This window comes from Setaria italica, chromosome IX (assembly GCF_000263155.2).
Source record: "Setaria italica strain Yugu1 chromosome IX, Setaria_italica_v2.0, whole genome shotgun sequence".
In the NCBI taxonomy this organism is placed as follows: Eukaryota; Viridiplantae; Streptophyta; class Magnoliopsida; order Poales; family Poaceae; genus Setaria; species Setaria italica.
In genome coordinates this window covers 30,117,187-30,189,275 of record NC_028458.1, presented here as the reverse complement: position 1 = coordinate 30,189,275, position 72,089 = coordinate 30,117,187, and positions in this window count along the sequence as shown.

The window sequence follows — 72,089 nt, the reverse complement described above, 5'->3', positions numbered from 1 at the left end:
CTTAAGCTCACCGACGAGCCCTGCCTCACCCAGTCGCTGCTTATGACAAGATTGATCAGCGCGCCTCCTTTCCAATCGTGCGCAAAAGCGCCCTGCGGTCTCTCCACCCCGTCTCGTCTCGCCCAAAATCTCGTCAGTCGTGCCAGTCCGCCTCGCCTCCTGCGCGCATCTCCTCACCAGGATCCCCGGCCGCGCGCCCCAACGCCTTCCGGCTTTTCCGTCGCCCCTCAGTCGCGCTGCCCACGCGCGCGCCTTGCGACGATACCACCTCCGCCAACCACTGCGCCGGCAGTGACAACTCCTTTCCCCTGACTCGCCAGTAGCGTGCCATGACAAAGCCGCTGGTTCTGTGCTTGCTAGCGTCGCCGCTTGCCCTGTCACCTCGCCTGCTGTGACCCTTCCCTTCTTCCTGCCACACGCTAGCCGAGCCGCCGTACCCAATCCGGCACTTGACGCGACCAGACCCCACGCTCGCCCTCACCAATCCTTCCCTCTGGCAAAACCATGCCTGCATAAGCTCGGTCTCCAGTGTCCAATGACCGAAGACCCTGTGCCCGAAGCTCCGCTTCGCCGGCCAATGGAGGCGTCGACCAATCGCCGCCGCGGCAGAGCACTCCATTCTCTGCGACCTTGCCCTCACACCGCTCGAACTCTTACCCTTCCGCGCAGCTATAAAAGGGAGTACCAGAGGTCTACCAAAGTTCCCTTCGCCATCGTTGCCTTTGCCGCACCTTCCTCTATTTCATGCTCAAGTGCTACCGCATAAGCTCTTTGAGGAACTTCCCTCCCTCGGCTCAGCATCTGCCTTTCCAAAACCGCCAGCTGCTTGCTTCCTCCGCGCTAAGCTCGAGCTTACTTGGACCTTAATCTGCAGTTGGGCCTTGGCCTGAATTCTACAACCTTTGTTGAGGCAGCAGAAGTGGTGCAGTTCGGATTTTGGAAAAGCTAGAGACTGGAAGGTGGACCCAGAACAGATCCCACGGATCTCTTGGGTCAAGCGCGCCAGAGCAAGCGTGCGCCCTGTCTTAGAACCTTGCCGCCGCGTGGCTTAACCTCACCGATGAGCCCTGCCTCGCCCAGTCGCCGGCTGCGACAGGATGGATCAGCGCACCTCCTTTCCGATCGCGCGCAGAAGCGCCCTGCGGTCTCTCCGCCCCATCTCATCTCGCCCAAAATCTCGCCGGCCGCGCCAGTTTGCCTCGCCTCCTACGCGCATCTCCTCACCAGGATCCCCAGCCGCGCGCCCCAACGCCTTCCGGCTTTTCCGTCGCCCCTCAGTCGCGCTGCCCACGCACGCACCCCGTGACGATACCGCCTCCGCCAACCACTGCGCCGGCAGTGACAACTCCTTTCCCTTGACTCGCCAGTAGCGTGCCACGGCAAAGCCGCTGGTTTTACGCTTGCTAGCATCGCCGCTTGCCCTGTCACCTCACCTGCAGTGCCCCTTCCCTCCTTCTTGCCACACGCTAGCCAAGCCGCCGTACCCAATCCGACGCTTGACGCGACCAGACCCTGCGCTCGCCCTCACCAATCCTTCCCTCTGGCAAAACTGTGCCTGCATAAGCTCGGTCTCCAGTGTCCAATGACAGAAGACCCTGTCCCCGAAGCTCCGCTTCGTCGGCCAATGGAGGCATCGACCAATTGCCGCCGCGGAAGAGCACTCCATCCTCTTCGACCTTGTCCTCGCGCCGCTCGAACTCTTACCCTTACGCACAGCTATAAAAGGGAGTACCAGAGCTCTACCAAAGTTCCCTTCGCCATCGTTGCCTTTGCCGCACCTTCCTTTGTTTCATGCTCAAGTGCTGCCGGATAAGCTCTTTGAGGAACTTCACTCCCTCCGCTCAGCATCTGCCTCTCCAAAACCACCAGCCGCTTGCTTCCTCCGCGCTGAGCTCGAGCTTACTTGTTGTCCACGAGAAGCACCGCCGCCGCCGGAGCACCGCCGGACCTCGCCACCGCCCAAGCCTTATAGCCTTTCATTGTTCCGTCTGAGCTTGTTTCTTCCCAACCCCAAGTTTTCATCTGCAGGCCCCAAAGGTAAGCTGCCGACCCCTTTCCGTCTCGCCCGACCCCTCTCTGTTTCGCCGACCCTGGTCCGCCTCGCCCGAGGGTTCGGCTGTATCTTTTTCTTTTGACCAAGGGTATCTATGTAAAATTTTAGGGACTTCTCTGTGTTAAGTCTGAGGACCCCGGTACAGTTATTCCTCAGGTCTGAGGGTCTGATCATAAGTTTTCCTGATCCGACTCCTTGTTCTTATCTGAATTGACCAAGCTTGGGAGATTCATCTTAAATCGAGGAAAACTCAGAAAAATGTGAAATCACTTGGGTTGGAATCCTCTTCCTGAGTAGAATCCAATAAAATGGGATTTCACACCTTTCCTGTAGTTTTGCTACAGTTTCTATGCTAAATCTTGCAAGTGTTGTTGAAATAACCGTCTAAGGGTTTTAACCCCTGCATTGCATTTTCGTGTAGAACTAAACCTCGCCAACGGCACGTACGAGCTGCACCCGCTGCGAGAAGACAGAGCTGTAGTCGAGCTGCTGCCTGCAGGAGCTGAAGCCGAGAGCGGCGAAGATCAGTTTGCCTCCAACTCGCTTGAAGGCAAGCCCCGGAGCATAACCCAACTTTTCTAAACTTGCGCATGTCTTTAATTGTATGTATGTGCATTTACGTTATAGGAGTTGTTTGAAACCTTAGATGCATGACTTAGTTCCCTTGATCTGAACACTAGCATGATAAGTCCGAGTAGTTGCACTGCTTAACAGGATTCAGTAAAAGTCGAGTGATTTCCTATCACTCGCGAGTTATAGGAGTTGCTTGCTCCCCTTTGGGTTACAACTATAAGGATGGTGGACGGGGCAGGGCTTTGTGAACTATTTTGGTGGTCGGTGGATCACCCCGTCTGTCTATATGAAATTGCTTAAGGTCGGAAAGTGTTAGTGTTCGTGATCAAGTGTTTGAAAGTACTAATCTCATACCTAGTATGGGATGGGGAAGCCTAGTACCTGATTGAACTAGGGCATGGCTTATACCCCTGCTGTCCCTGGAACGAGGTTCCCATGGTGCATCATGTGGGTGCAAGTGCGGTCACAGTACGGCAAGAGGTCGGGACTGTGGAGCATTGCATGCCAAGGGAAGTTTGGACCTGACACGTGCCTGGGAATTGATGGGCACAGCCGACACAGGAAGCGACCCTCTGTGGTGCGCGAATGTCGTGAGATTAGGTTCGCCATGCATGGTTAACCGATTCATCTGCCTCTCACAGTTTGAGACTGCTTGATCGCTATGCTACACTGAGTAAAGATGGAACATGATGATGATGTGAACCTTGATGCTTGTTCTTTAAATTGTTTGGAAACTATGATTGCTTAGCATAAGTTGCCAATATAGACTGGTTCATGAACTTATAATCTGAGCTAAAATATTGAAAGTAAGGACCTACGGTAGTCGGTTTTGGCAAAACAAACCCCTCAGCCAAACAACCTTGCATGTTTAGAAGTTGGTGGAGTAGTTTTTCCACCGATCGGTTAAGTCTTGTTGAGCTTAGCAGCTCAGCCTTGCTTGTGGCATATCTTTCAGGTGATGTTGAAGCTCCTGAGTTCGCCGCTGTTGGCACTTGGCCTCCCCAGCTTCCTCCTGGGTGGACGATCGAGTGGGATCCCTCCTCGGACGGCGACGATAGGGACCAGTGATGTCCTGATCAGCCTCATCAGGGACATCCGACCCCTGCGCTAGCTTCCGCTGTGTTATCTTTTCCGCTGCTCATGAACTTTGTAAAACTTTGATTTCCGAACCAGTGTTGAAAGAACTTAATGTACTTGTTTAAGTGCATGATCTGTTGTACTCTCTGGAACCACTCACCTTCATGTGAGCTATGCCAACTCGATCCTGTAGAGTGGTTTATCGGATGAAACTCGAGTTAACTTGATTAAAGCATATGATCGTGTGTTAGGCGACTCAATTGTGCTTTAGCTAAGTTAATCCGAGCGGTTCCACCATACCTCCTCCACAGGCAGCTCTCTATCAGCCGTGACACTTGCAGCCGCGTCTTCGGCAATCGTGACTACTTCATCAGAAGTAGCCTCATCATCACCGAAGGTCAAGTCGGCGGCCTTTTCAACACACAGACTAATATCGTCAGTGTTCTGCAAGTAATATGACTAAGTCAACAAAGAAACTCAAAAGTACTCAAAAACAATGCGCAAGTACGCACCTTGGTACCCGGCGACCCCTCGGGGGTCAAGCCCGAAGAAGTCGCAGCTTGTTGGGTAGCGAGTTTCTTCCACACTACTCGACATCTCTTAGCTAGAGGAGCTGAAGGCGGATCTTCAGTGGTAACCTCAACTACCTCCTTACCCTCGGAAGATGAGGGCAAGAAACCAAGCAGCATCCGGGACTACAAAATACAAGACAACATTGTTACTCCAACAATACTAGTCAAAAAATCAACCTATGTCTTCGACTACACCAAATGAAGCAAAGAGAAGCAAAAATACCTTTGCGGGGCCATACCAACCATCGAATTGCCGAAGGACTTTCGGGAGTACTGGTACTCCTTGATAGTTCCTGAATAATTTACCCAACAATGCCTCCACTGCGTCATCGGAATGATCTTTAGGAGATATGCGCGATGGGTCATCAAAGCCCGTATACTCAAAACCCCAATGAGCACGCTGTTGCAGGGGCTGAACTCTACGCTTGAGGAAACTGGCGGCTACATTGATCCCAGTCAAATCCAAGATTTTCAACTCAGTAATCTGCCTTAACAAGTCAGTAATCTCATGGGTGTCCTCAGGCTCAGTCACCAAGTGGTCCGCATGTTTTCGGGCATAACCGGTGACTACTGGCAAGACAGGATCATGGTTGCCAATATAAAACCACCTTTTTTTCCAATCACCATGGGAATCAAGCAGATCATACTCGAGATAAGCACTCGCGTTCCTTAACTAAAACCCAGCACTACCAAAGACTTCTGTCCTAGTCGCACTGGGTTGTGGTTTACACCAAAATAATTTCCTATACAAGTCGAGGCTTGGCAGAACACCTAAGTACACTTCACACACATGTACAAAGATCACCATATGCAGCACACCATTCAGATTCAGATGTACTAGATGAAGATTATAGTACTCAAGAATACCTCTGAAGAAATCAGAGGTAGGCACCGCCAGCCCTCTTTCGACGAAATGAGCCAGTATCACCATCTCCTTGGGGTGCTCTTCAAATTGCCACGCATTCCCATACGCAGGCCTCCACTCAAGTTCAACCCTCGGTTGAAGAAGCTTTGCATCAACCAATGCTTGAACCACCGGCTCTTTCATCACAAATTGCTGCCATGTAACTCTAGGTGATGGGGGCGCAGTCTGGTTCATCGAGCCACACTTGGGCGCCGGCAACTCGGGCTCCTTACCTTTCTTGGATCTAGATCTCAACTTGCTAGTGGTCGCGGTCTCCCCCTGGATCTTCTCAGGTTTCTTGCCCATCTTCTTGACACACATCAACTAATCTTGAGGGAAGGGGGGGGGGCAAAAGGCCACAGCAATTTCTCTCCTAAAGATTGGGCGGGGGCAACAATGGCAGCGGCGGTGCAAGGAAGAGCAGCGGCACTAGGGTTGCAAAAAGGGCAAAAATTATAGATCTACCGAAACAGGCATGCAAATAATTAGCGCTGGGCCCCTTATTATATCAGCAAAATCTCTGGATTCCACCCGTTAATCAAGCAACAGTCAGATACGAATCAGATTCACCACCATAATGTCCAACGGTTACTCTGACCAACACAACAACCCCTTCATTGACTACAAGTAGTTGTCCAAGTGCTCGGGGGCTGCATATACCGTACCCATTGGATAAAGTTTTCTTTTTTCTAAAAAAGTCAAAGCAAAATTACAAGATTGACCCTTAGCCTGATTCTTTGATTCAACCTAAGGCTCGGGGGCTACTCCATATGGAGTGCGATTGTCATCGCACTACCATGTAAAAAGTTTCAAGGCAAAAGTTACTCGAAGCAAACATCGGGGATTGCTAAGAGTACCTTCCAGTCATGTGACAGCACCAGTACTCGAAGGTTGGCCGCATCGAGAGTAGTCAAGGAGCATCAGGAGGAACTCGGACGACATCTTCAAGTACTCGGAGCTGTTTCTCTCGATTACAAAGTACTCGGGGGCTTGTCGACTAGGCACCCCTAGGCCCACCGAAAGACTTGTACAGACCCACTGGAGGGAACGTACCCGAAACCTACTCGGACATGAAAACTACTGTGCAGGGCGCGTAGACTTCATGTATCCCCCAAAAACTAGTCGGGTCAGAAGGAAACTACTACACCGAATATGAGTAGAACTCTGTAAACGTACTCAACTAGGACTCATACAATCCGTCCTGTAACCCTGCTCCCCCGACTATATAAGGGCGGGTAGGGACCTCCTCCAAATGACTAAGAGCAACACAACTTGATCAATACAATCTACACACAGGATGTAGGGTATTACGCGATCTAGCGGCCTGAACCTATCTAAATCGTGTTCCTTACGTCACCATCGACTCCTTGATTCTCGATGACACCCACCGCACAAAAGATCACCTAGGGTACCCCCTAGGCGGGTTGCCAGTCTAAAACACTGATAGGCACCTTCAATTCCTCCGCCAAAAGAGCAGCCGGCACCAGAAGTAGCACCAGGTGCTGTATCCTTTATCACAACCCTTATGCATGATGTTATAGCATCGCTTAACATCAGTGTAGTGCTAGCCCCCGAGCTGCCGGTGGCCGAGCCCGTGGCGGCGACTACGTCCATAGTGGTGGCGACTCTGGTAGCCCCCGAGCCACAGGCGGAGACCAAGACAGAGGTGGCGGCAACTAGTGAAGTCGAAGCTACACTTGTAGCCCCTGAGCTAGAAGCTGAAGTTGAGGCTGTCGGGGTTCTACAAGTGCTGGCTGTCGTCCTGCTGTCCGAGGCGGGGTCGTCGACTAGTTACCGGGCGACCTCCCTCGCGTCTTCGAAAGCCGATCCATCAACTAGCTAGGAGCTGGTTCCTCTCGGTGTGCCTGATGCTGATGAGCATCATGAAACTCGGATTCTTCCCATGGTGAACCTGGAGAAGATCCAGCTACTAGCGGACCCTCTATCCACCATTGAGATGGAGGCCACGGTCATGGAGATGTATCGTTGTGTAGGCGAGTTTACAAAGGTAAATTTCACTTCTGCCTTAGTCTTCGACTTGAAATTGGTACTTGCTACTTACACGATTTCTTTGACTTGAAATTGGTACTCGCTACTTACACGATTACGTGCTCTATTTTCTAGAAACTGATCCAGTGCTCCCACGAGAAGTCAAAAATGATCCAAGGTTATGGAGACACCATTATGTGGGCTCATGCGCTGGAACAGGAGCTAGCCAAGGAGCGAGAGTACTACTTCCAACAACTTATGAAGTACAATGGGTGAGCCGTGGAGTACCAAAATCTCATCCAGAGAACCATGGAGGAGAAGGACCGCCTTTGAAGGTGCAATAAGACATTGAACCAACGAGTGGAAGGTAATGTGTCACCTCCCTCTGGTCTTCGAGTACCAATTTTGTGCTTGATGTTTCTAACTTGCTCTTTGTCTTGTCCATGTAGCGCTCACAAAAGAGAAAGAAGATCTCTAGGGTCGTGCCACAGACTGGCAGAACTTGTACTATGGAGTGACGAATCAACACGATAAGTTTACCGCTCAGTATGAGACCTTGGAGCACAAGCTGGAGAAGGAAAAGAAGTTGCACATGGACGGAGAGGTTCAACTAGTTGATATTATGATGAAACTCCATGAGCATGAGGCTGAGTTCACGGCAACCAAGCTTTTGCAAGAGCTAATAGCAGCCGCTCAGCTTGTCGCCGACATGGTGGAGCCCCCAGAAGAAGACATAGAGCCCCGTCCTTTGGTAGAGATACTCAAGGATGTACCTAGGAAGATCACCGGCTATATCCAGAAGATGGCAGAGTCCGTCTCCAAGCAACTATTGGCGATGGTAAAGTCATTCTACCCACAGGCCAACTTGGCTCCTGTTGCGGAGGGAATTGCGAAAGACTGCATGATGAGCAATTCCAACAGTATCTGTAAGAGATGGCTCCCATCACTAAGGAAGTAGCCGGTCAGATAGACCATGCGACCCCTATTTGCGGAGTGCAAGTATTCGGGTATCTGGGTAGTCAAACTCTTTAGACAAGTAGACTCTGTAGGACTTTGTTAGTGAGAGCCTACCTTTGCAACCTCTTTGGGTTGTTCGTGCGTTGTGCTCCGAAGACCTAGAACTGCAAACTTGTTATTACAAGCCGCGACTAGACAAAATTGTCTAGATAAGATGTTGGGTAGTATGGATAACTCCCAAGTTACTTGGTGACTTCTTTTTGCGAAGGCTATAGATGGATAGACTTGTCCCAGGAGCTGATTAGCTCAAGAATTTTGTATATAGGCTTGCTCTTTGCAAGTTGCTGCTATCCAACGAGTTAAAGAACTCAAGAATATCTATGTGCAGACTTGTGAATACAAGCTACAAGTTGGCGATAGTACCCGGGGGAGTTGAGTAGCTTGGCGAACTTGCTTTTGCAAGTCACAATCATGCAGAGACTAGTCGTTTTATGACAAAAAATAACTTTGCTTTATTGAATTGTAATTATACGAGTGAAGGCCAATGGCCAACTTACATGATTATGTAAACTATGGGTAGAATTGACATAGGTGTTCGATGTTCCACGAGTTGTCGACTTCTTCACCAGTGAGAGTTTGGAACCTATACAATCCAGGTCCAGTGACCTTGGAAGCAATGAAAGGACCCTCCCAAGGTGAATTTAGCTTGTGCAGTTTCTTGGTGTCTTGGATATGCTTAAGAACCATGTCACCTGTGTTGAACGAACATTCTTTGATGTTGCAATCGTGATAGCAGCGAATTCCTTCAAGATACCTTGCTGACTAGACGAGTGCTGCACAACGAGCTTCTTTGAGGTTGTCTAAGTCTAGATGCCTTGTTTCTTCTGCCGCACCCTCCTCGTATTGCTCGACTACTAGAGATTTCCACAGGATGTTGGCGGGAGGATGGCTTCTGATCCGTAGACTAGGAAGTAGGGTGAGTACCCTATAGGCTTGCACGGCTATGTGCGAAGCCCCCAGAGGACATTGGGTAGCTCCTTGAGCCAGTTGCCACCCTTGGTGTTTCCAATGTTGTGTAGTATTTTCTTCAGAGCTTCTAGTAACCTCTAATTGGCGCACTCAACCAAGCCGTTGGACCATGGGTGAGCGACAGAGACACTGAACGTCAATCCCGCTATTCTCACAATATTCCTAGAACTCGTGGTTGTTGAAATTAGAGCGCAGATCTGTGATGATGTGATTGGGAAGCCGTAGCAATGGATGATCTCGTCGAGGAAGTTGAGTACTCTATCTACCTTCGGGCAGGTCACCGGCTTCACCTTGATGCACTTGGTAAACTTGTCGATCACTATGAGTACTCGGTTGAAGCCCCCGAGCACCGTAGGCCTCTCAATCATGTCTAGTCCACAACATGCGAAGGGGCACGAGGGTGGTATCGTGATTAACTTGTAGGGAGGGATTTGTTGTCGCTTGGTGAAGAATTGACACCCTAGGCATCGGTGGACTAGTTCTTTGGCGTCAGCGAGAGCTGTAGGCCTATAGAATCCTACTCTAAAAGCTTTGCCCACGATCGTTCTTGATGGTGCGTGGTTGCCGCAGATGCCCTTGTGGATCTCCTCCAGTATGGCCTTGTCATCTTGTTGTGAGACGCACTTCATGAGTACTCCTGATGATGCGCCTCGTCTGTAGAGCTTATCCCCAACTAGAACGTAGTTCCTGCCACATCACAAGACTTGCTCTGCTTCTGTCTTGTCTGGAGGTAACTTGTGTTCCTTGATGTAGTCGATGAAGGGGGTTCTCCAATCTACATCAATCATCATAACCTCTCGGTCTGGCGCATCGTTGCCTCGATAGGTGGTTTTTGATGGTGCTGGCTCCACTATGGATGGCTTGTGCAGCTCATGGATGAAGACCCTAGCTTGGACTTAGGCACGAGTAGATCCGAGCTTGAATAAGATGTCTGTGGCTATGTTGTTATCACGAGCCACATGATGAAACTCTAGACCAAAGAACTTATTCTCTATCTTGCGTAGTTCAAGGCAATACGCATCCATGTTGTCTTCGTGGCACTCCCGATCATCAATGACTTGATTGATGACTACTAGTGAGTCGCCATAGACCAATAACCGCTTGATTCCTAGCAAAACTGCCAGGCGGAGCCCGTGCAGAAGCACTTCGTATTCAAATTCATTGTTGGATACCTCCTAGAAGAATTGCAAAACATATTTGAGTTGTTCACCTTTCGGAGATATTAACAGTACTCCTGTGCCGGCGCCCTCAAGCTTGAGTGATCTATCAAAGTACATGACCCAATGCTCTGGGCGTTCTGCCAGTGTTTGTACTTGATTTTCCCGCCACTCTGCCATGAAATCGACTAGTGCATGCGACTTGATGTCAGTCCTTGGCTTGAATTCTAGGGATAGGGCTCCTAGTTCTACTGCGCACTTTGAGATTCTTCCTGTCACATCTTGATTGTGCAGGATTTCTCCCAAGGGGAAATCTGTGATGACGGAGATGTTGTGTTCCTGGAAGTAGTGTCGTAGCTTCCGCAAAGTGAGTAGTATTGCAATATAGCAGTTTTTGAAATGGCAGGTACCTGGTTTTGGAGTTCGACAACACCTCGTGAACGAAGTAGACGGGCCTTTGTACTTTGTATACATGGCCTGGTTCTAGACTTTCGACAACGATCGCCGTGCTGACGACATTAGTAGTCGCGGAGATATAGAGCAGCAAGTCTTCATTGGGAGTAGGCGCCGTGAGGACCAATGGCTTTGATATCAAGTCCTTCAACTGTTGAAGGTCCACTAGAATTTGTCTTGCCGCTTGAGTAGTTGAAGAAGGGTAGTCTTCTCGGGGTTAGCCTCAATTCCTCAATCACTGATGATAAACCTAAGTAGTTTTCCGGAGGTTACATCAAATACGCATTTTGTTGGGTTCAGTTTCCACCAAAAGTTTCGCAAGCTTGCAAAGGTTTCTTCCAGATTCACGATCCAGCCGTCGGGATTTCGGATCTTCACGACCACGTCATCCATGTATGTCTCTACATTGTGGTGTAGTTATTTCTTGAAGCACTCCTAAATTGCTTGTTGATAAGCGACGCCTATGTTCTTCAACCCAAAGCACATTGTAGTGTAGCAGAAAGCTCCATTTAGGGTGATGAACGCGATCTTGATTTGGTCTTCTTCCTTGAGAGCTATCTGATGATACCCCAAGTAGCAATCAAGAAAATAGAGTAGAGTGCATCTAGTCATCGAGTTGGTGACTTGATCAATCATATGGAGCCCGAAGGGGTCCTTTGGACAATGCTTGTTGAGGTCCATGTAGTCGACACACATCCACAACTCATTGTTGTTCTTCTTTCGTACCAAGACAGGGTTGGCTAGCCACTTTGGATGATAGACTTATTTTATGAAGCTAGCTGCGAGTAGTTTGGCCAACTTTTTTTTGATCGCATCTCTTTTGTCTTGGGTGAAGCGACGTAGTCGTTGTCGTTTTTGCGTAGCTTTGGGATCCACATTTAGTGAGTGCTTGATGAACTCCCTGGTCACCTCCAAGATATCAGATGATTTCAATGCAAAGATATCTCGGTTGGCCCAGAGGAAGCTGATGAGCACGTCTTTCTATTTGGGATCCAGCCCTGAGCCAATCAGGGCTATCTTGGAGCTATCACCAGTCTCAAGGTCAATGGTTGTGATATCAACTTCACCTACCAGCTTGACCTTGGTTGCCCCCAACTTGTCTGGGATCTTGAGTTTAGTCGGGGATAATTTCTTGGAAGCGGCGAAGACTTGCATTTGATGGCACTTGAGTAGTTGCTGCCAGCTCCACGATGTCTATGTCACAGTCGTATGATCTCTTCAAGTCTCCGTGCAGGGGGAGTACTCCCTTGGGTCCCGACATTTTGAGTACTAAGTACATGTAATGTGGGATGGCCATGAACTTGGCCAAGACAGGTCTTCCGAGGATAGCGTGATACGAAGTTTCGAAATCAGCTACCTCAAACCGAATGTACTCTGTCCGGTAGTGTTCTTTGGTCTCAAAGGTAACTGGCAAAACCACCTAACCAAGGGGTACAGCCGTGTTGCCTGGGACAATCCCATAGAATGGAGAGTTCGTCGGGGTCAGCATATTCATAACGTCGAGGCCCATCTTCCTCAAAGTCTTGGCAAAGAGTACGTTAAGATCACTGCCGCCATCGATGAGTACTTTTGTGAGTCAAGAGCCTGCGACTACTGGGTCTAGGATGAGAGGATAGCATCCTGGGTGGGAGAAACTAGTCCAATGATCTAGAGAAGGTGATTGGCACCTCGGACCACTTGAGGAATGTAGGCGTCGCTGGTTGAATGTACATAATTTCCGAAGGGTTAATTTCTCGGACCGCTTTGTGGCAGTACCCAGTGTGCTACTGAAGATGACGTTGACAATGTTGGACGAGTTCTAGAATTTGTCATTGTCTTTGTCTTTTTTGGATGCCTCGAATCACTTGGATGCCTGCCGCTACTCCCATGATAGGATGAGGTGCGTCAAACTGAGTGTATCGGGCTCTTTTGATCGAGTTGTTCGTACGCATGCTCTACCAATAGAGCCAGCTACCTCATGTACTTAGTTTGTGGCATTGCCTGAGTAATTAGGTTGATGGATGCAATGGTGGCAAGAGGAATGTGATGGTGACACGATTGAACTACTTCAAACGCGTGGTCCAAGTTCATGGTGGGTAAGTCAGATGCAAGGTGGTGGCGACGATCTGTTCGTGCCGTGTTTCTTGCTCGCTGTCGAGTCCTTTGACTTTAGTTTTTTCTCCTTCTACATTGGTGGTGAGCTCATACGCCGGCACGTCGTCAGGATGGCGCTCACGTCATGGTTGTCTTTCTGCTGGTTCTTCGCCATCACCATCTTGAGCAGTGATGATGGTGAGAAGTTCCCGCTCCGAAGAAAAACTACCCGTGCTTGACGTGATGATCTCTATGGCCGAGAGTTGCTACAGTGTTTGCTTTCTGGCTTTCCTGAAGTCCATGTTGAATGTCCGGATGGCCCAATGTGCCCTATGTTCCAGCTTGACAGGTTAGTGGAATGTTTTCCCGTACACTAGCTGATAGGGTGACATGCCTAACAATGTTTTGTAGGCAGTTCGATATGCCCATAGTGTCGTCCATACATCTATGGGCCCACTAGAAGGTTTGGACAATCCTAGATGCAGGGCTGTGCACCGAGACATGTCAGACATGGAGACTATGGTGCAGGATGGTTTGGTCTACGTGGAGGACAAGAACTAGTCGAGGATTAGGAAACTACTCATAGCAATTAGAGTAGGACTCTCTAGTCGAATCCAACTAGTATTCTTGTTAACAAATGACCTATAACCCTACCCTTGGTAATATAAGGTGAGGCAAGGACGCCCTCCAAAATAGTTCAATGATAACACAACAAACACACAGGACGTAGGGTATTACGTGACAATAAGCGGCCCGAACCTGTCTAAATCGTGTCTTCGAGTTCACCTTCGAGTTCCTGATCTCAGCAAGCCCCAAGCATAAAACACTACCTCGGGTACCCCCTCGGTAGGTTGCTGGGTCTAAACACCAACAGCTGGCATGCCAGGTAGGGGATCTCGCTGAGAATCCACTGGCGAACTCGATGGCTCAAGTCATCATCAAGCCCACCGTCGCATTTGAAGCGGGTGCGACATTCATCATCGGCTCCTGGGTTTATGTCGTAGACGGTGTGGAAACTTCTACCACCACATTGCGTCGGCCCCGGTGTAGCAACCCTAGTTTTGAGTTAGTCTTTAAAAGCCCAATTAGAGTGTTTAAAGGTTTAAATTTAGCACCTAATTTGAGTTTTGCTCTAATTAAGTGCAAACTTCACTCTAACACATCAAACATTGCACTAGAGGCTAAATTTTGACCCAAACCAAGTCAAACCAACGACCATTTATGAAAGATGCCCAAACTAAGTTGGAATGGTAGAAAACATCTCAAACTCCTCAAAAGACCACATTTGAATTGAAGTTCAAACACTAAAGTTACCAAAATACCCTCAAAAGGCTTAAATTAGGGATAGTTAATAAATTCAAATTTGGTATAACAACTCAAAGTTTTGCCAATAAAAAAGTTGTAGAACTTTTAAAAACACACAACTTTGCTTATTTAAGCTTTTGCTAGTTTGCATGGAACCCCTTCAAAAACCGAGTCAAAGATCTTGCATGGCCAATGGCTGGAGATCTCTGTGTGGCGGAACACCTCGGATTAACTCAACTAAAGCATAGTTAAATCGCTTAACACGCGAATCTCATGCCTTAATCCAGTTAACTCGACAATCCGTCGGATTTCATCCGATTTAATCACTTAACAGGACTGAGGTAGCGTAGCTCACACGAAGGTGAGTGGTTCCAGAGAATACAACAGATCCACAATTAGTTTAACAAATCATTACACATTTGTTTAAAATCAGAGTTTTACAAGGTTCGAAGAAACAACGGAAGACAAAAACATAGTGGAAGCTAGCACCGGGGTCGGATATCCCTGGTGAGGCCAAACAGGACATCAATGATCCCACTCCCCACCGTCCGAGGAAGGATCCCACTCGACCGTCCACCCAGGAGGAAGCTATTACATCACTATCCAAAATTTAGGTTGCCGAGGAGTACAACAAAAGATTAGCTCCCTACAGTATTCCACCTAAAAGTTATCTAGGTTGCCTACTGAGGGAACACTATGCATTGGAGATGGGGCGTCAACATCTTCAATGTCCATACTGGACGCTCCCACTACCTCCGCAGGATCCTCTTGCTCGTCCAGCTGCATTTCCAAGGCATGGATAGCATCGAGCTCGGAGTGGTGCTCGTCCAAATGTGCATTAGCAACCACGAGCTCCATCTCAGCCTCCATCTTTTCTTTGGCAAGCTGAATCATGTCATGCTCCATGTCCGTCACTTCTTCCTCAAGCTCAGAAATCCTGGCCTGCATGTCATGGATCCGTATGCTTCTCTGGATGAGCTGATATGACCGCTCCACCAAGTCTCTCTTGGCGGCGTTGAAATGCCCCTGGGTATCCACGGCTATCCGAGCCAAGACAGCCATAGCCCAGCCTTGAAGCTCAATCAGCCGGTACAAGGCTGACATGCACCTGGTCGTGGTAGAGAGGGAGGTTGCCAACACCTCCATGTTGTTGACGCGGTCAAGCCAAGCTGGGTCCAGCCGATCCCTGGCAAGAAACAAGCCGATCGGGTCCAAAAGGACCTCAAGCGGGTGTAGCCGGCAAAACTGGGTGAGGGCCTGCAGGGCAGCCGACTCCCAAGTGTCCTCAAGGGCGTGACCGTAGGTCGAGACCTCGAGCGGGGGCCACTCAGGCTGTACAGGGGGTGGAGGTACAACCACTTGTACATTGCACCGCTATTCTCCGTGCTCCTGGTACTCCCATCCCACGTACAGAGGCGGGGACTGGTACCCAAACCACCTCAAGGTATCCCACAAAATAGCAAGAAAACCCTCGAAGTGTAGGCACGTGGAGTGGGAAGTGCCATCAGCGCCGTGAAACACGTGTCCGGGAGTAGCCATCTGGAACCAAGAACTGAAACAAGTGTGAGATAGAAACCCCAAGGAGAACAGATCGGGTAGGAAACACTTGGAGTTTTGACCAGAGCGCAAGCTGAGAAGGCAACTAGAAATCCTTAAAGCGAAGAAGAGCTTTTACCAAGGCAAGGTTGTTTTAGGGAGGTGGTTTTACAGATTTTTTTTCATGCCGTATGCACGACCTACCTCATCCTCTCAACCGAAACAACTGCCAAAAACTTTGGTCTTACGCGGTCAGTGCCAGTGGCTAGGCAACCAGTACGTCGCTCCCTATAGTAGCTAGTCGACTCTAGCAGCGTTTCCCTAAGCGAACGCGGTTACTGTACCTGCAGAAAAATACAACCACATGAACCTTTCATGCCAGCACCCATGAAAGCGTCCTCAAGCATTACCGTTCACTATAGAAACGGTACCCATGTGTTTAACACTGCATGGACAGCACAACAATCGTGGAAATAGGGCCCCTTTGAATGGAACCATATAACCCTTCGCATACTCGAGATGCGGAATCAGCGCACGTATAATAGATGTGGGCGAACAACCGTGATGATAGGTGTTGGAGGTATGCCCTAGAGGCAATCATAGAGATGATGATATTCCATTTGTATCCATGATTTGTATATTGTGTTCATTGAATATCCATTAAAGGCTACTTGAATTGATTTGCAATTATGTGAATTGTATGTGAAACTCTTTACTTGTATGGTTATTCTAAAGTTGTCCCTAGTCGGAGTTCATGTGAGGACACACATGAATATTAGACTAGCACATGTATTAGTTGATGACTATGTTTCACAAGTCATGGACATGGAGATGTTGAACTAATAATGTGGACACATGTGGAGACATGTGTTAGGACTGACCCAACACGAGAAGTAGTTCTCTCTTTAAACAACTGAGATTGTCGCATGTATTCTAGATGTGGATTGACCTACTTAGGGGCTATCAAACGCTACACCGTAACAGGGTAGTTATAAAGGTAGCTTTCGGGTTTGTCAAGAAGCATGCTATGAGACATGGTCAATCAAGATGGGATTTGCCCCTCTCTGATTGAGAGTGATATCTCTGGGCCCCTCGAGTGATCGGATCCGAAAATGCATGGCCATGCTACGTACGGTTAAGAGTTAACCTACAAAGGGATTCCGAATCACAGGATCGAGAAAGAGCGGTCGGCTTGAAGCTAGACCAAATATCGTGAGGCAAAGGGAATAGCATGTATATTATGTTGTGATGGTTCGTCTGATATGATCTTCGTGTGCGTATAGGAGTTGGCACGTCTTGCTAGAGGCCGCTACCGACTATTGGGCCGAGTAGGAGTACTCGGGCCATGTCTATACGTATCCGAACCCATAGGGTCGCACACTTAAGGGGCTGGAAGCCCAATTCGGATCTGATCCGAGTTGGATTAGGTTTAGGAGTACTAATGGGCCTCGGATCCAGAGGCCCGTCAGGAACCCCTATAAATAGAGGGGTGGGGGCGCCCTAGGGTTTACACCTTTTGGCAAAACACTTCTGCCGCGCCTCCCACGCCCTCGCCTGTTGCAACTCGCGGATCTAGCAATCCGGCTTGCGACGCTTCCTCCCTGCACGTGTGGATACCTTGGAGGTGTTGCGCCTGCAGCACTTGGACGAGCCATCGACGAGCCGCCGACGAGCCACGACGAGCCGACGACGAGCCGCGGCACCGGAGGCGATCTTGCTGTGCACGTGGACGAGCTGCTGAGGAGCTGCTGGACGTGATCGACTACGTACAACTACGTGATCGTCTTCACTGCACCGACGCATCTCTACATCTTCCGCACCAGTAGTGCGTCGAGTGGTAATCCCGTGATCCTTATACGGCAGTTCTTCCTGGTTATACGCGGTAGAAATTTTGATTTACGCTAGCGTAGCCTACCTCGTATCCCAACAGTGGTATCAGAGCCGTAGCTGCTTAGTTTTGGATTCGGGATGTGTGCATATGGAGATATGCGAGTTCTCTGTTTGATCTATGTCCTGATTTCGTGCCCTTGCTCCAATGGTAGTGTAACGACATACTCCTACCGGTCGGTTTCCGCCATCGGAGTTAAGTGATACACGTAAATCCAGTTGCAGTGAGGGAAGATCAATATGATTGGTCGAATCGAGATCCAGGGTCATACGCCAGGCGCATTAGATGTGCAATGGTAGATGGGATCTACTGCCGGGGTCGGGATTTTGCCGTATGCGCATGCTTCGGTAAATCAGCCGTAACTTTTCGGTACGATCTCGGAACGGGGCGATTTCTATACGAAAATTGATCTACAGAAAAAGTTACACATGAAATTCAACCGCTTTGCCGTTTTTGGCGAAATTAGATTTCCCAAATTCGGCTTGGAAGATGGAGTTTCGGGCCTCCGAAGTTTGGAACGTTAGGACGCCTAACTCTGTTTTGCAGGATGTATGTATATATCTTGTGATCAGTATGGCCCCCTTATGTATGTGATGCATGTGTGTAACTCATTCGTGACCTGCGTGTCACGCGTACGGCAACACGGCAGGAGCCATATGTGTTGTCACTTTATTGTATTTAATGGTCTGCGTACCAATCTGTGATGATCCAAGCAACTATGTAATCTTCATTACTAGATTCTTAACTAGCTATTAGGCGTAATAGCATGCTCTAGTTCTTGGAGGACTCATCACCAGGAGGATGGCGCACACGGAACATGGAGATGGAGATCACCATGGTGAACAGGTTCTTTGGAGATGGAGATCACCATATGAAAACGGGCCATACTGTGTCACAACTGTGTGAATGCTATTCTGTTTATGTTTTACTTTCTGCATGCTGTGATGTTAGAAGTAGAACGATCCCTCACAAAGTTTAAGTTAGTATGCCCTCCCAACTAAAACTTGCACCGTCCCATGTCTTGTACAATTAGTGGTGGGTCTATGAAATTAGGGTGCCACTAGTTTTCCTTGACTAGACGGGTTTGTGTCGGACACTTACACGCATAAGGGTTGGTTAGCTTAACGAGGTCATCTTAACGGTTAAGGACCTTGGGGCATAAAGGTTGGGCGCCGAGACATGGAGATGTCACCCAACAACAGGAGTCATATGTGATATGATTAGCAAGAGTTGCTTACCGATCTACCTCGTTTGCTAGCGGTGATGCTAAAGCTCACTAGTAGACTTGTTAGTTGTGGATCCTGAATCACTAAGTTTCAATAGAGGGATATTGATTTTAGTGGGAGTAGATTCTGTTAAAATAGTTTAATGTAATTTGCTCTATCATGGATACGTTTGTCTTAGTGTATTTTGCATTACTTTTGTTGTAGATTGAATGGCACCTAGCAACACCACCACATCGTTTGCTTTGCGTTCGGTCCTTGAGAAGGACAAGTTGAATGGAACAAACTACTCGGATTGGATCCGTAACCTGAGAATTGTTCTCAGGGCTAAGAAAAAGGAAGATGTTCTAGACAACCCACTACCAGAAGAACCTGCTGATGATGCACCCGCTGCTGCTAAGACTGCTTACAAGAAAGCATGTGATGCTAACCTCGAAGTAAGTTGCCTTATGCTTGCTTGCATGGAACCCGAGCTGCAGATGCAGTTCGAAACAAACCATGAGGCGCACGATATGATCATGGCGCTTAGAGACATGTTCCAAACACAGGCCAGGACTGAAAGGTTCAATGTGTCTAAGGCCTTTGTTGAGAGCAAGCTAGCAGAAGGCGCAGCAGTAGGACCACACGTAATCAAGATGGTTGGTTACACTCAACGGTTGGAGAAGCTAGGCTTCCCACTGGGCCAAGAGTTGGCCACTGATTTCATTCTTTCATCTCTTCCTCCTAGCTATGGGAACTTCATCTCGAACTACCATATGCATGGGACGGAGAAGGGTCTGAATGAGCTGTGTGGTATGCTCAAGATAGCAGAGGCTGACATTAAGAAAAGCGCTAGTACCAGCCATGTGATGGCGATACAGAACAAGCCCAGCTTTAAGAAGAAGGGCAATTCTTGGAAGAAGAAGGGCAAGGCTGGAACGTCCAAGCCAAACCCACCGCCCAAGGTTAAAGCTGGACCTGGACCTGCTCCAGATAAAGAGTGCTTTTTCTGTCATGAACTTGGTCACTGGAAGAGAAACTGCAAGCAGTACCTAGCTTCCTTGAAGAACGGCGGAAGTAAGAGTACTTCTACCTCAGGTACGCTTGTTGTTTATGTTATAGACAACATATTTCTCGCTGATACAGTTATTAATTCTTGGGTATTTGATACCGGATCGGTTGCTCATATTTGCAATTCGATGCAGGGAATGATAAGAAGTAGAAGCGTGGAAAGAGGAGAAGTTGATTTCCGCGTGGGCAATAATGCAAGAGTTGCTGCTTTGACCGTCGGGACGATGCAACTCCACCTCCCGTCAGGATTTATTATGGAGTTGAATAATTGTTATTTTGTTCCTAGTTTAAGTCGAAACATTTTATCTCCTTCATGTTTGATGAAGGATGGTTATTCATTTGCGAGTGAAAACAATGGTTGTGTGATCTCTAAGAATAATATGTTTATGGCTTTTGCACCCATTGTGAATGGATTATTTGTTTTAAATCTTGATGGTTCACCTGTCTGTAATGTAAGTGCTAAAAGGCCTCGGCCTAATGATTTGAGTGCTACCTACTTGTGGCATTGTCGTTTGGGTCATATAAGTGATAAGCGCATGAAGAAGCTCCATTCTGATGGACTTCTAACTTCGTTTGATTTTGAATCATACGAGACATGTGAGGCTTGCTTGCTAGGCAAGATGACCAAGACGCCTTTCACAGGATTTCCTGAGAGAGCAGTAGACTTGTTGGAACTCGTACATAGTGATGTATGCGGACCAATGAGCACGACGGCTAGAGGAGGATTCCAATACTTCATAACTTTCACTGATGATTTTAGTAGATATGGCTATGTCTACTTGATGAGGCACAAGTCTGAGACCTTTGAAAAGTTCAAGGAATTTCAGAATGAAGTTGAAAATCAGCATGGCAAGAAAATTAAGACCTTACGATCTGATCGTGGAGGCGAGTATTTGAGCCACGAGTTTAGCAATCATCTAAAGAGTTGCGGAATTGTTCCACAACTTACGCCGCCTGGAACACCTCAGAGAAACGGTGTGTCCGAGCGACGTAATCGAACTTTGTTAGACATGGTTCGATCAATGATGAGCCAGTCGGACCTACCGTTGTCATTTTGGGGATACGCTCTAGAAACAGCAGCTTTCACACTTAATAGGGTACCATCTAAATCCGTAGTTAAGACACCATATGAGATGTGGACTGGAAAGGTTCCTAGTTTGTCTTTTCTAAAGATTTGGGGATGTGAAGTGTTTGTCAAGCGACTTCAGTCAGACAAGATCACACCCAAGTCGGATAAGTGCATTTTCATGGGATATCCAAAGGAAACTTTGGGATATTATTTCTACAACCGATCAGAAGGCAAAGTGTTTGTCGCTCGGAACGGGGTTTTCCTAGAGAAAGAGTTTCTCAAAGGAGAAAAGAGTGGAAAGACAGTGCATCTTGAAGAAGTTCAAGATGAGCCAATCGGGCAAGAATCAATGAGTGATGCTAACGTAGCAGAACAAGTTGAGATACCCATGGCAAGAGAAGCACCGCCACAACCACGAAGGTCAGCAAGGCTCCGCGAAATGCGAGAAATATTATTGTTGGACAATGATGAGCCTGCGACATATGCAGAAGCAATGATGGACCCAGACTCCGAAAAATGGCAGAGTGCCATGCAATCCGAAATAGAGTCCATGGGAGACAATCAAGTTTGGAACTTGGTTGACCCGCCTGATGGTGTTAAAGCCATAGAGTGCAAGTGGATCTATAAGAAGAAAAAGGACATGGATGGAAATGTTCACATCTATAAAGCACGACTTGTCGCAAAAGGTTTTCGACAAGTTCAAGGAGTTGACTACGATGAGACCTTCTCGCCCGTAGTGATGCTTAAGTCCATTCGGATTATTCTAGCTATAGCTGCATATTTCGATTATGAGATATGGCAGATGGATGTCAAGATAGCTTTCCTGAATGGAAACCTAGCTGAGGACGTGTATATGATACAGCCCGAGGGTTTTGTCGATCCGAAAAATGCTGGAAAAGTATGCAAGCTTCAGAGATCCATTTATGGATTGAAGCAAGCATCTAGGAGTTGGAACATTCGTTTTGATGAAGTGGTCAAAGGGTTTGACTTCACCAAGAACGAAGAAGAGTCTTGTGTTTACAAGAAGGTTAGTGGGAGCTCTGTAGTATTTCTAATCTTATATGTGGATGACATATTACTGATTGGAAATAACATTCCTATGCTTGAGTCCGTAAAGACTTCACTGAAAAATAGTTTTTCGATGAAGGACTTAGGGGAAGCGGCATATATTCTGGGCATTAAGATCTATAGAGATAGATCGAGAAGGCTTATAGGTTTGAGCCAAGATACTTATATTGACAAAGTGTTGAAGCGGTTCAGCATGGAAGAGGCAAAGAAAGGGTTCTTGCCTATGTCACATGGCATACATCTCAGCAAGACTCAGTGTCCTTCGACTGCTGATGAGCGGGATCGCATGAGTAGAGTGCCATATGCCTCGGCTATTGGATCTATCATGTATGCAATGATAAGTACTCGCCTAGATGTTTCATATGCGCTAAGTATGACAAGCAGACACCAATCTGATCCAGGTGAGAGTCACTGGACAGCGGTGAAAAACATTCTTAAGTACTTGAGAAGGACTAAAGATATGTTCCTCGTCTATGGAGGTCAGGAGGAGCTCGTTGTAACAGGTTACACCGATGCTAGTTTCCAAACCGACAGAGATGATTCAAAGTCACAATCAGGATTTGTGTTCACGCTGAATGGTGGTGCTGTTAGTTGGAAGAGTTCCAAGCAGGAGACGGTGGCCGATTCTACGACAGAAGCCGAGTACATCGCGGCTTCGGAAGCCGCGAAGGAAGGTGTTTGGATAAGGAATTTCCTCATTGAGCTTGGTGTGTTCCCGAATGCGTCCAGCCCATTGAATCTCTACTGTGATAATAATGGGGTAATTGCGCAAGCAAAGGAGCCAAGGAACCACCAGAAGAACAAACACGTAATGCGGCGATTTCATCTCATTCGAGACTTCGTTAACCGGGGTGAGATCAAGATATGCAAAATACACACGGATCTGAACATTTCTGATCCGTTGACAAAACCACTCCCGCAGGCTAAGCATGATGCGCATGTAAGAGCTATGGGTATTAGGTACCTTCTAGATTGACTCTAGTGCAAGTGGGAGACTGTTGGAGGTATGCCCTAGAGGCAATCATAGAGATGATGATATTCCATTTGTATCCATGATTTGTATATTGTGTTCATTGAATATCCATTAAAGGCTACTTGAATTGATTTGCAATTATGTGAATTGTATGTGAAACTCTTTACTTGTATGGTTATTCTAAAGTTGTCCCTAGTCGGAGTTCATGTGAGGACACACATGAATATTAGACTAGCACATGTATTAGTTGATGACTATGTTTCACAAGTCATGGACATGGAGATGTTGAACTAATAATGTGGACACATGTGGAGACATGTGTTAGGACTGACCCAACATGAGAAGTAGTTCTCTCTTTAAACAACTGAGATTGTCGCATGTATTCTAGATGTGGATTGACCTACTTAGGGGCTATCAAACGCTACACCGTAACAGGGTAGTTATAAAGGTAGCTTTCGGGTTTGTCAAGAAGCATGCTATGAGACATGGTCAATCAAGATGGGATTTGCCCCTCTCTGATTGAGAGTGATATCTCTGGGCCCCTCGAGTGATCGGATCCGAAAATGCATGGCCATGCTACGTACGGTTAAGAGTTAACCTACAAAGGGATTCCGAATCACAGGATCGAGAAAGAGCGGTCGGCTTGAAGCTAGACCAAATATCGTGAGGCAAAGGGAATAGCATGTATATTATGTTGTGATGGTTCGTCTGATATGATCTTCGTGTGCGTATAGGAGTTGGCACGTCTTGCTAGAGGCCGCTACCGACTATTGGGCCGAGTAGGAGTACTCGGGCCATGTCTATACGTATCCGAACCCATAGGGTCGCACACTTAAGGGGCTGGAAGCCCAATTCGGATCTGATCCGAGTTGGATTAGGTTTAGGAGTACTAATGGGCCTCGGATCCAGAGGCCCGTCAGGAACCCCTATAAATAGAGGGGTGGGGGCGCCCTAGGGTTTACACCTTTTGGCAAAACACTTCTGCCGCGCCTCCCACGCCCTCGCCTGTTGCAACTCGCGGATCTAGCAATCCGGCTTGTGACGCTTCCTCCCTGCACGTGTGGATACCTTGGAGGTGTTGCGCCTGTAGCACTTGGACGAGCCATCGACGAGCCGCCGACGAGCCACGACGAGCCGACGACGAGCCGCGGCACTGGAGGCGATCTTGCTGTGCACGTGGACGAGCTGCTGAGGAGCTGCTGGACGTGATCGACTACGTACGACTACGTGATCGTCTTCACTGCACCGACGCATATCTACATCTTCCGCACCAGTAGTGCGTCGAGTGGTAATCCCGTGATCCTTATACGGCAGTTCTTCCTGGTTATACACGGTAGAAATTTTGATTTACGCTAGCGTAGCCTACCTCGTATCCCAACAATAGGCTCGTTGGAATCGAACCATACCACCCTTCGGATGAGTTAACATACGATACCTGCGCACGTATGATAAACGTTGGCGAAACAACTGCGATGATAGGGTCCTTTGAATAGAACTCCCTATCAACCATCGCATACTCGTGATGCGGAACTCAGCACACGTATGATACACGTGGCGAAGTGCTGGGGGTTAGCAAAATAACTGATAAGTAATAGCCACCTAAAATAACCCCAAAATCCCCTAGGGCCTCTCGTACTAAGGTCATCCTTAACGATCGTACGAGATTTTTCAACATATTTCTTTGCAAATTTTATTCAAAAAGAACATGTTTTTAGGACCCATTGTGTTCTCTGTCCTGCTAAACTAGCTCTGATATCAGCTGTGGCGGAACACCTCGGATTAACTCAACTAAAGCACGGTTAAATCGCTTAACACGCGAATCTCATGCCTTAATCAAGTTAACTCGATGATCCGTCGGATTTCATCTGATTTAACCACTTAACAGGACCGAGTTAGCGTAGCTCACACGAAGGTGAGTGGTTCTAGAGAATACAACAGATCCACAATTAGTTTAACAAATCATTACACACTGGTTTGAAACCAGAGTTTACAAGGTTCGAAGAAACAACGGAAGATAAAAACATAGCAGAAGCTAGCGCCGGGGTCGGATGTCCCTGGTGAGGCAAAATAGGACATCAATGATCCCACTCCCCACCGTTCGAGGAAGGATCCCACTCGACCGTCCACCCAGGAGGAAGCTGGGGTGGCCAAGTGCAAGCAGCAAGCTTGGAAGTTTCAACTTTCTCTGAAAAGGATGCCACAAACAAGGTTGAGCTTCTAAGCTCAACAAGACTTAACCGACCGGTGGGAAAAACTACTCCACCAGTTCTAGACATGCGAAGCTCTTTGGCTGAGGGGTTTTGTTTGCCAAAAGCGACTATGTTAGGTCCTTACTTTCAAAGTTTTAGCTCAGATTCTAAGTTCATTAACTAATCTACATTGGCAACTTACACTAAGCAAGCATAGATCCAACATTATGTATATAAGCTCAACATCAAGACCATGTCATCATAAGACTCCTTCTTTACTCAGTGTAGCATAGCGATCAAGCAGTCTCAAACTGTGAGAGGTAGACGAATCGATTTGAGTTCTTTAACCATGCATGGCGAACCTAACCTCACGACATCCGCGCACCACAGAGGGTCGCTTCCTGTGTCGGCCTTCCCCATCAATTCCCTAACCCGTGTCGGGCCCACTTCCCTTGGTGCAAGGTTCCACAGACCCGGGCTCTGCCGTTCCGTGACCACACTTGCCACCACATGCAGCCGCAGGGGAACTTCATTCCAGAGATAGTGGATCGACCGCTCACGTCCAGGTTCAATCAGGTACTAGGTTTCCCCATCCCATAATGGGTATGAGATTAGTACTTTCAAACACTTGATTATGAACACCACCACTGCCGGGCCTTAAACAGATTCAATAAACAGATGGGGCGATCAGCCGACCACCAAAAGAGTTCACCAAAACCCTGCCCCGTCCATCGTCCTTATAGTTGTAAACAGAAGGAGAACAACCAACTCCTATAACTCGCAAGTGATAGGAAATCACTCGACTTTTACCGAGTCCTATTAAGCATTGCAACTACTCGACCCAACAGACTAGTGTTCAGATCAAAGGAACTAAGTCATGCATCTATGGTTGCAAGCCACTCCTATACGTAAATGCACATACATAAAAAGGAAGGCATGTGCAAGTTTAAAAAAGTTTGGTTCATGCTCCGGGGCTTGCCTCAAGCGGGGTGGAGGTGAACTGGTCCTCACCGGGTTCTGCGATCGGCGGCTCCGCTACTGCTCCGTCTTCAAGCGCCGGATGTAGCTCGTAGGTGCCGTCGACGAGATGTAACTCTACACGAATGCAAATGCAGGAGTTAGCACTTAGACAGTTATTTCAACAACACTTGCAAGCTTTAGCTCAGACACTTGTAGCAAGGCTACAAGAAAGGTGGGGGAGAACAGGATAAAAGGGTCGGATGGGGATAAACTTATGATCTGACCCTTAAACTTAAGGAATAACTGTACCGGGTTCCTCAGACTTAACACAGAGAAGGCCCCAAAATTTTACACAGATACCCTCGGGTCAAAGAAAAGATACAGCCGAGCCCTCGGGCGAGGTGGATAAGGGTCGGCGAAACAGACAGGGTCGGGCGAGACGGAAAAAAGGGGTCGGGCGAACCAAACAGGGTTGGCAGCTTACCTTCAGGTCTACTGGTAAAGTTTTGCGGTTGGGAAGGAACAAACTTGGGCGGAAAGACTAAAGCACTAAGGCTTGGGTGGCGGCGAAGTTTGACGGTGCTCCGGCGGCGGCCGCGCTTCTTGTGGACAACAAGAAAGCTCTAGCATCGGGCGGAGGATCAGGCGGCTGGTGGGTTGGGGAGAAGCAAGTTTGAGCGAAGAGGGGAACTTCTCAAGAACTTAAGCAGCAGTGCTCAAGTGCGAGCAGAGTATGGGGTGGCAAAACAGCGATAGCGAAGGAAACTCCGGTGGGGGCTCTGGTACTCCTTTTCATAGCTGCGCGGAAGAGAGAGAGTTTGAGCAGCACAAGGATTGGGAAGAAAAGGATGGAGTGCGCTGCCTTGGCGGCGATTGAGCGGTGATGGGCGGAGGAACAGAGCCTTGGAGACAAGGTCTTTGGTCATTGGGCACTGGAGACAAGGCCGGCGCAGGCGCGGCTTTGCCGGGATTTAGATTTGGCGGAGGCGAGCATGGTCTGGTCGCGTCAAGCGGTGGATTGTGGGCGGCAACTTGACTGGCGTGACAGGAAGGAAGGCACAGCAAGCAAGGTCGCAGCAGGTGAGGTGACAGGGCAAGCAACGGCGCGAGCGAGCGCAAAACAGCGGCTTGCCGGGGCACATTACTGGCGAGGCGGAAAAAGGAGCTATCTCTACCGGATCCATGGTTGGCGGGGGCGGTATCATCATGGAGCGAGCTCGTGGGCGGCGCAACTGTGGAGAGGCGGAAAAGCCGGAAGGCTTCGGGGCTTGCAGCTGGGGATCCGAGCGAGGTGATGGGTGCGGGGTGCGAGGCGGTCTAACGCAGCAGCGGTAAAAACTCTGCCACGGCGGTGATAGGGCACCTTGGCGCGGCCGGCGAGGGTGCGAGCGAGACGAGGCGAGGCAAAAAGGGTTGCAGGGGCTTCCGCTGTGATTGGGGAGGAAGGTGCGTTGATCCATCCTGTTGTGGCTGGCGACTGGGTGAGGCGGCGCGCGTCGGAGAGATCGAGCCACGCGGTGGGGGAGCTCTAAAGCGGGGTGCATGCTGCTCTGGCGCGTTTGTCTCGAGGGAACCGGGGAAACTGATTGTGGGTCCACCAGTCAGTCTCTGGTTCTCCACAAGTCCAAGATTGGAAGGAACACTGTCCTTGGGACTTAGAGAAGAACCGGCGGTCTGGTTTGGGTTTCAGGGGTCGGGGCTAAGAACCGGACCTTAGGTGCTTAAGCTCAGGAAAAGCTGAGTCAGCTGGATTAGGGACTTGCCTTAAGATTAACTCGGCTGATTAACCAAGGTCATTACACTCCGTATCACCGCCGCCCAACCGCAGGCCTTGCCCATTGCTCCGCCAGTGGCATTTCGCCCTGGCATTCACCGCTAATGCCCGCCAGAGCAGCCATAAGCCATTGGCTCCCTCACCTCGCATCCCCGCACCTTCCCCGACCTATATAAGCCGTTAACACCCCTCACCGGTGCACCGCACCTCGCCGCCCATCTGTGCCCAAGTACCGCCACTCACCCCGCCGTGGAACCCCCACTCCCGAGCCTTCCTGCCACTCGCTAAGCTTGCCTGAGCACCACACACACCCACACGTAGCTCACCGAGCCACCGTCGAGCCCCCTCTAGCAACCACCTCAGCATGTCACTGTTGTAGTTTTCCCTCTAGATTTTATTTTGGGTTTAAGCACATAAATGCCTCATAAATCACACAAAAATGCTAAAAAGATGAATCCACCTCTGTTAGCTTTGTTATGTTGAGCTTGTGCTAATTAAAATAGTGGTGGCGCAAGTTTAGATGTTTAACACACTGTTTAGTTTAAACCTTGAAATTTGAGATGAAATCTTACTTGTTGCATAATAAATGGAATAAGGTAGAGAAAAATATGAAACCACTTTTGTTGGGTCACAAATGCAATACACTCACTAGGAAAATTAATGGTTACTGCATGAGACCTAGTGAAACATGTTTAACTTTGTGAAAGACTAAATGAAAGGAAACTATGGAAAATAGATGTCTTTTACCATAAATCTTGGAAAAATCACAAAAGCCTCTGCCACCCTAGTGTAACCTCCTGTAAAAATATCAGAGCCAAACTGCTACTGGAACTTCAGTTAAAAATAGATCCCTATAATCTTCCATAGGGTACTGTTTTAATTTTAATTAATTTTGTAGAACTCCAATGCATCCCAAAAATTTACAGTAGCTCACTGATGCAATTAGGAAGCCTCTGTAAAATTTTCAGAAGCATATATTATCTTATCAGAAGCTACCAGAAAAATTTATGGAAGTTAAACCAAGAAAAAGGAATAAAAGCAAGGTAGTTAATGAGAAGGACAAAATGGTAAATACACACTAAGGTGCAGAAAATCATTTAGAAACAGGATAACTTTCCAAATGAACCTTGAGCAACCCTAAAGTGACCCCACCTTTCTTTTGTGAAGTCTAAGTTGTTTAAACCTTATATGTGTACACAATCACCATCAAAGTCAACCCCGGGTTTTATATCACAACACACCTTACTTCATGAAGATAATGAAGGTTTAGAACCTTGTTTAGGTGAATGTGGTCGAAATGCAATTTCCACTTTAGCAATAATTCTTGAATTGCATCCTGCATGTGGAAGCATGGAAACTTGAACTATTGCATATGCATCTCGTGTAGAAGCGAATCTGGCAGACGGAACATACAAACTGCACCCGACGACCGAGGAAGTACCTGCTGAGCTACATCACGCCGAGGCCGAGCAGCAGATCAACGATGCATCCAACGAGCTCCCCACTAACTTAGAGTAGGAAGGCGAGCCCCGGAGCATGACCCAGTTTTCTAAATTTATGCACTACTTATGTTGCTTATGTTTGTGCATTTAAGTTCATAGGAGTTTCTTGAAAACCTAGTTGCATGATCTTAAGTACCTTTGGTTGAACACTAGTATGGTAGGCTGAGTAGCTGCATTGCTAAATAGGACTCGGTAAAAGTCGAGTGATTTCCTATCACTCGCGAGTTTATAGGAGTTAATTGCTTACTCATACTATAACCATAAGGATGACGGACGGGACCGGGATTGGTTCCGACTTGGTGGTTTGTCCCGTCTACCTAGTGATGAAAATGCTAAGGCTAAAATGTGTCGGCATTCATGGTCAAGTGTTTGAAAGTACTAATCTCATACCTAGTATGGGATAGGGAAGCCTAATACCTGATTGAACTGGGACATGAGCGGACCGCCCCACTCTCTCTGGAATGGAGTTTCCCCTGGTGCATCATGTGGTTACAAGTGCAGTCACGGTACGGTGCCATCCGGGACCTTGGGGCCTTGTATCCAAGGGAAGTGGGCCCGACACGTAGCTGGGGATTGATGGGGATGGCTGACATGTGTGGACCCATCGTGGTACGCAATGTCGTGGGATAAGGTTCACCTTGCAAGGTTAAGAAACTCGATGTTAATCATCTTCCTCTCACAGTTTGAGACTGCTTGACTACTTTGCTGCATTGAGTAACAAGTGGAACAGAGAATGATTATCTTAATGATGATGCTTGGAATAAAATATTTGCACAACTTGCTTGCTTAGAATAGGTCGCATACCTAGTAAGATTAATCTACTAGAACCGGCTGCTAAAATTTTAAAGTAAGGACCTACTTAGATGCTTTTGGCAAAACCAACCCCTAAGACAAAAAGCCTTGCATGTCCAAAAGTCGGTGGTGTAGTTACCACCTAACGGGTAAGTCTTGTTGAGTATTAGTATACTCAGCCTTGCTTGTGGCTATGTTTTTATGTAGTGTTCATTTTGAAGAAATGGTTGTTAGTTTGACTTGACCGACCCAACTGCCTCCGGGATGGATGGTCGAGTGGAACCCCTCCTTGGACAGCGAGGATCGTGGTGATTGATATCATGGTCAGCTTCACCATGGTATTTTGTACCAACGTTAGTTGTGTCATGCCTTTTCCGCTGCTTAAACTCTGAAATAATTTTACTTTATGCACTTTTGAACAATGGTTGTGTAATAACTAAAATTGAACCTATGTATTAAACTATTGGAATGTTATAATCTCTGGACTCACCTTCGTGTGAGATGCTTTTTGTTTCGATCCGAGACAAGTGGTTTATTGGGTATAAACCGACAGACCACCAGATTGACTTAATTAAAGTGTCAGTTCGCATGTGAGGTGAAGTTGAGAATACTTGAGCCAGGTTAATTTGGGTGGTCTGCCACAGCTGGTATAAGATCTAGCAAAAGCATAACCAGAGAGAGCAACAAGCCCTAAGCACCTTTTTCAATAAAACTTGCAAGAAAATCATGTTTGAAAAATGCGTAAGCTCGTTAAGGATGAAAATTAGTTCGTGAAGCCCTAGGGGATTTTGGGTTATTTTAGGTAGCTAAGTAACTATTGGTTATCTTATACTGATTTCCAGCACATTTACTTTTCTATCAAAACGCACTTTCTTGCACAACAAGGTTGACGCAGGGGTATGGCGATTCCGTAACATACCCCCGGCATCATATGCAAATATGATGGTGGCACATAATGGTTGGTCGTAGGGGTATGGCGATTCCGTAACATACCCCCGGCATCATATGCAAATATGATGGTAGCACATAATGGTTGGACGCAGGGGTATGGCAATTTCATAACATGCCCCCGGCATCATATGCAACTATGATGGCGGCACATAAAAAGTGAATACGCTTCCAAGCGTATGACCGTTGCCCGTATAGCGAAAATCGTGCGGGTGCTATTTCTATAGTGAACTGTAATATTTGTGGACGCTTTCGTAAGTTCTAACACGAAAGGATCAGGTTGGAAAATTTCAACTAGTTATTATAGTGAGAGCTGTAAATGTTGCCTCGCCACCAACACTAACCACGTAAGTCCAAAATTTTTAGCAATGATTTGTTTTGTGAGGACGAATAGGTCGTGCATGGATCATGAATAAATATTGCAACATAAAAGATGTAAGCCAAGCTTGCATATGTGTTTTGTCCTCCCTACATTTGGCACCGTTACTAAAGATTATCTAGTTGCCTATGTTTCAGCAGTGTTAGCCTTGCTTGTTTCTTTCGAGCTATTTACTTTGTTTACACTAGAAACCTTCTATAAGAAAGTTGTGTAAAGTTTTCTAAACAAAATGCTAATAAGAATTTCATAAAACTTGACCAAGGGAATCTTGAGTTATGTCGAGTTTAGTAACCCCTGTTTGCTGAGAGTACAGTTGCACCCCTGCTAGGATTTTAATTTTTCGACCCCCTCAAGGATGTTTTCTGTTAGGTACCCTTAAACCAAAGTTGTTAATCACTGAGCATAGAACCTTGTGGTAAAATTTCAACCAAGTTGGATGAGTGGTTTGGAATTTATGATCCGTTCATTCCTGCACTGTCTCTGAAATTCCAGAACCAACCACCCTGTGAGCATCCTAGTTTATCACCTTCTTAGGCTTTGATTCAGATAAAATATTGAATACAAAACTTATGAGAAATCATCTAAAGAACCCTCTGGTAAAATTTGAGAAACTTTGGATGGATACCCTGTGAGATATGGATATTTCTCTGACTTACCGGAATCTGTTTGGGTTTCGATGATTTGGTTCTCACACTTGTCGCTCTCTTTTTGTCTCCAGATGGCCGACCCGGTTTATGTTGTGGTCAACATGGACAGGAGCATGCACTCAGAGTGTCTCCACTGGGAGGGCTTCCCTTCCATCTTGTGGGATACCCTGCAGTCGTTCGGGTACACGACGCCTCCTCGTTACCACGGTCGTGAGTATGAGGAGTATGGCATTCCCCGCTGCAGTGTGCACGTGACGGTGCCTCCTCACCCTGGACACCCAGAGTGGCCGCCTCTCAAGGCAGTTTCAGTTGGGTATCACTAGACTAATACTTGGAAGACTGCAGTGTTGGAGACTTTGACCTTGTTTTGCCAGCAGCACCTGATTGAGATAGCCTTGGATCCCATTGGGTTGTTTCCGGCACGAGACAGTGGCGACCCTATGTGGATAGATAGGATGGAGAGCATGGAGCTGTTGGGTTTCTTTTGTCTGCAGTAGACCATCTTTACTTCAGCTAGATGCATGAGCACATTGTATTGGCTGAATGAGCTTCAAGGCAGGGCCATGACTAGGTTAACAGACCTAGCTTAGGCCAATCAGATATCACTTGCCGAGATCAAGAAGGAGGTAGTTGACTTGTCCCTAGAGCTGGTGGATAAGGACATTCAGATTGCGGAGATGCAGACACAGATTAGTGATTTACAGCAGGAGTTAGGGAATCAGGAGGCCGACATGGAGATGTTGGCAGACCAGTACTACGACCGCAACATGGAGTTAGCCGATGCCAATGAGCACCTTGAGATGCATCACCAAGAGCAGGCCACTATGTGCAAACACCTCCCGAGGTTATGGAGGAGGAGGACCCCGAGATAGAGGGTTTCTCTAGCATGGACATTGAGAGTGCGATAGCACAGCCACCACCCGTTCGGGCAGCCCACACTCCCATGGTTAGCTTTGCGTCCATCAACGACCTGGACGACTTTTAGGTAGATAGAGTTGATCTTAGACTCCTCGATGTAGCCTAGATTTTGGTTGATGTTGTAATAGGCTAGCCTTGAGTTGAGTTTTCTTTTGTAAAGCATGTGCTACATGCTAGGCTTTGGTACGGAGAGTTACAAACATTGTTGATGTTGTAATCCCCCTAAATTTGATAATTTCCAGCAGCTGTCGTATTTGAATTTTTATCCTTGTTTCTGTTCACTTTTGGGCGGAGACTTGAATACCAAAGTCGTGTGATGTCTCTTACTCTAACTGCTCGTAAAATTTCAGCCCCTTTCAACTTGCCAAACTTGAGTTATGAGCAAAACACCATGACTCAGCTTGCTGAAAACAGCCATGATCGACTCGGCTTGAACGGGATGTTGGCCTTGCTAACATTCATTTGGGTCTCCGAGTTGAATATCAGCATCATAGCAAACCAAATCCCCCCTTCTCACTGACCAAAGACGGAAGGATGTGGGCATGGGAATCCCAGCGAATCGTTTCCCTTTTAGAGCAGCCGTTGTGCCAACATGTTGACTGCGTGATGAACTTTTATTTTCCGCACAGGATTTACCTTGTTTCACCTAATGATGAGCAAGCTTTAAGATTGTGTGGCTAATGGACAAAGTTCACTCTTGCAGATGGTGCACGATATGCGCCAAAATCCCACTGGCTTCTCTTCCACTAGCGGCCAGCCGACACCGCCACCACCACCTCCCCCACCTTCAATGGAGGCCATCGTCGCTGCCTAGATGGAGCTGCTTCGCCATATTGTTTAGGGCCAGTAGCAGCAGAAACCACCACATGGTGGGAGAGCTCACCATCCCTGAGTGCCAAGCTTCGAGGATATCCTCAGCACTCAGCCCCCTCTATTTCACAAGATGGAGGATCCGCTCGATGCTAACTCTTGGATTCACACAATCGAGTCCAAGCTCACGCTCCTTACCTCACCTTGCCCCGATGAGAATAAGGCAAAGTTCGCAGCCCAACAGCTGTGAGGATTAGCACGGCTATAGTGGGATCACTACCACACCATGCTTCCCACCGACCACGTGGTCACGTGGGTGGAATTCAAGACCGCCTTCAAGAGACATCATATTCCTGAAGGTGACATCATGGCCCTCAAGGCTGTCAAGAAGAGGAAGGCCCCGATGCCATCCCCCAATGCCCCGGCCTAGAAATTCAGGCTGATTCCACCATGAGTTCTCCAGAGGACTCCGCAGCAGGGCCGATAGAAAATCTAGCCACCGCAGCAACTGGGAGTTCCTCACTTCCCAGGACACCTGCAGCAAGGCCCAAGGTCCAATGCTCCACCGCCGCTTTGCCCGAACAATGCAAATCATTGTTTCACTTTTGGGAGTTCAGGCCACTTTTCGATGGACTACCTGTAGAACAAGAACTAGGGTCAAGGGCAGGGCTTGAACTAGAATAACAAGGGCAAGAGGCCAAAGGTGCAAGTTTGACAAGGAAGGCTCAACTTCACCAACCTTGCAAACCTTCCCGAGGATGCACCGGTTATGATGGGTACCTTTTCTATCCACAATCAACCTGCCCTTATATTACTTGATTCGGGTGCATCGCATAGCTTTATCAGGACAAAGTTTAGTAGTAGATGTGGGTTAGAGTTTCACCACACTAAAGGGTCTTATATGATTTCAACACCGGGTGGTAAAATTGGTTCCGACCAGATAAACCCTTTTGTACCCCTCGATCTGGGTAGGAAGGTTTTTAACACCAACCTTATCATCCTTGGATTGGAAGGGATAGACATAATTCTGGGAATGGATTGGATGACTCGGCATAAAGTCACCCTAGACATTGCAGCACGGGCTATCCACATAAACTCACCCACACATGGGCTAGCAACATTGCACCAACCTACTCGTGAATTCTTGTGCCTTTCCGGCCATTGAGTCCTGAATAGAGGTTATTCCAGTGGTGTGCGAGCATCCCGATGTGTTTCCGGACAACTTGCCAGGCATGCCACCCAACCGGGATATTGAGTTTGCCATAGAGCTACAACTTGGTGTGGCACCGATATCCAAGAGACTGTATTGAATGCCTCCTGCAGAGCTGGCAGAGTTGAAAACCCAGTTGCAAGAGTTGCATGAAAAGGGTTTCATTCGCCCAAGCACATCACCTTGGGGCTACCCAGCTCTCTTTGTAAAGTAGAAGGACGATAGTCTGCGGATGTGTGTGGACTACCGACCCCTCAATGCGGTAACTGTCAAAAACAAGTACCCCCTACCCCGCATTGATGTTCTCTTCGATTAGCTAGCCGGAGCCAGAGTGTCATCCAAAATTGATCTCTACTCTGGTTATCATCAGATCAAGATCCGGCCATGCGACATTCCTAAGACCGCTTTCTCTACGCGGTATGGATTGTATGAGTACTTGGTCATGTCCTTCGGGGTTACAAATGCTCCAGCCTATTTCATGTACCTCATGAATTCGGTTTTCATGCCCGAGCTTGACAAGTTTGTCGTGGTCTACATCAACGACATTCTGGTGTACTCCAAGAATGAGGAGGAACATGCCGAACACCTCCGTATTGTTCTTCAATGGCCAAGGGATCATCAGCTTTATGCCAAGTTCTCTAAGTGCGAATTTTTGTTGGATAGTGTGAAATTTTTAGGGCATACTATATCCAGTGAAGGCATAGCAGTTGACCCCAACAAAGTACAGGAAGTGATGGACTGGACGCCACCCACTTTGGTTCATCAAATTCGAAGCTTTCATGGTCTAGCAGGCTACTATCGATGATTCATTCTTGATTTCTTGAAGATAGCTAAGCCTATGACTGAACTGTTGAAGAAGGGAGCTAAGTTTGTGTGGAGCGGGAAGTGCAAAGAAGCCTTGTGCACATTGAGAAAGTTGTTGACCTCTGCCCTAGTGTTAGCGCGGCTAGACACTACCAAGCCGTTCGACATCTACTGTGATGCTTCTGGCACTGGACTCGGATGTGTTCTTATGCAAGACAATTGAGTCATTGCCTACGCTTCATGAGCATTATGGCCACATGATCAGAATTACCCGACTCACAACCTAGAGCTAGTAGTGGTAATACATGCTCTAAAGATGTGGAGACATTACTTGATGGGAACTCATTATAACATCTACACTGACCACAAGAGCCTCAAGTATATCTTCACCCAAGCTGATTTGAATATGCGCTAGAGAAGATGGTTGGAATTAATAAAAGATTACAACCTAGAGGTGCATTATCATCCAGGAAAGGCCAACGTAGTTACCGATGCTCTTAGCCGCAAGGCTCGTTGCAATTGTCTCTCTACAGAGAAACTCCCCGAGACCCTGTGTCACGAGATGAGGAAACTCAATTTGGAGATTGTTTCTCACGACACGTTGAGCCACATATCTATCGAGCCCACCTTGGATGACCAAATCATCTTGGCATAATTGGAGGATAAGGAGGTAAAACTTATCAAAGAGAAGTTAGCCCAGAAAGATGAAGGGTATAAGCATTTCTGATAGGACTGGAAGGGAGTAGTATGGTACGAGGACCGACTAGTTGTTCCCACAAATCTTGATGTCAGGAAGTAGATTTTGGACGAGGCACACCTCTCCAAATTCTCTATTCACCCTGGTAGCACCAAGATGTACCATGACCTTCGACAGAATTTTTGGTGGTCTGGGATGAAGCCAGAGACTGCTAAGTATGTGTCGGAATGTGATACATGTCAGAGGGTGAAAGCAAATCATTTGAAGGTAGCAAGTACACTCCATCCGCTACCTATACCCTCATGGAAATGGGAAGATATCAGTATGGACTTTATCGTTGGGTTACCTACCACTTCCCAGAGGCACAATTCCATATGGGTCATAGTTGACCAGCTCACTAAAATGGCTCACTTTCTCCCAGTAAGAACAACTTACTCAGCCTAGAAGTATGTAGAGTTATACCTAGATCGTATCGTTTCCTTGCACGGAGTGCCTAAAACAATCATCTCTGATCGAGGTGTTTAGTTTGTATCACGCTTTTGGGAACAACTACAAGCTACACTCGGCACCAAGTTGATTCGCAGTTCAACCTACCACCCTCAGACCAACGGACAGACTGAAAGAGTTAACCAGATATTAGAGGACATGTGTTGAGCTTGTGTCATTCATTATGACAAGAACTGGGACAAGTGTCTACCGTTCGCTGAGTTCTCATACAACAATAGCTATCAAGCTAGCTTGAAGATGACACTATTTGTGGCCTTGTATGGTCGCAGGTGTCGAACTCCGCTAAGTTGGTCCTAGGCAGCAGAAAGAATGGTATATGGATCAGACTTGGTAACTGAGGCGGAAGAGAAAGTGAGAGTGATCTGAGAAAACCTTAAAGCCGCACAGTCTAGGCAAAAGAGTTACTTTGATAAGAGGAGAAAGTCCTTACAGTTTGAAGTTGAAGACCATGTGTACTTTCGGGTTTCACCAACCAAAGGTGTACATAGGTTCGGAGTAAAAGGCAAATTAGCTCATCGCGATATTGGTCCGTATGAGGTCATCTAGACTTGTGGACCAGTTGCTTATCGAATTAATCTTCCGGCAAAACTCTCCTCTATCCACAACTTATTTCATGTGTCCCAACTGAAGATGTGTGTGCGAGTCCCCATTGAAATTATTGTGAAAGAAGACGTATGGATCTAGCCTGACCTCTCATATGCGGAAAACCCAGTCAAGATTCTTGATCGTAAAGAGAGGTGAACCCGGAAACAAGTAGTAAAGATGTTCAAAATCCAGTGGAGCAACCATACTGAAGATGAGGCTACATGGGAAATGGAAGAGTACCTCAACCAAAATTTTCGCGGTTTTCTTTTCGACCAGGGAGGTACGTACCCAGCCACACTAGACTCACTTTACTTGAATCTCGGGGTGAGATTCCTTTTAATGGGGGTAGGCTGTAGCATCCCTAGTTTTGAGTTAGTCTTTAAAAGCCCAATTAGAGTGTTTAAAGGTTTAAATTTAGCACCAAAGTTTGAGTTTAGCTCTAATTAAGTGCAAACTTCAGTCTAACACATCAAACATCACACTAGAGGCTAAATTTTGACCCAAACCAAGTCAAACCAAAGACCATTTATGAAAGATGCCCAAAATAAGTTGGAATGGTAGCAAACATCTAAAACTCCTCAAAAGACCACATTTGAATTGAAGTTCAAACACTAAAGTTACCAAAATACCCTCAAAAGGGTTAAATAAGGGGCAGTTAATAAATTCAAATTTGGTACAATAACTCAAAGTTTTTCCAACACAAAACTTGTAGAAATTTCAAAAACACACAACTTTGCTTATTTGAGCTTTTGCTAGTTTGCAGTGGAACCCCTTCAAAAATAGAGTCAACGTTTAGTCAAAGTCCTAAAAGTAGGCATTCCTTCAAACTTTGACGGTCTATATCTCCAATTTTAAACCAGATTTGAACTTAAAGTTTTCTAGGAGTTGTAGTTTGGAGTTAGGACTGCAACTTTTAGTTTGAAACTTTTTCAAGTTTGAATTTGAAAACCCTCGCAAAATCGGCTCAATGCTGCTGCCCTCGCACGCCATCACGTTTCAGAGCGCGTGCACATGTGCGTTCACCACGCCCGGCATGTTGTGCCGCCCGACCGCCGCTTCCCACCGGCCGAACCCTGCCGCCGACGTGACAGGTCAGCCCGGCCCTCCGCCCAACTAGCTCGCGAGCGTATCCCTATCCTCTGCGCTGCATCCCCCTTCGTCCAACTGCACGCCGGCGCTATCTCCCGCATCCTGCCCCTAGCCGCCGCGCTCGCCAAGTCGCTGCTGTGGCTTGACCGCGCCGCTGCACCCAATGCTGTGCTTGAGGCGACCACACGAGCCTAGCAACCGGCCACACGAGCCTAACACCCAATCTTAGTTTAAACCATGAAATCTAAGATAAAATCTTACTTTTTGCATAATAAATGGAATAAGGTAGAGAAAAATATGAAACCACTTTTGTTGGGTCACAAATGCAATACACTCACTAGGAAACATGAGACCTAGTGAAACATGCTTAACTTTTGTGAAAGACTAAATGAAAGGAATCTATGGAAAATAGATGTCTTTTACCAAAAATCTTGGAAAAATCACAGAAGCCTCTGCCAACCTAGTGTAACCTCCTGTCAAAATATCAGAGCCAAACTGCTACTGGAACTCGAGTTAAAAATAGATCCCTATAATCTACCATATGGTACTGTTTTAATTTTAATTAATTTTGTAGAAGTCCAATGGATTCCAAAATTTTACAGTAGCTCACTGATGTGATTAGGAAGCCTCTGTAAAATTTTTAGAACCATATATTATCTTATCAGAAGCTACAAGAAACATTTATGGAAGTTAAACCAATGTATTAATTAGGAAGCTCACTGATGTGATTAGGAAGTTAATTTTAATTAAACATTTATGGAAGTTAAACAATTTTACTTTATGCACTTTTGAACAATGGTTGTGTAATAACTGAAATTGAACCTATGTATTAAACTACTAGAATGTTGTAACCTCTAGACTCGCCTTCGTGTGAGATGCTTTTCATTTCGATCCGAGACAAGTGGTTTATTGGGTATAACCCGATAGACCACCAGATTGACTTAATTAAAGTGTCGGTTCATATGTGAGGTGAAGTTGAGAATACTTGAGCCAGGTTAATTTGGGTGGTCTGCCACAGCTAGTATCAGAGCTAGCAAAAGCATAATCACAGAAAGCAACAAGCCCTAAACACCTTTCTCAATAAATCTTGCAAGAAAATTATGTTTATAAAATGCGTAAGTTCGTTTAGGATGAAAATTAGTTCATGAAGCCCTAGGGGATTTTGGGTTGTTTCAGGTGGCTAAGTAACTATTGGTTATCTTATACTGACTTCCAACAAGTTTACTTTTCTGTCCAAACTTACTTTCTTGCACAACAAGGTTGACGCAGGGGTATGGCGATTTCATAACGTACCCCCGGCATCATATGCAAATATGATGGCGGCACATAATGGTTGGATGCAGGGGTATGGCGATTTCCATAGCATGCCCCCGGCATCATATGCAAATATTATGGTGGCACATAAAAAGTGAATACACTTCCAAGCGTATGACCATTGCCCATACAGTGGAAATCGTGCCGGTGCCATTTCTATACTGAACAGTAATGTTTGTGGACGCTTTCGTGAGTGCTGGCAGGAAAGGTTCAGGTTGGAAAATTTTCTGTAGGTACGCTAACCGCGATTAGGTAAGATAACGACGAGTAGAAATTTTTTTGACTAGTTATTATAGTGAGAGCCATAAATTTTTGGCAATTATTTGTTTCGTGAGGATGAATAGGTCGTGCATGCATCATGAATAAAAATCACAACATAAAAGATGTAAGTCAACCTTGCATATGTGTTTTGTCCTCCCTACATCTGGCACCGTTACTAAGGATTATCTAGTTGCCTATGTTTCAGCAGTGTTAGCCTTGATTGTTTCTTTCGAGCTGTTTACTTTATTTACACCAGAAACCTTCTATAAGAATGTTGTGTAATTTTTTCTAAACAAATGCTAATAAGAAGTTCATAAAACTTTACCAAGGGAATCTTGAGTTATGCCGAGTTTAGTAACCCCTGTTTGCTGAGAGCACAGTTGCACCTCTGCTAGGATTTTAATTTTTTGACCCCCTCAAGTATGTTTTATGTTAGGCACCTTTAAACCCAAGTTGTTAATCACTTAGTAGAGAACCTTGTGGTAAAACTTCAACCAATTTGGATGAGTGGTTTGGAAGTTATGATCTGTTCATTCCTGCACTGTCTTCGAAATTCCAGAACCAACCACCGTGTGAGCATCCTCGTTTATCGCCTTCTTAGGCTTTGATTCATCTACTTGCCCATCTGCATGGAGATAGGGCCACTCACATGGCTCGAGTCCCTAAAAAAGAACTCCATTGACACATAGAGTCAACTCAAGGTGGCGTTCAGAAAAAATTTCGCAGGGACAATGCAGCATCCTAGCAACAGGATCAACTTGTCTCAAGACAAACAACAACAAGGCGAGACCCTACGCAGCTATCTATGTCGTTTCTTCGACAAGAAGGCCACTATCATGGACATCACGGAGCGGGATGCCATAGATTGCTTCCAGAACGGTCTCTACGACCACTGGATGTTCCAAGATTTTGGCAGGAGACACCCGTAAGATATCAAATCTCTCAAGATCATTATAGAAGCCTGGGCGGATGAAGAAGATAAGGAGATCAAGAGGTTCGAGTCTAGTTATAACAGAGGCTAGAACAACAATAATCAGAGTAATGGCCAACGCAACAACAAGACCTGTAATGATCGCCCCAACAATAACAACCGAGGCAACTACTCGGATGGTCAAAATTGTAAGAGGAAGCCAGACAATACTGTCACGGTGTTGTCCAAGTCCTCAAAGAAAGGCGGTGGAAATCAAGAAAGGTCTCCATTCAAGGAGCTCCTAAAGAAGCAATGCTCGTGGCACCCACACTCTAAGCACTATGCGATGCATTGCTACAGTCTGCGCAGAGTCATGAAAGATCTGCCAAAGAAGACAAAGACGATGGCGACAATGGCAAATGCCAGAGCTCGTCCAACACTATCAACATCATCTTCAGCGGCACACCGGGTACTGCCATAAAGCGGTCCGAGAAATTAACCTTGCGGGACATTATGTACATTGAACCAGCAATGCCTAAGTTCCTCAAGTGGTCCGAGGTGCCAATCACCTTCTCTTGGAAGGATCACTGGACTAGTTTCTCCGACCCAGGACACTATCCTCTCGTCCTGGACCCAGTAGTCGCAGGCTCTTGACTCACAAAAGTACTCATCAATGGCGGCAGTGGTCTCAACGTACTCTTCGCCAAGACTTTGAGGAAGATGGGCCTCGACGTTACGCATATGCTAACCCCGACGAACTCTCCATTCTACAAGATTGTCCTAGTTAACATAGTTATACCCCTTGGTCAGGTGTTTTTGCTAGTTACCTTTGAGACCAAAGAACACTACCGGACAGAGTACATCCAGTTCGAGGTAGCTAATTTCGAAAGTTCGTATCACGCTATCCTCGGAAAACCTATCTTGGCCAAGTTCATGGCCATCCCGCATTACATGTACTTAGTACTCAAAATGTCAGGACCCAAGGGAGTACTCTCCCTACGTGGAGACTTGAGAGATTATATGACTGTGACACAAAAGTCGTGGAGCTGGCAGCAACTACTCAGGTGCCAATTTTGATGATGCAAGTCTTCGTCGCTTCCAAGAAATTATCCCTGACTGAACTCGAGATCCCAAAGAAGAGGTCGGGGGAAACCAAGGTCAAGCTGGCAAGTGAACTTTATATCAAAGCCATTGATCTTGATACTGGTGATAGCTCCAAGATAGCCCTGATTGGCTCAGAGCTGGATCCCAAATAGGAAGACGCGCTCGTCAGCTTCCTTTGAGCCAACCGAGACATCTTTGCATGGAAATCATCTGATATGCTGGGGGTGACCAGGGAGTTGATCGAGCACTCACTAAATGTGGATCCCAAAGCTATGCCAAAATGACAATGACTACATCGCTTCACCCAAGACAAAAGAGATGCAATCAAAAAAAAGTTGGCCAAACTACTCATGGCTAGCTTCATAAAAGAAGTCTATCATCCAGAGTGGCTAGCCAACCCCATCTTGGTATGAAAGAAGAACAACAATGAGTGGAGGATGTGTGTCGACTACACGGACCTCAACAAGCACTGTCCAAAGGACCCTTTCGGGCTCCGTAGGATTGATCAAGTCATCAACTTGATGGCTGGATGCGCTCTACTCTGTTTTCTTGATTGCTACTTGGGGTATCACCAGATAGCTCTCAAGGAAGAAGACCAAATGAAGACTGCGTTCATCACCCCGTATGGAGCTTTCTGCTACACTACAATGTGCTTTAGGTTGAAGAACGCAGGTGCCGCTTATGAACAAGCAATCTAGGAGTGGTTCAAAAAATAACTACATCGTAATGTAGAGACATACGTGGATGACGTGGTCGTGAAGACTCGAAATCCTGATGACTTGATTACGGATCTAGAAGAAACTTTTGCAAGCTTGCAAGAGTTCCGGTGGAAGCTAAATCAGGTTTCGGTGTACCCTTCGAAAAACTACTCAGGTTCATCATCAGTCACCGAGGAATTGAAGATAACCCTGAGAAGATTGCCGCCATCACAAATTTGCATGCCCCATCGTGCATCAAGGATGTCCAAAAGCTGACTGGATGCATGGCGGCTCTCAACAGATCCATCTCAACACTTGGAGAACGGGGACTACCCTTCTTCAAACTACTCAAACGGCAAGAAAAATTTTAGTGGACCGAGAAGGCAGATCAAGCCCTTCAACAGTTGTAGGACTTCTTATCAAAGCCATCAGTCCTCATGGTGCCTACTCTCAATGAATACTTGTTGCTCTATATTGCCGCGACTCCCAATGTCGTCAGCACGGCGATCATTGTTTAAAGACCAGAATCAAGCCATGTATACAAAGTACAAAGGCCTATCTACTTCGTCAGCGAGGTGTTGTCAGATTCCAAAATCAGATACCCACCAGTCTAGAAGTTGCTATATGAAACACTACTCACCTCAGGGAAGCTATGACACTACTTCCAGGAACACAACATCTCCGTTGTCGCAGACTTCCCCTTTGGAGAAATCCTCCATAATCGAGGTGCAACAAGAAGAATCTCAAAGTGGACGGTAGAACTCAGAGCACTGTCCCTGGAATTCAAGTCAAGGACTACCATCAAGTCGCAAGCCCTAGTCGATTTCATGGCATAGTGGTGGGAAAATCAAGTACAAACACTAGCAGAATGCTTAGATCATTGGGTCATGTACTTTGATGGATCACTCAAGCTCGAGGGCACCAGCGCAGGAGTGTCGGGCATGCATCCTACGCCCATGAGTAGGCCCTGTACGGCCGACTAAGGGGCGTACTCGGACGTGATCAAGGCTCGGGGGCTACGTGGCAGAGGAGTGTTGCCCACTCGGACTCCCGAAGGGTAGTTGGTATACATATGGAAACTACTCTATCTACACCGAGTAGAACTCTGTAACCGTACCCGACTAGAATTCCAGCTTGTAACCCTACTCCCCCGATTATATAAGGGTGGGCAGGGACCCCCTCAAAACAACTCATCTAAGATCAATACAATCAACACACAGGACATAGGGTATTACGCGATCTAGTGGCCTGAACCTAGCTAAATCGTGTTCCTTGCTTCACCATCGACTCCTTGATTCTCGACGACACCTACCACACAAACGACCACCTAGGGTACCCCCTAGGCAAGTTGCCGGTCTAAAACACCAACTGCTAGCATGCCAGGTAGGGGAAGTCGCCGAGTTTCTCCGCGCGAGTTCGATGCCATCTGTCATTATCAAGCCTGCTTACATCTTTGGGGCAGGCGCAACTTTTTTTTTCGGATCCTGGCGCCACATCACCAGCGTCGAGGGGAAGGAACCTCTTGACGAAGGCTTCCCTCCGCAAAAGACGGGGGATTTTGCCAAGAAAAGCCAAGTTCTCAAAGTCAACAACACCGAGTTCAATTACGGTTCGGACTCGACCTCAGCTCGGACTAGTCGACACAAGCCGAAGCCCCAATCACCTCACAAGTCAACTTCGACTCGAAAATGATTCCCCTACAGACTTCGCAACACAGTCGAAGTCTACCAAGGTCTCCTTACTCGAACTCAACTCAAACATGGGAAAGTTAAAGACTACGAGCTCGACTCAGACTATGCCCAAGAAATTCCATTATCAGGACCAGCTCAAGGTCTGGTAATTACTTCAACCCCACAAGGCAGATTCGTTTACTGGCCAGGGATGAGGCCATCTTTCCTTACCCATGACTACGAGTCGTGCCTTGTCGCTCACATAGACAACCTCCCGTACCAAGAAGGTGTCCCGCTCACTTCAAACCACGAGGAAAGCACTACAAAAATCGCAACATCAAGCTCTGGAAGCTACTACCCAGACGGAGAAATTTTCATCATCACTCAAAATAATAATGTGGGTACTAGCCAACAGAGAACCCCTCGATGGGTAGCGTAGGTTGACAATGTTTCAGAAGACGAGTCATCAGCTAACGCTCCGCAAGACGAAACTTCCGAGCAAAGAAACCAAAGAAGGATGCGAAACTTTACTCGGGCTGAGCGTCGACAATTACTAGCCACAAACATTCTTATTACAAACCTCGAAAGAGCATTCGACGCAGTACAAGCCCAAGAGCACAACACTCCACTTGCAACAATTGCCTCAATCAACCTTATATCAACTCTCATACCTTAGGACAGAGATAATGAAATAACAGCTCAACTTGCGTAGCGAGGTAATGGACTAATTGCACAACTCGCAGAACAAGCTTACAAGCTACTCGATAAAGAATCACCAATCCCCTCTGTTCCTCACAACTTGGCTCATCGAGAGGGCAGTAGTGGTGCCCCAATCAACAATGGCCATCACGGAGCCCAACAAAACAACATCGAAGTAGTCAACCAACCAAGACAACACAGCCAAGGACAGAGCAAATGCGAGGCCCCAATACGACATAAATACGTCGGAGAAGCCAGCTGCACCAACTCTGCAAAAAGTCCTCACCATGGCAGGAAAAATCACGAAGTATCAAATTCAAGCGATCTACGGGAAGTAATCAATAGTCGTCGCGAACGCGAGCGCGAAGTCGACAACTATAACCATTTTTCTGCCATCACAACAAGGGTAATGACGACAAGGTTACCCAAAAAATTCAAGCCAACAGGAATCACTAAGTATGATGGCAAACAGGACCCAATTCAATGGCTCTGATGCTACTCGCTAGCAATTCAAGCAGCCGGAGGCAACGACGACACAAAGGTCATCCATTTTCCCATATGCATGGAACCCACGCCTCTAACATGGCTGGAATCACTCAAACCTAGAACAATTGATTCTTGGGAAGATTTGACAAAAGCTTTCACCAACAGCTACGCGGGCTCCATGACCCGACCATGCAACAAGATCAACCTAAGTCAAATAAAAAAAAGAAGGTGAAACATTGCGCGACTACCTACGACGATTCTTTGAAAAGAAGGCCACTATAGTTGACATTTCAGAAACAGATGTCATCGAGTGCTTTCAAAATGGTCTCTATGATCGTCGAACATACCAGGACTTTAGCAGACGATGACCAGTCACCGTCAAAGACCTCAAAGTCATAGTGCAACAATGGGCAGATGAAGAAGATAAAGAGCGTGAGTGATTCAGCTCCCATCGCAACCGCGGGCACGACAATAACAGTAACGAACAGGACAGGAACCGAAACACAGATACTCGAAACAACTACTCGAGTAACCAAAACTGCAAACGCAAACGCAAACCTGACAACACCGTTGCTTCCATGACCAACTCAGGAAAGAAAGGATCCCGCAAAAAAGATGAAGGACCAACCTTCACCAAATTACTCAAAAAATAATGCCCATGGCACCCAAACAGCAAACATTCAGCGATAGGCTGCTACAGCATGCGCCGAGTAATGCAAGATTTACCCGCACTGCCACCTCCCAAAGAATATAATCAGAAAAAGGATAAGGGCAAAAACAAAGTCGATAAGGATGAAGAAGGTGAGGGAGGCTTCCAGACCGCCTCCAAAACAGTCAACATAATTTTTGGCGGAATCTCACGTACTACATCTAAACAATCCAGCAAACTGGTACTCAGAGAAATTATGGCCATCGAACCAATAGATCCAACACCACTAAAATGGTTTGAGGTACCCATAACCTTCAGTAGAAGGGACCAATGGACAAGCTTCTCAGAACCAGGCCGATTTCCCCTAGTACTCGACCCTGTTGTTGCAGGTTCAAGACTAACAAAAGTACTCATCGATGGCAAAAGCAGACTCCACATCATTTTCGCCAAAACACTAAGAAAAATGTGTCTTGACATCACGGACATGCTCACTCCAATAGACTCACCCTTTTACGGGATTGTACCAGGAAATGCAGCCATACCACTAGGCCAAGTCGTCCTACCAGTAACTTTCGGCACCAAGGAACATTACCAAACCGAGTACATCAGATTTGAAGTTGCCAACTTCGAAACCTCTTACCATGCCATACTCGGGAGACTACCTTCGGCTAAATTCATGGCTATACCACATTGCGTCTACTTGGTACTCAAGATGCCAGGACTCAAGGGAGAATTAATGCTACGAGGAGACCTAAGGTGATCTTACGAATGCGACACCGAAGTCGTGGAGGTTGCAGCAACATCTCAAGCACCTAGCCCCATGCAACAAATCTTCTCAGCTTCAAAGAAACTCCACCCAACAGAACTCAAAATCCTAGAAAACAAATCGGGGACAACAAAAGTAAAGCCAACAAGTGAGAAAGACTACAAAACAGTTGATCTCCAAACCAGCGACCCCTCTAAGATAGCTCTGATTGGGACAGGGCTAGATCCCAAATAGGAAACCACGCTCATCAGCTTCCTTCAGGCTAACCATGATACCTTTGCCTAGAAGCCAGCTGACATGCCTGATGTGCCCAAGGAACTGATTGAGCATTCTCTAAATGTTGATCCCAGAGCTACCCCAAAATGACAGCACCTCCGGAGGTTCACCCAAGACAGACGAGAAGCAATTAAAAAAGAGCTAGCTAAACTACTTGCAGCAGGGTTCATCAAAGAAGTTTTCCACCCTGATTGGCTAGCCAACCCTGTACTCGTTCACAAGAAAAACAATGAATGGAGAATGTGCATCGATTACACGGATCTCAACAAACATTGTCCAAAGGACACTTTTGGACTACCCAGGATCGACCAGGTAGTAGATTCTACTGCCGGGTGCGATTTACTCTGCTTTCTTGACTATTACTCAGGCTACCACCAGATAAGCCTCAAAGAAGTAGATCAAGCCAAAACAGCCTTCATCACTCCATTTGGGGCTTTTTGCTACAAAACAATGTCATTTGGATTAAAAAACGTGGCACGACTTACCAGCACGCTATACAAATGTGCTTCGAGAAGCAATTGCATCGCAACATAGAAGATTACGTGGATGACGTAGTCGTCAAAATAAGAAACCAGGAAGACCTAATCATCGATTTGGAGGAAACCTTCTCAAGCCTGCGAGCTTTCCGCTGGAAACTTAACCCTACCAAATGCATTTTTGGTGTACCTTCTGGCAAACTACTTGGGTTCATCATTAGCCATCGCGGCATTGAGGCCAACCCACAGAAAATATCTGCCATCATAAATATGCAAGCACCAGCTAGCATCAAGGATGTGCAGAAACTCACGGGCTGCATGGCAGCCCTCAATCGATTCATCTCGAGACTTGAGGAATGAGGATTACCCTTCTTCAAGCTTCTCAAACGTCAGGACAAGTTTAAATGGACAGAAGATGCAGACAAAGCATTGACATAACTCAAGGACTTTCTGTCAAAACCACCAATCCTCAGCGCCCCATCCCCAAATGAAGACTTGCTCCTATATATAGCGGTTACTACTCACGTCATCAGCACCGTAGTAGTAGTCGAACGGTTTGAACCAGGCCACGTTTATAAAGTCCAGAGACCCGTTTACTTCGTCAGTGAAGTACTCTCAGACTCCAAAACTTGGTATCCACCAATACAAAAGCTGCTGTACGCAATTTTGCTCACCTCACGGAAGCTGCGACATTACTTTCAAGAACACAGCATATCAGTCATCATCGACTTCCCGCTTGGATAAATCCTTCACAATAGAGATGCCACGGGTAGAATTTCCAAATGGGTAGTAGAGCTTGGAGCTCTATCTTTAGACTTCAAACCAAGAACAGCTATCAAATCTCAGGCTTTGGTCGACTTCATGGCTGAATGGACAGAAAACCAAGTACCAACACCAGTCAAGAAGCCAGAGCACTAGGTTATGTACTTCGACGGTTCCCTCAAGCTTGAAGGAGCCGGCGCAGGAGTACTCTTAATTTCCCCAAAAGGAGACCAAGTCAAATACATACTTCAAATCTTTTGGGAAGTATCAAACAATGAAGCCGAGTACGAAGCACTGCTACACAGTCTTCGTCTCACGATCTCCCTCGAAATCAAACGACTATTAGTATACAACGACTCGCTAGTCATTATTAACCAAGTCAATGACGAATGGGATCGAAATAAGGAAAACATGGACGCCTACTGGAAAGAAGTCCGCAAGTTAGAAAAGAAGTTCTCAGGCTTGGAATTTCATCATGTTGTCCGCGACAACAATGTAGTTGCTGACGTATTATCAAAAATGGGCTCAACTCGTGCAGAAGTTCCAGCAGGAATTTTTGTACACGAACTCCATAAACCGTCCATACCAAAACAAATCACACAACCAATTGTCAAAACTACCGAAACCAATTGGGAGATCATGATGATAGAGGTCGACTGGAGATTATCATTCATCGACTACATTAAAGACCACAAGTTACCATCTGACAAAAATCAAGCTGAGAAAATTTCTCAACGAGGAAAAAATTACGTTCTAGTTGGAGACAAGCTCTATAGAAAAAGCGCATCATCACGGGTACTCATGAAATGCGTCACCCGAGAGGATGGCCAAGAAATCTTAGAAATACACAAAGGGATCTGTGGTAACCATGCATCTTCATGAACAATCGTAGGCAAAGCTTTCAGAGCATGCTTCTACTGGCCCATGGCGTTGGTCGATGCAAAACACGTAAATGCCAAGGGTGTCAATTCTGCACTAAACAACAACATGTCCCCGCCTACAAACTTATCACAATCCCTCCAACATGGCCTTTTGCTTGCTGGGGGCTAGATATGATAGGACCACTACCAACTGCGCCAGGAGGTTTCAACCAAGTACTCGTGGCCATCAACAAATTCACCAAATAGATCGAAATCAAACCCGTCACTTGCCCCAAGGTAGACTGAGTCCTCGACTTCTTGGATGAAATTGTACATTGTTACGGTTTCCCAAACAGAATAATCACCGACCTGGGATCCAACTTCAACAACCACAATTTTTGGGAATAATGTGAGAATAGTGGAATTGACGTCCGATACATCTCAGTGGCTCACCCACGAGCCAATGGACAAGTCGAGCGTGCCAACGGCATGATACTCGAAGCACTCAAGAAAAGGTTACACGACATCGGCAACTCAAGAGGAGGCAAATGGCTCAAAGAACTACCTAGTGTCTTGTGGTGACTACGAACCCAACCATGCAAGTCTACAGGGTTCTCATCCTATTTCCTTGTATATGGGTCAGAAGCTATCCTCCCAGCAGATGTAATATGCCAGTCTCCTGTAGTTGAACAATATGATGAAGGAATAGCAGAAGAAACAAGACAACTGGATCTGGATAGTCTGGAAGAAGCAAGATGCACAACCCTAATACAATCAGCTAGATACCGCGACGGGTTAAGATGCTACCACGACCGCAATATCAAAGAGTGTTCCTTCAATGTAGGCGACATGGTCCTTAAACGCATCCAAGATACATCGGGGCTACACAAGCTCAACTCGCCATGGGAAGGTCCCTACGTCGTATCCAAGGTTACAGGACCAGGATCGTACTGACTACAGGAACTCTCAGGGGAAGAAATACCAAATTCTTGGAATATAGAACATCTGTGCCGCTACTACCCATAGCAGACTATAGAACATGTGCTCGGGTCTTCATCCCCAATCTACATCAAACGAGTCCTCTGGCAAACAATGCCTCTATCCGGCTACTCACGGCCACTCTAACTCTCCAGCTCAGCTAGCCCCTGTGCTCCGCTCTCAAGTCGACCTGATTTCATCAAAGTCTCTCCAAGTTATTGCAACTTAACGGCTACTCACGGCCACTCGAGCTCTCCAGCTCTGCGCAACCCTAGTGCTCCGCTCAGTTCGACCTGATTTCATCAAGTCTCTCTGAGTTACCACAACTCGTCAGCTGCCCACAGCTACTCCAGATTGAGTTCTCAACTCGTCTCAAAAAACTAAAGCGGTTCCACAAAGCCACAACTACATCGTTGCATTCAAAACACAAAACTTGCAGTTGTTGAACAATCACTCAAGATCGCATTCTCTGCTTTATCTTCAGTCACATCCGACTACCCAATGAAATTAAGGTATACAAATACAATATAGCAGAACAACAAAGACTACAAGCAACTGCCTACTGGCAGTCTGCACATAAGCCTTAGGCTTTTACCATATCACAAGGATACACAGGCTTGGCAACTACTAAAAACAAAAGTGTAAGCAGCATCAAAAGGAAGAGCGCGCACGCAAGGAAGCTACGCAAAACGCAACCACATCCAGGTCCTCCTCCCAGACAACACCAGGAACTCCTTCACTGCCGCTACCTCGACTGCGGCAATGATGAATCCCGAGCGCAGCACAAAGGAGAAGAAGACCAAGACGCTTGCTTGCTAGCTTCGGTGCGCCGTCCCACACTGCATGCCACACCTCCACCTCTAATCAGAGAGCCGGACAAAGACCACGGCACTCATCACCATCACTCGTGAGTTCCAGCATGGACTTAGCTGGATCACGAGCTGCAAGATGAGGCACGCGACAAATCCTCCTACGAGGATTCTTCTAGCATCGCGGCTATCCCTACGAGCGCTAGAGTCTGTGGAGGGAAGGTGGCTCTAATCTACGAGGAATCTTTTAGCACCGGAGCACTCATAGAAATCTGTTCACTATCAAACAGCAACAATCTGAAGCAAGCCATTGCTATACTAAAGGGCATGACCTTGGTCAAGTACCCAGGGGCCTATTTATAGCCAAACGCCACAACCACTACCCACTCGGGAGTTACTATTCGCTCATGATAACAAGCCTTAAAAGTGCTAACGAGTCAGCTATACGCTCTTTGACTCCATTCACGAAGAAGGCATTCACACCACAACAGACAAAAGTGCACAGTACGCCCGTGCACCTCTCTCAGAAAAATAAAGGGACAGAGTATTTTCAACAGTAACAGCAATAATTGATGACCATGTTAGACAATATGACTACTCGGCTAACACTCAGACTACTCCCACCAACAACAAAGATTGACGAAGACAGGATCATTCATTTGACTTCAAACAAAATCCAGAGATTGTCTCGAGTAAATCAACAAAATACTCGGCAAGTTACAACTCGAAGACTGTACAAGCCTAAGGCTCTTCCAAAGATACAAACTCGGACATCTTCGAAGCAATCTGCTTGGCCTCCTCTAGATATTGCACATAAGCATCCTTTGTACAGTTCCGAGCAACACCGTCACCAGCCACTGTCAAATCTGCCCTCGGGTAATATGATTTGATCACCACAAGGACTTGTTTACAAACAGCCTTGCAGAGGCCAGTAACCTTACCCGGAGCAGTCTTCAGCCACTCGACTAGTGAATGAGGCTCAGCACCATCCTCAAGAGGAGCAATGGCATTTACCACATCCTGCGCAGCATCAGTCAATTCTTGGAGCTTGCCTCGAAGCCTTCCTATGGTCCTGCCATGATCTCTATAGGCCACCATGGCCATAGCAAGCATAACTCCATTTTGATTTTTTCTATCCCTCTGATGCTCACATGCAGCCTGAGCTTCAGCTAGTGATGCTCGAAGACGGTCAGCCTCGTCAGCTACCCGGTCATGAGCATTCCTCAAGTCAAGAAGCTGGCTACTCACAGTAGCCTCTTTTTGCTTGAGCTATGCAACAAAAAGAACAGATCAGAACCCTCGACTATAGTCGAAAATACTCAAAAACCGTGAATACTCACCTTAATACTTCCTGTTCAAGGATTTATAGAGAATCTCCAACTTCTCTTGCAACACTTCATGGTCCCTCCGCTCTACGGCAAAAGACTTTGCAGCCTCCTTATGAACCTTCAAAGACTCGGTAAGACGGCTACACTCTTGCTCTAGTTGCGCCAATCGTTGTACAAAATCATTTCACTCCTGGAGGGCCCGAGCATTCCTCTGAGCTCTGTCATAAAGATCCTGCAACCAAAAGCAAGTCGTCAAGTCTCAGCAAAAAAACAATCAGTCAACGTTCAAAAAAGATCACACACCTGAAAGCTCTGGATAGCTCTCCAAAACTCTGACTCCGATGGCAGCTCGAGCACTGGACCTTCAGTATTTTTAACAATCTAAGGCTCTGGAGCTCCACCCAAGACAGCACCTGAAAAAAGACACACATTAGTCATTACAAGATACAACACACTGACTTCAAAAAGAGCACCTGTACTCCGACTACATACCAGCCTCATCCACTTTAGTCGCATCAACTAAAGCCAGGGTACCACCAACAAACTGTTGGGATACGAGGTAGGCTACACTAGCGCAAATAAAAACTTTCTACCGCGTAAACCAGGAAAACTGTTGTATAAGGATCACGGGATTACCACTCGACACACTGATGCGGAAGATGTAGATTCACGTCGATGCAGCAAAGTCGATCAGCGTAGTCGAACGTAGTCAATCACGTCGACGTCCAGCAGCTCCTCAGCAGCTCGTCCACGTGCAGCAAGATCGTCTTCGTGCCGCAGCTCGTCCTGGCTCGTCGGCGGCTCGTCGTAGCTCGTCGGTGGCTCGTCCAAGTGCTGCAGGCACAACACCTCCGAGGTATCCACACGTGCAGGAAGGAAGCGTCGCAAGCCGGACTGCTAGATCTGCGAGTTGCAACAGGCGAGGGCGTGGGAGGCGCCGCAGATGTGTTTCGCCAAAAAGGTGTCAACCCTAGGGCGCCCCCACCCCTCTATTTATAGAGGTTCCTAACGGGCCTCTGGGTCCGAGGCCCATTAGTACTTCTAAACCTAATCCAACTTGGATCACATCCGAATTGGGTTTCCAACCCATTAAGTGTGTGACCCTATGGGTTTGGATACGTATAAACATGGCCCGAGTACTCCTACTCGGCCCAATAGTCGGTAGCGGCCTCTAGCAAGACGTGCCAACTCCTATACGCACACGAAGATCATATCAGATGAACCATCACAACATTATGTACATGCTATTCCCTTTGCCTCACGATATTTGGTCTAGCTTCAAGCCGATCGCTCTTTCTCGATCCTGTGATTCGGAATCCCTTTGTAGGTTAACTCTTAACCGTACGTAGCATGGCCATGCATTTTCGAATCCGATCACTCGAGGGGCCCAGAGATATCACTCTCAATCAGAGAGGGGCAAATTCCATCTTGATTGACCATGTCTCACAGCATGCTTCTTGACAAACCCGAAAGCTACCTTTTTAACTACCCTGTCACGGTGTAGCGTTTGATAGCCCCTAAGTAAGTCGATCCACATCTTGAGTACATGCAACAATCTCAGGTCTAAGGATAAAGCATACTTGTTGTGTAAAGCAAGAACTACTTCTCGTGTTGGGTCAGTCCTAGCACATGTCTCCATATGTGCCCACATTATTAGTTTAACTACTCCATGTCCATGACTTGTGAAACATAGTCATCAACTAATACATGTGCTAGTCTAATATTCATGTGTGTCCTCACATGAACTCCGACAAGGGACAACTTTAGAATAACCATAGAAGTAAAGAGTTTCACATACAATTCATATAATTGCAAATCAATTCAAGTAGCCTTTAATGGATATTCAATGAACACAATATATAAATCATGGATACAAATGTAATATCATCATCTCTATGATTGCCTCTAGGGCATACCTCCAACACAGACACCCCAAGAACCCGAAGGGACCGCAGGGCTCTCCACTAAGCGAATAACTTCTTGAAGCATGGAGATAATGGCACCGAGATGATTTGTGTCAACCTTAGGTGCGTCATCCATCGTCAAATCAATCAAGGGACCAGAGTGTGACGACCCTGGTTGAAATCAGCCGAGTTAATCCTAATCCGATTCCCTAATCCCTCTGTCTCGGCTCCCCTGAGCTTAAGCGCTCCACCTCCGGTCCCAGTTCCGACCCCTGAGAACCCAACGAACCCCGTCAGTTCCTTCTGAGTTCCCCAAGGCAGTGCTCCTTTCAATCTTGGAGCTGTGAAACAACAGAGACTGACCGGTGGACCCGCAAATCTTTTCCCCGGATCTCCCGAGACAAACGCACTCGAGCGGCCTGCACCGCTTCAGAGCTTCTCCGCCGCGTGGCTAAATCCCTCTGACGCCCACCGCTTCGCCCAGTCGCCGGCCGCGACAGGATGGCAAGAGGAAGTGTGTATCTTTTTAATAAAGATATGTTGTTGTGTTGCAGTATCGGCAAGAGTCGCAATTGCGGATTTAACATATGCATTCCCACATAATTGGAATACTTCTGAGGTTATGGAATTAATGGAATGTTGACTCTTGCAGATGGCGCATCGCACCCGATCTGGCTCTGTGCCCAGCGGTAGCGAGCAGAGGCAGGATCTTCCTCCGCCTCCGCCCCCACCCTCGCTGGAAGCCCTCCTAGCGGCTCAAACTGAGCTGCTAAGGCACATTGTACAAGGACAACAACAACAGCCCCATGGAGGGAGAGCTCATCAACAGCCTCATGTTGCTCGCTATGAGAACTTCTTGAGCACGCAACCCCCTTTGTTCCAGAAGACACAAGACCTGCTCGACGCCGACGCTTGGATTCGTGCCATCGAATCCAAGTTCTCCCTCCTCACCGCCCATTGCCCGGAGGAGAACAAGGCTCAGTTTGCCGCGCAGCAACTGCGTGGTTCTGCCCTCCTTTGGTGGGATCACTACCACACCATGCAGCCGGCCGACCACGTCGTCAGCTGGGAGGAGTTTAAGATGGCGTTCAGGGGCCATCATATCCCTGAAGGTCTCTTGGAGCGTAAGCTCAACGAGTTCCTGGCCCTTACCCAGGGAAATCGAGATGTCCTGCACTATGCGCAGGCCTTCAATGATCTGTGCCGATACGCTGGATACCATGCGGACACAGATGAGAAGAAGCAGGACAGGTTCCGCAGAGGGCTAAGCTTGGAGCTCAGAGAGAGATTAAACCCGATAAGGGTGAATACGTACACTGAGTTGGTCAACTTGGCCATCTCACAAGAGGACTGCATGAAGGCTCTGGCAGCCGAGAGGAAGAGGAAGGCTCCACTACCAACGCCCAGCCCACCTACACAACATTTTAGAATGGTTCCACCACAGCCGCCCAGCCGACCCCAGCAGCCGGGAAGATGGGTTGCCCACCCCCACCAATGGCAGCACTTCATTTTCCAGGATATCAACCTCAGGCTCCGCGGCCGACCCTACCACCGCCACTGCGCCCTGCAAATGGTAACCGCTGCTTCACCTGTGGCAATGTGGGGCATTTCGCCAAGGACTGCCCCAGGAATCAGAATCAGCGCCCAGGGCAGAGCAATGCGATGCTCAATAAAGGGAAGAGGCCCAAGATGCAAGTTCGCCAAGGTCGGCTGAACTTCACCAACGGAGTAGAACTTCCTGAAGGTGCACCGATAATGATGGGTACCTTTCTTATTCACAGTCTTTCAGCTTTGGTTTTGTTTGACTCAGGAGCCTCACATAGTTTTATTGGAAGAAAGTCTAGTGACAAATATGGGTTAAAGGAATGCCAAACAAGAGGATCTTTTAGGATATCCACCCCGGGTGGGGTAATCACATCTGATAGGATAAGTGTCAATGTGCCTATCCAGCTAGGCCGAAACCTTTTTAAGGAGAATCTTGTTATTCTCGATCTAGAGGGGATTGATGTCATCCTAGGAATGGATTGGATGACTAGGCACCAGGTAGTGCTAGATATCCCAGCCCGAGCTATCCATGTCAACTCACCCCACCAAGGCCCCTCTGTTGTCCAATTGCCTGGCCGAGAAGATGTGAATTCTTGTGCGTATTCCGCAATTGAGACCCGACTGAAGGATATCCCTGTAGTCTGTGACTACCCCAACGTGTTTCCTGATGTTTTACCAGGCATGCCGCCCGATAGAAATGTGGAGTTTTCCATAGAGTTGATCCTCGGCACCGCCCCTATCTCCAAAAGGCCTTATCGGATGCCACCCGCCGAGTTGGCTGAGTTGAAGACCCAACTACATGAGTTGTTGGAGAAAGGCTTTATCCGACCCAGCACTTCACCTTGGGGTTGCCCAGCTCTGTTTGTAAAGAAGAAGGATGAGAGTCTATGCATGTGTGTGGACTACCGACCCCTCAATGCGGTGACTATCAAGAACAAGTATCCCCTTCCCCGCATTGATAATCTGTTTGCTCAGTTAACCGGAGCAAGAGTATTCTCCAAGATTGATCTTCATTCCGGTTATCACCAAATCAAGATCAGACCCTGTGACATTCCCAAAACTGCCTTCTACACAAGATATGGACTCTACGAGTACCTGGTTATGTCTTTTGGACTCACCAATGCACCCGCTTACTTCATGTATCTCATGAATTCGGTGTTCATGCCCGAGTTGGACAAGTTTGTAGTGGTGTTCATTGATGATATCCTAGTGTACTCGAAGAACGAAGAGGAACATGCCAATCATCTTCATGTGGTTCTTCAACGGTTGAGGGATCATCAGCTTTATGCCAAGTTCTCCAAGTGTGAATTTTGGCTAGATAGTGTCAAGTTCTTGGGACACACTATCTCTCGGAATGGTATTGCCGATGACCCCAACAAGGTACAACGAGTCATGTACTGGAAGCCACCCACTTCAGTTCACCAGATCTGAAGTTTTCTTGGATTGGCAGGCTACTATCGACGCTTCATTCCGGATTTCTCCAAGATAGCTAAGCCGATGACTGAGCTGCTGAAGAAAGAGGTCAAATTTGTGTGGAATGACAAGTGTGAAGAAGCCTTCAACACCCTGAAACACTTGCTGACCTCAGCCTCGGTTTTGGCTCAACCTGACCCTTCTAGGCCGTTTGACGTGTACTGTGATGCCTCTGGCACTGGACTTGGGTGTGTTCTTATGCAAGACAACCAAGTCATTGCCTATGCCTCGTGGGCATTACGACCTCATGAGCTAAACTATCTGACCCATGATCTTGAGTTAGCAGCAGTGATTCATACCTTAAAGATATGGAGGCACTATTTGATGGGCACCCACTAGTTGTATCTTGACCGCATTGTTTCCCTACACGGTGTGCCTCGGACGATCATATCTGATCGAGGTGTCCAGTTTGCAGCGCGTTTTTGCGAACAACTAAAAGCATCACTAGGCACTCAGCTCATTCGTAGCTCGACATATCACCCTCAAACCGATGGTCAAACCGAAAGGGTAAATCAGATCTTTGAAGATATGTTGAGAGCTTGTGTCATCCATTATGACAAAAATTGGGATAAGTGCTTACCATTGGCGGAGTTCTCCTATAACAATAGCTACCAGACTAGCTTGAAGATGGCACCATTTGAAGCCCTATATGGTCGGAAATGTCGGACGCCGTTGAATTGTTCACAAGTTGGCGAAAGACAGACCTATGGCCCTGATTTGGTTGTAGAAGCCGAAGAGCAAGTTAAGATAATTCAAGCAAATCTCAAGACAGCCCAATCTCGACAGAAGAGTTACTCCGACAGGAGAAGGAGACCCCTGCAGTTTGATATTGGTGATCATGTGTATCTTTGAGTCTCCCCGACCAAGGGAGTGCAACGGTTTGGAGTAAAAGGGAAATTGGCTCCCCGTTACATTGGCCCTTATGAGATTGTGGAAATTTGCGGACCCGTTGCTTACCGGATCCAACTACCCGGGCAGCTCTCGGCCATTCATGATGTTTTCCATGTCTCCCAACTGAAGAAATATGTCCAAGTCCCAACTGAGATCTTAGGGTAGGAACAACTTCAAATCGAACCCAACCTGACCTATGCTGAGTACCCCGCCAAAGTTCTTGACCGTAAGGAGAGGCGCACCCGACGACAAGTGGTGAAAATGTACAAAATCCTATGGAATAACCACACAGAGGATGAAGCAACATGGGAAATAGAAGAGTATCTGAACAAGCATTTCCAAGGTTTTCTTTCTAGCCAAGGAGGTAAGGACTGCACACCCCCATTGGTCGCTCTTACACCCGAATCTCGGGATGAGATTCTTTTTAAGGGGGCTAGGCTGTGACGACCCTGGTTGAAATCAGCCGAGTTAATCCTAATCCGAGTCCCCAATCCCTCTGTCTCGGCTCCCCTGAGCTTAAGCGCTCCACCTCCGGTCCTAGTCCTGACCCCTGAGAACCCAACCAACCCCGTCAGTTCCTTCTTAGTTCCCCAAGGCAGTGCTCCTTTCAATCTTGGAGCTATGAAACAACAAAGACTGACCGGTGGACATGCAAATCTTTTCCCCGGATCTCCCAAGGCAAACGCACTCGAGCGGCCTGCACCGCTTCAGAGCTTCTCCACCGCGTGGCTAAATCCCTCCGACGCCCGCCGCTTCGCCCAGTCGCCGGCCGTGACAGGATGGATTCCCGCGCCCTCCTCCCCAATCGCAGCGGAAGCTCCTCTGCAACCCTTTCTACAGCACCTCGTCTCGCTCGCGCCCTCGCTGGCCGTGCCTTGGTGCTCTGTCACTGCTGTGGCAGAGCTTTGCCGCCTGCTGCGTCAAACCGCCTCGCGGCTCGCGCCCATCATCTCGCCGGATCCCCGGCTGCAAGGCCCGATGCCTTCCAGCTTTTCTGCCACGTCTCCACAGTTGCGCCGCCCACGAACTCGCTATGCGACGATTCCCCCATCGCCAACCCCGACTCCGTCAGCGTCAGCTCCCTTCTCTCGCCCCACCAGTGCCCTACGCCGGCAATGCCGCTGTATCATGCTCGATTGCGACGCCGTTCGCCCTGTCTTTTCGCCTGTTGCAACCTCGCTTGCAGTGCCTTTCTCCCTATCACACCAATCACATCCGCCGCTCGACAACGCCCGCCTCCGCCAAATTTCAGCCCCAACAAAACCGCGCTTGCGCCGCCTTGTCTCCAGTGCCCAATGGCCGAAGACGCTATCTCCGAAGTCCTGTTCCACCCCCCATCGCCACTCAATCGCCGCCATGGCAGCGCACTCCCTCCTTCTCTTCCGATCTTCGTGCCACTCGAAATCAATCTCATCCACGCCGCTATAAAAAGGGAACGCCAGAGTTCCACCGGAGTTCCTTCGCCTTTGCTGTTTTGCCGCCCCTACTCTGAGAGCACCTAAGCACTCCCGCTGAAATCACGAAACTTTCCCCACTCCGCTAAAGTCCGCTCCCCCCCCCAATCCACCCAGCCGCCTGCTCCTCCGCGCTGTGCTAGAGCTTCCTTGTTGCTCACAAGAAGCTTCGTCGCCGCCGGAGCACCGCCGGACATTGCCTCCGCCCAAGCCTTAGTGCTTAAGACCTTTCGCCCAAGTTTGCTTCTTCCCGACCCCAAAAGCTTCACCTATAAACCGAAGGTAAGCTGTCGACCCCTTACCGGTTCTCCCGACCCTATCTGTTCGCCCAACCCCTTTTCCGTCTCGCCCGACCCTGTCTGTTAGCCGACCCTTATCTGCCTCGCCCGAGGACTCGACTGTATCTTTTTCCTTGACCCGAGGGTATCTGTGTAAGATTTCAGGGACTTCTCCGTGATAGGTCTGAGGACCCCAAACACAGTTATCCCTTAAGGTTTAAGGGTCAGATCATAAGTTTCTTCCAATCCGACCCTTGGTCTTGTTCTCTATCCACTGAAGCTGGAACCCCTACACTTTTTCCGTAGCTTTGCTACAAGTTTCTAGGCTAGGACTTGCAAGTGTTGTTGTTGAAATAACCATCTAAACACTAACTCCTACATTGCATTCGTGTAGAGTTAAATCTCGCTGACGGCGTCTACGAGCTGCACCTGGTGCCAAAAGACGGAGCTGTAGCTGAGCTGCCAGTTCCAGAAGCCGGAGCCGCCCCAGCTGAAGACTTGTTCCCTTCCTCCTCGCTTGAAGGCAAGCCACGGAGTATGAACCCCAAATTTCCAAACTTGCGCATGCCTTCTTTCTCATGTTTGTACATTTACGTATAGGAGTTGTTTGCAACCTTAGATGCGTGACATAGTTCCTTTGATCTGAACACTAGTTTGTTGGGCGGAGTAGTTGCTATGCTTAAATAGGAAACGGTAAAAGTCGAGTGATTTCCTGTCACTCGCGAGTTATAGGAGTTGGTTGTTTCTCCTTCTGTTACAATTATAAGGATGATGGATGGGGCAAGGTTTTGGTTAACTCTTTTGGTGGTCGGCTGATCACCCTGTCTGTCTATGGAATCTGTTAAGGCCCGATAGTGTTGGTGTTCGTGATCAAGTGTTTGAAAGTACTAATCTCATACCTAGTATGGGATGGGGAAGCCTAGTACCTGATTGAACTAGGGCGTGGCTTATACCCCTGCTGTCCCTGGAACGAGGTTCCCATGGTGCATCATGTGGGTGCAAGTGCGGTCACAGTACGGTAGAGGCCGGGACTGTGGAGCATTGCATGCCAAGGGAAGTTTGGACCTGACACGTGCCTGGGAATTGATGGGGACGACCGACACAGGAAGTGACCCTTGTGGTACGCGGATGTCGTGAGATTACGTTCGCCGTGCATAGTTAAGAAACTCGAATCGATTCATCTGCCTCTCACAGTTTGAGACTGCTTGATCGCTATGCTACACTGAGTAATGAAAGAGTCTGATGATGACATGGTCTTGATGATGAGCTTATAAACATAAAGTTGGATTTATGTTTGCTTAGAGTAAGTTGCAAATGTAGACTGGTTAATGAACTTAGAATTTGAGCTAAAACTTGAAATAAGGACCCAACATAGTCGCTTTTGGCAAACAAAACCCCTCAACTAAAGAGCCTTGCATGTCTAGACGTGGTGGAGTAGTTTTAACCACCGGTCGGGTAAGTCTTGTTGAGCTTAGAAGCTCAGCCTTGTTGTGGCTTCTCTTTTCAGGTGAAGTTGCAGCTTCCGAGCTTGCTGTTGGCTCTTGGCCGCCCCAACTCCCTCCAGGTTGGACGGTCGAGTGGGATCCCTCCTCGGACGGTGGGGAATGGGATCATTGATGTCCTGGCTGGCCTCACCAGGGACGTCCGACCCCGACGAGTAGCTTCCGCTTGTTTTACCTTCTGTTTGTTTTCTTCAGAACTTGTTAAACTCTGATTTACAACCAAGTGTGTAACAACTTGTTAATCTAATGGTGGACCTGTTGTATTCTCTGGAACCACTCACCTTTCGTGTGGGTCATGCTAACTCGGTCCTGTTAAGTGGTTAAATCGGATGAAATCCGACGGCACCTTGAGTTGACTCGATTAAGGCATGGGTGTCACGTCTTAAGCGACGTAACTGTGTTTTAGTTAGTTAATCCGAGGTGGTTCCGCCACACAGATAGTGTAGTCGAAGGACCAGAATCCACTCCTATGTCCACAGGGATAGTATCCTCTGCGTGCCTGGATCAAAACACAAAGTCATCACACATCCTTCAAAAGTTCAAAAATACAAAGAAAGATTTATCCTAAACTCACCGAGATGACCGTGGTGGCAATCGCACACATTTCTTCTCAATAACTACCAGTTGAGTACTCAGCACCACAGGGTCAGTCAAAGGTACGATATTCTCACCAAGTTCTGAAAAAAATCAAGGATGAGACTACAAAAGTTTCAGACTACCAAATAATCAAGAGCACTCACTGCTGGCGAGAACATCGCAAAATAAGGCACCAGCAGCTACCACTGGTGACTTCATGACATCTGCCACCTCAGAAGGTGCAACCATGGTAACCAGCTCGGGGGCTGCCAACTCAGGGATCGCCAGCGCCAGGGCTGCAGGCTCAGAGATTGCGTTCCTGAGTCTACAAGCGGCACCCTACCGGCAACTCTTCAACAGCCGCAACACTGACAACATCGTCCTTGGCAATAGTGACTACCTCACCAGAAGTAGCCTCATCATCGCCAAGAGTTGAGTCGACAGCCTTCCCAATCGACTAAGATCATCAAAGATTCTAGGACAACTTTACAAAAATTACCAAGTACAACGACTACGTACTTTGGTACTCTGCGACCCTTCAGGGGTCAAACTCGACATCGAAACAGACTGCACAACAGCTTTCTTTCGGACTACTCACTGTCTCTTAGCAGGAGGAGAAGGTTCATCATCAGAGTCAGCCACGACTATCTCCCCTTCCTCAGACTGCGACAGATAACCAAAAAGAACCCGGGACTGCAAACAAATTGTTACTCAAAGATATTCCCACATCTCAAAAAAGACAAGTCAAGCAAAAGAACATACCTCTTTCGGCCCATACCAACTGTCAAATTGACAAAGGACTCCCGGAATAACCAGTACCCCCTGATAGTTCCTGAAGAACTTCCCCAACAACGCTTCCACATCATCATCAGTTATGTCATCAGGAGAAGTACGCGATGGGTCATCAAAACCCGAGTGCTCCGAGCTTGAGTGAACCCGCTGCTGCAAAGGCTGAACCCTCCGCTTGAGAAAACTTGCAGCCACATTGATGCCAGTCAAGCCCAACGACTTCAACTCAGCAATTTGAGACAGCAGATTGGAAATATTAGGGGTATCCTCAGGCTTGCTCACCCAATTGTCCGTGTGCTTTGGAGCATGTCCAGTGACTACCGGCAAAACATGATCATGGTTCCCAATATAAAACCATCTCTTCTTCCAGTCACCATGCGAGTCAGGCAAAATGTAGTCAAGATAAACACCTGAGTTCCTAAGCTGAAACTCAGCACCTCCAAAAACTTCTGTCTTAGTTGCACTAGGTTGTGGCTTACAGCGAAACAACTTCCTAAAAAGCTCAAGTGTACGAAGATAGACATATGAAGCACACCATTGGGGTTCAAGTGAACTAACTGAAGTTTGTAGTACTCGAGAATACCTCTAAAAAAATCAGAAGTGGGCACTGCCAGTCCTCTCTTGACAAAGTGTGCAAGCATGATAGTCTGCTTCGGATGCTCCTCGAACTGCCACGCATTACCAAATGCAGGCCTCCACTCGAGTTGAAGCTTCGATTGAAGAAGCTTAGGATCAACTAAAGCCTGGACCACGGGTTCCCTCATCATAGAGTGTTGCCAGGTGATCCTGGGCGGTGGCGGCGCAGTCTGATTCGTGGGGCCATACTTCGGTGCCGACAGCACGAGCTCTTTCCCCTTTTTGGATTTAGATCTTACCTTACCGGCAGCCGTGGCTTGGCCTTGAGTTTTCTCAGGCTTCTTCCCCATCTTCTTGATGCGCATTAGTTAGCCTCGAGGAAAGCGAAGAAGGGAAGGATCAGCAACAGATCTCACTCAAGGCTAAGGAGAAAGCAACAATGGCGGCAGCAGCACTGGAAAGAACGGGGGCTCAAAGATGAACAGGAAAAAGGGGGACAAAATAGATCTGCTAAAAGAACGTAACGCTAACCATAAGCGGGCCCACCCTGTTATATCCCCATCACCTCCGAATTCCAAGCGTCAATTAAGCAACGGTCAGATATAAATCGGATTTATCACCATAATATCCAACAGCTACTCAAATCAAGAGGTTTGACCACTTCATCGACCACGAATAACTGCCTAAGTGCTCGGGGGCTGCGGATACCGTACCCGCTGGACAAAGTTTTCTTTTTTTTTAAGACTACGAAAACCAAATAACTAGAACACGGGATTGACCCTCAGCTTGATTCTTCGATTCAAACAAAGGCTCGTGGGCTAATCCACACGGAGTGCGATTGTCATCGCACTACGATATAGTTTCTCCAAGGTAGAAGTAACTTGAAGCAAAGATAGATGAAGAGTACCTTGCAGCCACGCGACAGTATTCGAGTGCTCGAAGACACTACAACCGCTAGACACTGGGATTTACTCGGATAGCGGCTTCTGGGTACTCGGAACTGTTCTGCTCGACTACAAAGTACTCGGGGGCTTGTCGGGCATGCATCCTAGGCCCATGAGTAGGCCCTGTACGGCCCACTAAGGGGTGTACTCGGACATGATCAAGGCTCGAGGGCTACGCGTTAGAGGAGCGTGGCCCACTCGGACTCCCGAAGGCTAGTTGGGATACATATGGAAACTACTCTGTCTACACTGAGTAGAACTCTGTAACCGTACCCGACTAGAATTCTAGCTTGTAACCCTGCTCCCCCGATTATATAAGGGTGGGCAGGGACCCCCTCAAAACAACTCATCTAAGATCAATACAATCAACACACAGTACGTAGGGTATTACGTGATCTAGCGGCCCAAACCTGTCTAAATCGTGTTCCTTGCGTCACCATCGACTCCTTGATTCTCGAGGACACCTACCACACAAAAGACCACCTAGAATAACCCTAGGCGGGTTGCCAGTCTAAAACACCGACAAGGAGTACTCTTAATCTCTCCAAAAGGTGAACAACTCATATATATTTTGCAATTCTTCTGGGAGGTGTCCAACAATGAAGCTGAATAAGAAGCTTCTGCATGGGCTTCGCCTGGCAGTCTTGCTAGGAATCAAGCGATTTTTGGTCTATGGCGACTTACTGGTAGTCATCAACCAAGTCAACGACAAGTGGGATCACCACAAAGACAACAAGGATGCATACTGCCTTGAAATACGCAAGCTAGAGAACAAAATCTGTGGTCTGGAGTTCCATCACGTGGCTCGTGATAACAATGTAGCCGTAGACATCTTATCCAAGCTCGGATCTACTCGTGCTCATGTTCTAACTCTTGATCGCTAAGAACATGAACACATCTATTACTTCACCATGAATGATTGTACATCATAAGATCACCACCAGGATCCTACCTTGATCTTGATGACTCCTAGCTCCAGAACTCCAGCATGATCTTCCTTGCAGGGTGATCATGCTTGGAGAGGTTTGGCTACGCTAACCCCTAACAAGTGCACGGCCCTCGGCTCTCCGGAGAGGTGTCCCTCAAGCTCCTTCTACTTCTCTACTGCTTCACGTTGAGTACGTCATCTTAGATATGGGGCTCAGCGGATTTTTAGGGTATTTATAGTCTAGAGAGCGCATGGCAAAAATTGGAAGGCGAGGGGGCGAAGGAAACCCATAGGCCAATCGGCCTGGCCCTTCCTTTTGCCCTCTCTGGTCCTGCGTCGTCCCCAAGTCTTCTTAGATGCTCAGGAGTCTTATTTTCACTTGCATGTGAGCCTGACACGTCGGTAGGTTCAGGATGAGATTGATCTTCAATAGCTTTCCAAATCTCCACTTGATCTTCTTTGATTCCACTTTTATCCCAAAAATATCCTTGCCATATCTTCACAAACTTATCCCTGAAGTCATCTCAGAGGATTGCTTGCCAAAGATGGGCGTCAGGGGGCATCAGAGGACCCTAGGCCAATCAGCCTGGGCTCCTCTAGGCCAATCGGTCTCAGCCCTTCTAGGGTACATTGCCCTTCATCTTCGTCTGGTTCAATGCTCGTTCAGTGCTTTATCCAAAAATATGCTTTTAGGTCCAATTCCTAGTAAAAAAAGAATATGATCGAAAATATGCTGCACATATGAAAATGACCGGTTTACTAGGTGTGATCAATAAATAGTTTAGGTATTAAATTCATGTCATTATTGAAGATAAATAGGGTAAAAGTGTGTCAATAACGAGCATCAACACCCATGAGTTTGAAGGGTTTGCCACCATCGACTCAGGAATTTAACGTTTCCCTTGTCAATTACAGGTGAAATTGACTGGCACGCCTCGCACCTTCGCGAGCTGATTTGGAGCCTGCACTAGAGTTGAGCAGATCTCCCAGGTCATCCGTGTTTTTGAATGCATAAGCCTAAAGCCTAGATTTTGCATCAACAGGGTGCAGGCCCGATATCCCTTGTTTGTCTATCTTGAAAGCCAATCATTGATGGTTACGAAGAATAATGCTCGTAGGTCAAAGCTCTCTTATTTGTCCATGTGGCGGAACCACCCAAATTAACTCAGCTAAAGTATACTCAATGTCACCACATATGCAAGCAGATACTTTAATCAAGTTAATCATTACAACAATCCAGATAATCATTATAGGTCCCACATTCAATTATTACAACTCAAGAGCTTCAAAAGTATAAAGTAAAGTTTCAAAGTTCGAAAACAGTGGAATAAAGCAGAAGTTTAACGTCGATACAGTAATACCATGGTGAAGCCTACCATGATATCAAGCACCACGATCCTCGCCGACTGAGGATGGGTCCCAAACAAGACAACACCAGCAACCACACTTGAAAACAAAGCCACAAGCAAGGCTGAGTATACTAATACTCAACAAGACTTACCCGTCAGGTGGTATCTACTCCACCAACTCCTAGACATGCAAGGCTTTTTGGCTGAGGGGTTTGTTTTGCCAAAAGTTTCTAAAGTAGGTCCTTACATTCAAATTTTAGCAGCAGGCTCTAGTTGGTTTAACCATTCTAGGTAAGCATCTATTCTAAGCAAGCATGTTGAACAAACAATTTAATTAAGCATCAATATTAATCATCATCCTTTGTTCCTCTTCTTACTCAGTGCAGCAGAGTGATCAAGCGGTCTCAAACTGTGAGAGGCAGATGATTTCAATCGAGTTTTTAAACCTTACAAGGTGAACCTAACCCCACAACATCCATGGACCACGTCGGGTTCGCTTCACTTGTCCGTCATCCCCATTAATCCTCAGGCGCGTGGACAGGGCCCACTTCCCTTGGATACAAGGCTCCATGGTCCCAGAATGTCGCCATACCATGACTGCACTTGTACCCATATGCTGCAACAAGGGAACCTAGTTCTAGAGACAGTGGGGATAAAGCCACGTTCCTGGGTCAATCAGGTACTAGGCTTCCCTATCCCATACTAGATATGAGATTAATACTTTCAAACACTTAACCACGAACACCAACACATTTCAGCCTTAGCATTTTCATAATTAGACAGATAGGGCAATCCACCAATTCAAAACCAATTGCCCGGCCCCGCCCGTCATCCTTATGGTTTCAACATAAGTAAAGCAACTCCTATAACTCGCAAGTGAGTGGAAATCACTCGACTTTTACCGAGTCCCTATTTAGCATTGCAACTACTCATCTTAACATACTAGTATTCAGCACATAGGTACCTAGGATCATGCAACTAGGGTTTCAAGCAACTCCTATGAATTTAATGCACAAACATAACTAGCATAAGTATTGCATAAATTTAGAAAACTAGGTTATACTTTGGGGCTTGCCTTCTTTCCCTAACTTAGCCTTGGGCTCTTCCAAACTTGGTTCAGGCCTTGATTATATTCAGCTAAGTAGACACCCTCCTGCTTCGCGTTTCGGGTCGAGCTCATACGTTCCATCAGCAAAGTTAGCTTCTACACGAGATGCATATGCAAGATTTTGTTCACAAACTTTCATAACATGGGTTTTATCTCGTTAATTATTGCACAAGCATAAGGTGTATTTTGGACCATATTCACTTAGACAAGTTTATAACTGTGGTGGAACCACCCCAAATTAACCTGGCTAAAGTATACTTAAGTTGCCTAACACTCACATACACTTTAATCAAGCTAACTCGGCAGTCCGTCAGGTTTCACCCGATAAACCACTTAACTCGGATCGATCACAAAGCAGGCTCACACAAATGTGAGTGTTATCCCCAAAAATTAAAACAATCCATCCAGATTAAGATAGTACGATAACTTATTACATCAAAGTTTTGAAATTCAAACAAGTTTGCAGAGAACAGCAGAAGATTAAAAGTCTTGCAAAAGCTAAATGTTGGTACAAAATATCATGGCGAAGCCGACCGTGATATCAATAACCTCTATCCTCGCCATCCGAGGAGGGATTCCACTCGACCGACCAGCCCGGAGGGAGCTGAGTAGGCTAAGTCAGACTAGCAGCCACTTCATTGAAAATAGTAACACCTGAAAAGTGAGCCACAAGCAAGGTTGAGCAACTAATACTCAGCAAGATTGACCCGACAGGTGATTACTACTTCACCGACTTTTAGACATGCAAGGCTTTTTGGCTGAGGGCTTGTTTTGCCAAAAGCAGCTAAAGTAGGCCCTTACTTTCAAGTTTTAGCAGCAAGTTCTAGTTGATTATCTATTCTAGGTAAGCACCTATTCTAAGCAAGCATGTGAAGAAGCAATTTAATTCAAGCATCAATATTATTCATCATTCTTTGTTTCACTTCTTACTCAGTGCAACACAGTGATCAAACAATCTCAAACTGTGAGAGGCGGACGATTCAAATCGAGTTTTTAAACCTTGCAAGGTGAACCTAACCCCACGACATCCGTGTACCACAATGGGTCTACTTCACTTGTCAACCATCCCCATCAATCCCCAAGCACGTGGCCAGGGCCCACTGCCCTTGGATACAATGCCCCACAGTCATGGAACTTCGTCGTACCGTGACTGCACTTGTACCCACATGGTGCACCAGGGGAAACTCCGTTCCAAAGAGAGCGGGGAGTATGTCCATGTCCCGGTTCAATCAGGTACTAGGCTTCCCTATCGCATACTAGGTATGAGATTAGTACTTTCAAACACTTGACCACGAACACCGTCATGTTTCAACCTTAGCACATTTATCACTAGACAGACGGGGCAATCCACCAATCCAGAACATATAGCCCAGCCCTGTCCATCATCCTTATGGTTGCAGCATGATTAAATAGGCAACTCCTATAGCTCGCGAGTGACAGGAAATCACGCAAATTTTACCGAGTCCTATTTAGCACAAAAACTACTTGGCCTATCATGCTACTATTCAACCATAGGTACGTGAGATCATGCAACTAAGGTTTTAAGCAACTCCTATGAACTTAAATGGACAAACAAAGGCAACATACGTAGTGCATAAATTTAGAAAACTGGATTATGCTTCGGGGCTTGCCTTCTTGAACTATGTTAGTTAGCGGGTCTTCTGGTGCTGGTTCCTGAACTGGGTGAGCCTCCATATGGTTCAGATCAACCTGGGGTTCCTCCTCTTGAGTAGGATGCAGCTCGTTCGTACCGTCGGCAAGGTTGACCTCTACACGTGATGCATATGCAATAATTCAACATTTTGACCCTTTACAAGGTCTGGAAGGCATTTCATATGTTATGGTAAAGTAAACTTCATTTCGAGACCGACTACACTTAGAGTGACACTTACAACACTTTCGTCACAGTTGATGTGTTTTCCGATTTAAGCACTTAGCTTGGTCTTGATAGTGATTGTGTTCATACCTATGTGACAAGCTTATTAGACTATAGATTGGAAAGTTATCCTATTTCTAAATATTTTTCTGTACCTCTTCCAAAATTACCATTTTACCCTTATCATTACTTAATTTGTCTTATCTATTTATTCTTAGCTTAATTTCCATAATTCATTTCAGTGGCATATGATTAGCTATGGGTATGAAACTTTTACAGAGACTTCTCACTAGCACTCCTAAGTTACTGTAGAAATTTGGAGTCCATTAGATTATTACAAAAAATCAACAAAATTATTTCATTACCCTAAGATATCAAGCACTTAACTATTTTATCTTTCTTTACACAGAGAGTTTATTGTTAAAATTTTAACAATGAGTTACAAAGGTGCAACAGAGTCTCTGGTGAATTTTTTAGGATTTTTGGTGAAGGACATCTATTTTCCATATTTTCCTATGATTTAACTTTGCATAAAAAGAAAGGCATATTCCAATATGTTTCTTACAGTGACCATTATTTGTCCTAGCAAGTATGTTGCATAACTGATCTAACCCGGGTGGTTTCATATTTTTCTCTAACAGATTCCATTACTTATGCCAAAAGAAAGATTTTTCACTAGATTTCAAGGATAAAACTAAAACAGTGTACAAAACATCTAAACTTGGGTCACAACTATTTTCCTTCGCACAGGCTCAAGGTTATGAGGCTAACAGAGGTAGTTTTGCCATTTTACCACTTTTCGGTGATTTACTATGCATTTAAAGGCTTTAAGCAAGAAATAAATCATAGAACATTATTTCTAATAGTAACATGTGCACATTTATTTTTCTGTGAAACTACATTACTCACTAAGTTCAACAAAACTGATTTGGTGTTTTTCTGATTGTTCTACAATTATTTGTGCATTTTTAAATTTCAGCTCATTTTACTCCATTAAACTCAAATATAACCGTGGCAGTTTTGCAGACAGACCCTTAGAGGTTTTAAACTTTCATAGAAAAGCCCTCAGTTTCTTACATCTAGGTCCCTGCGCAAAACAAAAGCCCACATAAAGGCTCCTATGGTGGCCGGCAGCTAGGCGGGTGGTGTTCTGGTGATCAAGGGCTTAAACGAGGGGGACAAGGGGTGGGGGACGTGCGGGTGCTCACCGTGAAGGTTGGGGTGCGGCGGTGGTTTGTCGGTGGCGAATGGGCATGGGGACGAAACTGCGGCGCAGTGGCGGAGCTTCACGTGTTCCGGTGCTGGCGGCATAGCGAGCAGGCAACAAGCAGCGGGGAAAGCTGCGCGTGGGCACTGCGAGTTGTCTCGTTGGTGTGGAGACTGGGTGGAGGCGTGGAGCCGGTCGGTGGCGGCGTTGTGGCACGGTATGGTGGGCGGAGGCGTTCGAGGGATAGGACGGAGGGGCTCGCGTGTCACGGGTGGAGATTAGTGCGGCGCGGGAGTGGGCAAGAGAGGCGCTGTTGGCCGGCGGCGGCTCGCCGGTGGGGCGGCGCCACGCAGAGCAAGGTGACGCGCCGGGCGCGATCTGCCCGATCCGGCGCATGTGCAGCGTGAAGGGTGCAAGTTTGAATGAGATTTGTGCAAGTTTTTCAATTTAAACTGCCAACTCCAAATATAAAACTTATAGTTTAAATTCTACTCTACAAATTTTAGAAACACATTAGGCACAAATTCGGGCTGAATTGAAAGTTACTTGAGGCCAAAAGTCTTGGGGATGCTAGTTTTGCAGACCTGGGGCTGATTTTGACGTTTTAGCTAATTTTCAGCTTAGGGCTGATTTTGACGTTTTTAGCTAACTTTAGATCAAAATTTGAATTTGTTCTGCAGGGATTTCGGGCCTAGGTCAAAAAAGTGGAGTTGTAGTATAAACTTAGGACTCAAACTTTTCTAAAGGGTTTGGCTCGAGTTCAGTTTAAGTTTTGTAAGAAAACTTCATGCCAAGTTGCATATTTTTACTGGTTCAGACTTAGAGCTATCTTTGCTATTTTTGAATTTGTCACTGATTTTAGCCTAAAGTTTAAGAAATTTCT